The sequence below is a fragment of the Ascaphus truei genome, unplaced genomic scaffold (genome assembly GCF_040206685.1).
Source record: "Ascaphus truei isolate aAscTru1 unplaced genomic scaffold, aAscTru1.hap1 HAP1_SCAFFOLD_1170, whole genome shotgun sequence".
Taxonomy (NCBI): domain Eukaryota; kingdom Metazoa; phylum Chordata; class Amphibia; order Anura; family Ascaphidae; genus Ascaphus; species Ascaphus truei.
In genome coordinates, this window is record NW_027454040.1 from 1 (window position 1) to 72089 (window position 72089).

The 72089-nt window shown below is 44.3% G+C and overlaps 1 long non-coding RNA gene across 1 annotated transcript; it reads left to right on the forward strand.

Moving 5' to 3' along the window:
- The first annotated feature begins 18576 nt into the window (after positions 1 to 18576).
- On the forward strand, positions 18577 to 20136 carry LOC142475341 (uncharacterized). Its single transcript, XR_012790888.1, has 3 exons — positions 18577 to 18689; positions 18787 to 19023; positions 20039 to 20136. It is a non-coding gene; the product is annotated as an uncharacterized LOC142475341 (long non-coding RNA).
- Positions 20137 to 72089: the final 51953 nt, after the last annotated feature.

The window sequence follows — 72089 nt, forward strand, 5'->3', positions numbered from 1 at the left end:
GAGAGAGAGAGAGAGAGAGAGAGGCGAGAGAGAGAGAGAGAGAGAGGAGAGAGAGAGAGAGAGGAGAGGAGAGAGAGAGAGGAGAGAGAAGGGAGAGAGAGAGAGAGAGAGAGGAGAGAGAGAGAAGGGCGAGAGAGAGAGAGAGGAGAGAGAAGGGCGAGAGAGAGAGAGGAGAGAGAAGGCGAGAGAGAGAGAGAGGAGAGAGAAGGGCGAGAGAGAGAGAGAGGAGAGAGAAGGGCGAGAGAGAGAAGAGAGAGAGAGAAGGGCGAGAGAGAGAGAGAGAGGAGAGAGAAGGGCGAGAGAGAGAGAGAGAGGAGAGAGAAGGGCGAGAGAGAGAGAGAGAGGAGAGAGAAGGGCGAGAAGAGAGAGAGAGAAGGAGAGAGAGAGGGCGAGAGAGAGAGAGAGAGGAGAGAGAAGGGCGAGAGAGAGAGAGAGAGGAGAGAGAAGGGCGAGAGAGAGAGAGAGGAGAGAGAAGGCGAGAGAGAGAGGAGAGAGAAAGGGCGAGAGAGAGAGAGGAGAGAGAAGGGCGAGAGAGAGAGAGGAGAGAGAAGGGCGAGAGAGAGAGAGGAGAGAGAAGGGCGAGAGAGAGAGAGGAGAGAGAAGGGCGAGAGAGAGAGAGGAGAGAGAAGGGCGAGAGAGAGAGAGGAGAGAGAAGGCGAGAGAGAGAGAGGAGAGAGAAGGGCGAGAGAGAGAGAGGAGAGAGAAGGGCGAGAGAGAGAGAGGAGAGAGAAGGCGAGAGAGAGAGAGGAGAGAGAAGGGCGAGAGAGAGAGAGAGGAGAGAGAAGGGCGAGAGAGAGAGAGAGGAGAGAGAAGGGCGAGAGAGAGAGAGGAGAGAGAAGGGCGAGAGAGAGAGAGGAGAGAGAAGGGCGAGAGAGAGAGAGGAGAGAGAAGGGCGAGAGAGAGAGAGGAGAGAGAAGGGCGAGAGAGAGAGAGGAGAGAGAAGGGCGAGAGAGAGAGAGGAGAGAGAAGGGCGAGAGAGAGAGAGGAGAGAGAAGGGCGAGAGAGAGAGAGGAGAGAGAAGGGCGAGAGAGAGAGAGGAGAGAGAAGGGCGAGAGAGAGAGAGGAGAGAGAAGGGCGAGAGAGAGAGAGGAGAGAGAAGGGCGAGAGAGAGAGAGGAGAGAGAAGGGCGAGAGAGAGAGAGGAGAGAGAAGGGCGAGAGAGAGAGAGGAGAGAGAAGGGCGAGAGAGAGAGAGGGAGAGAGAAGGGCGAGAGAGAGAGAGGAGAGAGAAGGGCGAGAGAGAGAGGAGGAGAGAGAAGGGCGAGAGAGAGAGGAGAGAGAAGGGCGAGAGAGAGAGGAGAGAGAAGGGCGAGAGAGAGAGAGGAGAGAGAAGGGCGAGAGAGAGAGAGGAGAGAGAAGGGCGAGAGAGAGAGAGGAGAGAGAAGGGCGAGAGAGAGAGAGGAGAGAGAAGGCGAGAGAGAGAGAGAGGAGAGAGAAGGGCAGAGAGAGAGAGGAGAGAGAAGGGCGAGAGAGAGAGAGGAGAGAGAAGGGCGAGAGAGAGAGAGGAGAGAGAAGGGCGAGAGAGAGAGAGGAGAGAGAAGGGCGAGAGAGAGAGAGGAGAGAGAAGGGCGAGAGAGAGAGAGGAGAGAGAAGGGCGAGAGAGAGAGAGGAGAGAGAAGGGCGAGAGAGAGAGAGAGAGGCGAGAGAGAAGGCGAGAGAGAGAGAGAGAGAGGAGAGAGAAGGGCGAGAGAGAGAGAGAGAGAGGAGAGAGAAGGGCGAGAGAGAGAGAGAGAGAGGAGAGAGAAGGGCGAGAGAGAGAGAGAGAGGAGAGAGAAGGGCGAGAGAGAGAGAGAGAGAGAAGCATGAGAGAGAGAAGGAAGATGGAGAGAGAAGGAAGATGGAGAGAGAAGGAAGATGGAGAGAGAAGGAAGAGGGAGAGAGAAGGAAGAGGGAGAGAGAAGGAAGAGGGAGAGAGAAGGAAGAGGGAGAGAGAAGGAAGAGGGAGAGAGGAAGAGAGAGATGGAGAGACAAGGGAGAGGTAGAAACAAGGGAGAGGGAGTGACAAGGGATAGGGAGAGAGAAGGAAGAGGGAGAGAGAGAAGGGAGAGAGATAGAGAAGTTAGAGAAAGAGAGTGATGAGGGAGTGACAAGGAAAAGGGAGAGAGGAGGGAGAGGGAGAGAGAAGGAAGAGGGAGAGAGGAGAGAGAGAAGGGAGAGAGAGAGAGAAGGGAGAGGGATAGACAGAGAGAAGGAAGAGGGTGAGAGAGAAGGGAAAGGGAGAGAGAGGAGGGAGAGGGAGAGAGAGTAGTGGGAATGATGAGGGAGTTATAAGGAGAGGGAGAGAGAAGGGAGGGGGAGAGAGAGAGAGAGAAGGGAGTAGAGAGAGAGAGAAGGGAGAGGGAGAGCGAAGGAAAGGGGAGGGGAAAGGAAAAGGGAGAGAATGGAGAGACAAGGAAAAGGGAGAGAGATTGGAAAGGGAGAGAGATTGGAAAGGGAGAGAGAAGGAAGAGGGAGAGAGAAGGGATAGGGAGAGAGAAGGGAGAGAGAAGACAGAGGGATAGAGAAGGGAGTGAGAAAAGGGAGAGAGAAGGGAGAGAGAAAGAAAAGGGAGAGAGAAGGGAAAGGGAGAGAAAAGGAAAAGGGAGAGAGAAGGAAAGGGAGAGAGAATGGAGAGACAAGGGAGAGGGAGAGACAAGGAAAGGGAGAGAGAAGGGATAGGGAGAGAGAAGGGAGAGGGAGAGAGAAGGGGGTGACAAGGGAGAGAGGAGGGAGAGAGAAGGGAGAGGGAGAGAGAAGGAAAAGGGAGGGGAAAGGAAAAGGGAGAGAGAAGGAAGAGGGAGAGAGAAGGAAGATGGAGAGAGAAGGAAGAGGGAGAGATAAGGTAGAGGGAGAGATAAGGAAGAGGGAGAGAGAAGGAAGAGGGAGAGAGAAGGAAGAGGGAGAGAGAAGGAAGAGGGAGAGAAGGAAGAGGGAGAGAGAAGAAGAGGGAGAGAGAAGGAAGAGGGAGAGAGAAGGAAGAGGGAGAGAGAAGGAAGAGGGAGAGAGAAGGAAGAGGAGAGAGAAGGAAGAGGGAGAGAGATGGAGAGACAAGGGAGAGGGAGCGACAAGGGATACGGAGAGAGAGAAGGTAGATGTAGAGAGAAGGGAGATGGATAAGAAGGAGGAGGAGAGAGAGAGAGAGAGAGAGAGAGAGGGAGAGAGGGGAGAGGGGGGAGAGGGGGAGAGGGGGAGAGGGGGAGAGGGGGAGAGGGGGAGAGGGGAGAGGGGGAGAGGGGGAGAGGGGGAGAGGGGGAGAGGGGAAGGGGAGAGGGGGAGAGGGGAGAGGGGAGAGAGAAGGGAGAGAGAAGGGAGAGAGAAGGGAGAGAGAAGGGAGAGAGAAGGGCGAGAGAAGGGCGAGAGAAGGGCGAGAGAAGGGCGAGAGAAGGGCGAGAGAAGGGCGAGAGAAGGGCGAGAGAAGGGCGAGAGAGAGAGAAGGGCGAGAGGAGAGAGAAGGGCGAGAGAGAGAGAAGGGCGAGAGAGAGAGAAGGGCGAGAGAGAGAGAAGGGCGAGAGAGAGAGAAGGGCGAGAGAGAGAGAAGGGCGAGAGAGAGAGAAGGGCGAGAGAGAGAGAAGGGCGAGAGAGAGAGAAGGGCGAGAGAAGGGCGAGAGAGAGAGAAGGGCGAGAGAAGGGCGAGAGAAGGGCGAGAGAGAGAGGGGAGAGAGAAGGGCGAGAGAGAGAGAGGAGAGAGAGAAGGGCGAGAGAGAGAGAGAGAGAGAAGGCGAGGGAGAGAGAGAGAGGAGAGAGAGAAGGGCGAGAGAGAGAGGAGAGAGAGAAGGGCGAGAGAGAGAGGGGAGAGAGAAGGGCGAGAGAGAGAGGGGAGAGAGAAGGGCGAGAGAGAGAGAGGAGAGAGAAGGGCGAGAGAGAGAGAGGAGAGAGAAGGGCGAGAGAGAGAGGAGAGAGAAGGGCGAGAGAGAGAGAGGAGAGAGAAGGGCGAGAGAGAGAGAGAGGAGAGAGAAGGGCGAGAGAGAGAGAGGAGAGAGAAGGGCGAGAGAGAGAGAGGAGAGAGAAGGGCGAGAGAGAGAGAGGAGAGAGAAGGGCGAGAGAGAGAGAGGAGAGAGAAGGGCGAGAGAGAGAGAGGAGAGAGAAGGGCGAGAGAGAGAGAGGAGAGAGAAGGGCGAGAGAGAGAGAGGAGAGAGAAGGGCGAGAGAGAGAGAGGAGAGAGAAGGGCGAGAGAGAGAGAGGAGAGAGAAGGGCGAGAGAGAGAGGAGAGAGAAGGGCGAGAGAGAGAGAGGAGAGAGAAGGGCGAGAGAGAGAGAGGAGAGAGAAGGGGCGAGAGAGAGAGAGGAGAGAGAAGGGCGAGAGAGAGAGAGGAGAGAGAAGGGCGAGAGAGAGAGAGGAGAGAGAAGGGCGAGAGAGAGAGAGGAGAGAGAAGGGCGAGAGAGAGAGAGGAGAGAGAAGGGCGAGAGAGAGAGAGGAGAGAGAAGGGCGAGAGAGAGAGAGGAGAGAGAAGGGCGAGAGAGAGAGAGGAGAGAGAAGGGCGAGAGAGAGAGGAGAGAGAGAAGGGCGAGAGAGAGAGGAGAGAGAGAAGGGCGAGAGAGAGAGAGGAGAGAGAAGGGCGAGAGAGAGAGAGGAGAGAGAAGGGCGAGAGAGAGAGAGGAGAGAGAAGGGCGAGAGAGAGAGAGGAGAGAGAAGGGCGAGAGAGAGAGAGGAGAGAGAAGGGCGAGAGAGAGAGAGGAGAGAGAAGGGCGAGAGAGAGAGAGAGGAGAGAGAAGGGCGAGAGAGAGAGAGAGGAGAGAGAAGGGCGAGAGAGAGAGAGAGGAGAGAGAAGGGCGAGAGAGAGAGAGAGAGGAGAGAGAAGGGCGAGAGAGAGAGAGAGAGGAGAGAGAAGGGCGAGAGAGAGAGAGAGAGGAGAGAGAAGGGCGAGAGAGAGAGAGAGAGGAGAGAGAAGGGCGAGAGAGAGAGAGAGAGGAGAGAGAAGGGCGAGAGAGAGAGAGAGAGAGGAGAGAGAAGGGCGAGAGAGAGAGAGAGAGAGGAGAGAGAAGGGCGAGAGAGAGAGAGGAGAGAGAAGGGCGAGAGAGAGAGAGAGAGGAGAGAGAAGGGCGAGAGAGAGAGAGAGAGGAGAGAGAAGGGCGAGAGAGAGAGAGAGAGGAGAGAGAAGGGCGAGAGAGAGAGAGAGAGAGAGAGAGAGGAGAGAGAAGGGCGAGAGAGAGAGAGTAGAGAGAAGGGCGAGAGAGAGAGAGGAGAGAGAAGGGCGAGAGAGAGAGAGGAGAGAGAAGGGCGAGAGAGAGAGAGGAGAGAGAAGGGCGAGAGAGAGAGAGGAGAGAGAAGGGCGAGAGAGAGAGAGGAGAGAGAAGGGCGAGAGAGAGAGAGGAGAGAGAAGGGCGAGAGAGAGAGAGGAGAGAGAAGGGCGAGAGAGAGAGAGGAGAGAGAAGGGCGAGAGAGAGAGAGGAGAGAGAAGGGCGAGAGAGAGAGAGGAGAGAGAAGGGCGAGAGAGAGAGAGGAGAGAGAAGGGCGAGAGAGAGAGAGGAGAGAGAAGGGCGAGAGAGAGAGGAGAGAGAAGGGCGAGAGAGAGAGAGGAGAGAGAAGGGCGAGAGAGAGAGAGGAGAGAGAAGGGCGAGAGAGAGAGAGAGAGGAGAGAGAAGGGCGAGAGAGAGAGAGAGAGAGAGAGAGAGGAGAGAGAAGGGCGAGAGAGAGAGAGAGAGAGAGGAGAGAGAAGGGCGAGAGAGAGAGGAGAGAGAAGGGCGAGAGAGAGAGAGAGAGGAGAGAGAAGGGCGAGAGAGAGAGAGGAGAGAGAAGGGCGAGAGAGAGAGAGGAGAGAGAAGGGCGAGAGAGAGAGAGGAGAGAGAAGGGCGAGAGAGAGAGAGGAGAGAGAAGGGCGAGAGAGAGAGAGGAGAGAGAAGGGCGAGAGAGAGAGAGGAGAGAGAAGGGCGAGAGAGAGAGAGGAGAGAGAAGGGCGAGAGAGAGAGAGGAGAGAGAAGGGCGAGAGAGAGAGAGGAGAGAGAAGGGCGAGAGAGAGAGAGGAGAGAGAAGGGCGAGAGAGAGAGAGGAGAGAGAAGGGCGAGAGAGAGAGAGAGGAGAGAGAAGGGCGAGAGGAGAGAGAAGGGAGAGGGAGAGAGGAGAGAGAAGGGAGAGGGAGAGAGGAGAGAGAAGGGAGAGGTTGAGAATGGAAAGAGAGAGAAGGGAAAGGGAGAGAGAGAAGGGAGGTCAGGTGTTCAGGATATCCAAGCTTCAACACAGATGCTTTAATCAGTCCCTGCTTCAGCACAGGTGGCTCAATCAGGGTCTCTGTCTTCAAACAAGCCTCTGTTTGAGCCACTTGTGCTGAAGCTGGAAAATCCTGAAATTCAGACATGTTTCGTGGCTTAAGGACTTGAGTTGAGCAGCCATGTGTTCAAATTCTATTATACTTTTTATTTACATTTGCATCTAGAGTACTCTTTAGAAGCGGTTTGTCTCACTTCAGAGTGGCTAGGATAGGCCGCAAAAGCCATTGAGATTTACAGGGAAAAAAAGAGGCATAACAAACTAAGGCTGCCATCTCTTTATATCACAAGGTTACTCAGCAAACTTAACAGAAAAAACACAGAACTATGCAAAGAGCCACCCACAAACAGGGCTGGTTGATGATAAACCAATGAATACCATATTTCAAACCAAAGAAAAATTAACATGTACAGTATTTAAAGTACGTGAATGTGACCGCAATCACCGTTATGAATAGGTATATAGGATCAAACGACAGGTGCTCAAGGGGTATAGATATAATGTTTATCAGTGTTGATCAAAAAAGATTTGATCAGAAGAGTTCCCCTTATATACAGCACTCTATTGTCATTCGTATGGTAAAGGTAGACAACAATTGGTCTTGCAGTATATTACTGCAGATCTGTCAGGTTGGCCAGAATCACTGCGGATATCAGAAAATAATAAAATTTTATTAATTCTACATAGATAATTAAAAACACATATACATGATTAAAAATCCCTTTTTGTGGCTGATATGTAAATAGGATGAGGATTATTTGGATCTATTGCCATATATCATCATATCATGACTCTCAGAGTAATAACAGCAGGTCTGTAATTGATTTGTACAGCACCGACATTGTTTATTGCACTAAATCACGACGGCACGCCGAGATCTACCCCAGCTGCCGCCAGTAACAACCGCGCGCCGCCGCGTTTCCCCCACGCACCCCCCCTCCACTTCGCGCGCAATTTACCTCCCTTCCCGACACCGTACCCGGCTCCTGCTCTGCCCCTCTGCTTCCCCGCACCCCCGCTTACTTTCATTTGATCTCCAGGGGTGTCGGGGAAGCCTGGGGAAGACGGGGAAGACGGGCGCGCATGTTACTGTGACGTCACAGTGCGCCGCCACGCGCCGCGGCTACCCGCTTCCCAGCCGCATGGAGCCGGCGGCTTTTGCTTCAATAAGCAATGTCGCTACTGTATGTGGCTAGCTAGCAAACAAATTGGTCTTGCAGTATATTACTGCAGATCTGTCAGGTTGGCCAGAATCACTGCGGATATCAGAAAATAATAAAATTTTATTAATTCTACATAGATAATTAAAAACACATATACATGATTAAAAATCCCTTTTTGTGGCTGATATGTAAATAGGATGAGGATTATTTGGATCTATTGCCATATATCATCATATCATGACTCTCAGAGTAATAACAGCAGGTCTGTAATTGATTTGTATGTGGCTAGCTAGCAAACAAATTGGTCTTGCAGTATATTACTGCAGATCTGTCAGGTTGGCCAGAATCACTGCGGATATCAGAAAATAATAAAATTTTATTAATTCTACATAGATAATTAAAAACACATATACATGATTAAAAATCCCTTTTTGTGGTTGATATGTAAATAGGATGAGGATTATTTGGATCTATTGCCATATATCATCATATCATGACTCTCAGAGTAATAACAGCAGGTCTGTAATTGATTTGTATGTGGCTAGCTAGCAAACAAATTGGTCTTGCAGTATATTACTGCAGATCTGTCAGGTTGGCCAGAATCACTGCGGATATCAGAAAATAATAAAATGTTATTAATTCTACATAGATAATTAAAAACACATATACATGATTAAAAATCCCTTTTTGTGGCTGATATGTAAATAGGATGAGGATTATTTGGATCTATTGCCATATATCATCATATCATGACTCTCAGAGTAATAACAGCAGGTCTGTAATTGATTTGTATGTGGCTAGCTAGCAAACAAATTGGTCTTGCAGTATATTACTGCAGATCTGTCAGGTTGGCCAGAATCACTGCGGATATCAGAAAATAATAAAATTTTATTAATTCTACATAGATAATTAAAAACACATATACATGATTAAAAATCCCTTTTTGTGGTTGATATGTAAATAGGATGAGGATTATTTGGATCTATTGCCATATATCATCATATCATGACTCTCAGAGTAATAACAGCAGGTCTGTAATTGATTTGTATGTGGCTAGCTAGCAAACAAATTGGTCTTGCAGTATATTACTGCAGATCTGTCAGGTTGGCCAGAATCACTGCGGATATCAGAAAATAATAAAATGTTATTAATTCTACATAGATAATTAAAAACACATATACATGATTAAAAATCCCTTTTTGTGGCTGATATGTAAATAGGATGAGGATTATTTGGATCTATTGCCATATATCATCATATCATGACTCTCAGAGTAATAACAGCAGGTCTGTAATTGATTTGTATGTGGCTAGCTAGCAAACAAATTGGTCTTGCAGTATATTACTGCAGATCTGTCAGGTTGGCCAGAATCACTGCGGATATCAGAAAATAATAAAATTTTATTAATTCTACATAGATAATTAAAAACACATATACATTATTAAAAATCCCTTTTTGTGGCTGATATGTAAATAGGATGAGGATTATTTGAATCTATTGCCATATATCATCATATCATGACTCTCAGAGTAATAACAGCAGGTCTGTAATTGATTTGCATGTGGCTAGCTAGCAAACAAATTGGTCTTGCAGTATATTACTGCAGATCTGTCAGGTTGGCCAGAATCACTGCGGATATCAGAAAATAATAACATTTTATTAATTCTACATAGATAATTAAAAACACATATACATTATTAAAAATCCCTTTTTGTGGCTGATATGTAAATAGGATGAGGATTATTTGGATCTCTTGCCATATATCATCATATCATGACTCTCAGAGTAATAACAGCAGGTCTGTAATTGATTTGTATGTGGCTAGCTAGCAAACAAATGTTGGCAAAAATCACAGTTTGAGATCATATCATAACTCACAGAGTAATAACAGCAGGTCTGTAAATGTTTTGTATGTTATTAACTCGCAGATAGATACTTGCAAAATTCACCATTCAAACCACAATCACTGTCTAACATATATACTGGTATTGCTGCTCTGAATAGATAATTTACAGGGCAACTCTTCTGATCAAATCTTTTTTGATCAACTGATAAACATTTACAGTATTTACAATCTTTATCAGAACTCTTATAGAGACAATAAAAAGTGGATATATATATACACACACACACACACACACACACACACACACACACACACACACACACACACACATTACAGTATGTGGGTGTGTATGTGTGTATATTATCTCTAGGGGTAGTTGCTCTGGGCTATTTCATACACAAGAGCCCCACAAACAGGGGTGGTTGAGCCTTTCAGGTACAGACACATCTCAAATAAACACTGATACCTTATGAATATTTCTCTATTAAACAGAAAGTAATCAGCAGCTTTGTGCTTTTTCAGTAACAGACCCTCTTTAATCACAGAAGATTCCCAGAGATAAAAAAATAAAGCAACTTACTGTATTTGAGACACACACCACTCGGTTAAACACTTTGAATTAAAGCCCAGGCCCATCTGACATCACATGATCAGTGACCAATTAGAGAATTTGTAGCAGACAAAAAAACTACAGTGCCCATGAAGCTTTGCTGCAAACTCATCCTGGAGTTCAAGAGTTTACAATGATTGATGTCTTACAACTGGGAGTGAGACAAATTGTAACAAAAACTAAATGTATCTATTCTGCTTATTGTAATGTCAGTGTGTGTGTCTGAGGTCCAGGGATATGTCATTTAATTGTGTGTGTGTGTGTGTGTGTGTGTGTGTGTGTGTATGTGTGTGTGTCATCTTAAATCAATCTATTCTTAACAAATAAAAATATTTTACATGTACTAATTCTCTAATTTCTTTTAATTCACTATGAATTGACTGAATTATTTTAGTATTTTTCTCTCCGCTCTTAATTATTGCTTAATTATATATTTTTTCATGTTTGTGGTTCTGAATCCACACATTAGGAAGTATAGACAGTTGCTTTCTTTCTTTCTTGCTTTCTTGCTCTCTTGCACTCTTGCACTCTTGCACTCTTGCACTCTTGTGGAGAGGGAGTGGCTCAGTGAGTAAAAGACACTGAGTGGCACTGAGAGTTTGAAGCCTGGGGCCTGGTTCAATTCCTGGTGTCAGATCCTTGTGACCTTGGGCAAGTCACTTTATCTCCCTGTGCCTCAGGCACCAAAAACATAGATTGTAAGCTCCATGGGGCAGGGACCTATATTATATTATTATAAATTATATTATTATATTATTGAGCATTTCCCATTTTAAATGCAAAATTACTAACTAATATGTTTTTCTCCTTGTGCTATGAAATGCCTTATTTGAATCCAAAACTCATTGTATGAGGATAGACGCCATTGATTTTTCTTTCATTATTGCACATATGAATGTACAGCTGCAGCAGCAGCGGCCTTTATTCGAACACTTCACGCTGTGTATACTTCAGAATACCCATGTAGTGGCACGTGATCTCTTCCAACCTTCCCGCCTTATCACCCACTATCACTGCTTACTGAATAGCAGTAGGCATTAAGTGCTTGATAAGTGGCTTATGAACGCTTACTGCATAGGCGTGTGTGTGTGTCTGTGTCTATCTGAGGTACTGAGATACAGTAGGTCATTTAATTGTGTGTGTGTGCATGTACAAACTAAAAAAAAGTAACAGTGTTATTATAGCAATTACCAGTGTTACAAATATAGAAGTGCAAATAGCTAAAATGTAAGGAATCTACCGTTTTTTTAAAAAAAGGGGGGGACTATTCCATTGTGCATTTCACTTAATGTGACTTATTACCTTGCAATTAGATTTCTAGATATCTCTTGTATTTTCTAGGGTTACTCTTTGGGAGTACACTGGCGACACACTTTATTCGAGCTTGGCTAGCCCCACGAATTCGGGTATACCCGGGTGTATTGAGGTTTGTGACTGTTTTCTGCCCGAGTGCATTGAGTTATTTTCCAGGCAGGGATTGAAGCATTTTATTCCCGCTGGCTGCAATACTGCACAGTATATATATATATATATACTGCATTACAATTCATGAATTTATGCCATCTGGCAGACACGCGAAGCATTGCAGCCTATTAAATCCTAATCATTATCATTTAACAGATCAGCCGCCCATCAGCCAGGCATGAACCCAGGCTGGGAAGGCAAATGCAACGGGGCTTGTCAGAGGTGAGGAGCGGCGCATTCCAGGTATCTGCCAGGTACATACCGTGTATTTGCTCTAATAAAGTGTGTCGGTGCAGTATGTGTGAGAGCAAGAGACGGGTTGAGTGAAAGAAATAGAGTGGGAGTCAGGGTGAAAAAATGGAGAGAAGGGAAAGTGAGAGAGAAGGGAATGTGAGATAGAAGGGAAAATGAGAGAGAAGGGAGAGGGAGAGAGAAGGGAGAGGGAGAGAGAGCAGAGGTAAAGAGTGGTGTTTAAAGAGGGGGCAGTTTTAGTCGGGGAAGTAAGGCAAGGGTCATATCGAGAGAGATAAAGGGGGAGTGAGTGATAAAGGGAGAGAGAAAGGGGGAGAGAATGAGCTCTTAAAACAGGACTGCTTTAATGTTTTTAAAGCCTAAGAAATCAGATCAACATACACTGAAAATGAAGGATTTTTTAAAACCGATCGAATTGGCAGAACCAGACTGAAACAGCTTCGTACAAAGCCTTTTTAGATACAGATTGGACATGCGAGAAGGGCTTGCAGCATAGCAAACCATGCCAATTCGCATCTAGAGTGCTCTTTCGAAGTGATTTGTCTCACTTCAGAGTTTCTAGACTAGGCCGCAAAATCCTTTACGGTGTACAGGAAAAAAGAGACATAAAATACCAAGTCTATTTCAAAACAATGAATGCAACTTAAAGACTCAACATATCTGGCTGATGAATGCAAGGGTTAAACCTGGGAATACTATATTTTCAGTGTGACATGACCCTATTAAGATGCATTTCTCAAGGTTTACAAGTTACTGTATGGTTATTTTGCTGTTTAAAGTTTTTCTACCTTTTTTTGTTTAATTTCTTGAAATTACCTATGTACTGGTAGGAAGATAAATGTTTGAACAGGGGTTCTCAACTCCAGTACTCAAGCCTGTCCAACAGGTCAGGTTTTCAGGATATCCCACCTTAAGCACATGTGGTTCCATCAGGGGCTCAGTTTTCAACCAAGCCTCTGATTGAGCCAAGATATATGACACATATTACTAATGCAGGAATAAGTCATCAGAAATAGGCCCCTTGTTCAAAACAATATAACCATTTTCTCCTGGGATGTTGGAAGCATTAATATGCCTGATGACGCCATATGCTGGGCACAATGACCGAGATAGCAGCTGAGAGAAAGAGCAGAGAATGTAATAGTGTTTAAAATTGTTTCCCAATAGCTCAGATATAGCGATCAGTGAAAGAACAGTGTCCCATCAGCAGTGGCTGGACTGGATGTCTTGCTCACAAGTGCTATGTAATGTGGAAAAATGTTGCACACCAAAAATCAAAATAAATCTGAGATACTAATACCAGTGGGAGTCCGAGTGAAAAAATGGAGAGAAGGGAGAGTGAGAGACAAGGGAGCGAGAAGGGAGTGGGAGAGGGAGAAGAGGTAGAGAGAGGTGATTAAAGATTGATTAGTTTGAGTCAGGGGAAGTGAGGCAAGGGTCATATAGAAGGAGATAAAGGGGGAGTGAGTGATAAAGGGAGAGAGAAAAGTTGAGAGATAAAGGGGGAGAGAATGAGCACTAAAAACAGGACTGCTATAACATCTTGAAAGCCTAAGAAATCAGATCAACATACATAGACCTGAAAATGGAGGATTTTTTAAACCGATCGAATTGGCAGAACCAGACTGAAACAGCTTCTTATCAGCCGTCTACCACTGAGATGTATATTCTTTCAGTGGTAGAGAATGTATCATACCCTCCATTAGCAGTGTCTGATTACAATGGCTGCAGTGAAAGAAGTTAGGGTATCCTGAAAACCTGGCCTGTTTGCGGCTCTCGAGGACTGGAACTGTGCAGGCCTGGCTTACAGCATAGCAAAGTAGGCCAATTCACATAAAGAGAGCTATTTAGAAGTGGTTTGCCTCACTTCAGAGTTACTAGAATAGGCCACAAAATCCTTTGCGGTGTACAGGAAAAAAGAGGCATAACATACCAAGGCTGCCATCTCTTAATATTACAAGGTTACTAGATGCTCTGCAGAATTTTATAAATGCAGTAATTAATTGAAGCCAACTAAAGTGTCACTAATTTTAAATATCTTGGCATTTGGTTTCACTCCCATTTAAAATTTGAGTTGCATATTGATAATCTGACATCCAAAATCATTGCCAAACTGGGTGTACTTTATAGGAACAAATCCTCCCTAGGCCAAGGTGCATGATGGGTTAACTTTTGTATCTTACAGACATGCTTAAATGTAGTTAGTACTGCATTGCTGTGAACAGGACACATAGTGGAAAGTTACCTTAATTAAGAGAAACTCTCCAGAGTTGTATGGGAGTCTCCTGGGCCCTCCCCTAGGTCATGCTTATAGTGCCAGCAACGCGACTGGCGAAGTGACGGGTGACGTCACCTGCGAAAGTTATAATTTAACTTTCGGGGATGTCGCTGGCGACATGGGCATTGATTGGTTCAGAGGCTGTCACATGTGGCGACAGCCTCTGAAAAATCTGATTTCCCCAGCTCCAAATTTTGAGTCGCCAGCGTTACTCCCGTCGCGTCGCACTTACTATAAGCGCTGCCTAACTGGGATGTATACTGAATGCCTGGATGTGTTCTCTGACACATTTGTACAGCAGAGAAATGTGCCAGACTCTCAACTGTGGCAAAGCTGATAGTATACTCAGGACTGCGTGCAGTAAAAATTGATCACATAATAGCAACTATTGGGAGTCCCCTGGTTGTTGATGACATCATGAGCGCTATCCTGAGTGTCATAGAATGCTGAAATATATCCAAAGCTATGTATCCAATAAATTGAGCAGAAAGAGATAGGGGAAACTGTCCAAGCATTGCTGGAGTCAGAGGTAATATGGACCGCAGCCAGTTTGTTCAACTATCTGGGCTGTGGAAATACCAGATGGGTAGTGTAGGGTGGCTGTGCACTGTAGAACCCTAAACACAGTAGTGCCACTGTTGGTCGCTGTCATCGCTGACGTAGTTACTTTGGTGGAACATATGCTGTGAAGTATGTATATACAATTATACCAAGGTACAAAAATAGGAGAATGAGAAAAGGAACATAGAGTAGTACGTCTTTGGCTAAGAGAAGAAGAAACCACTTGATTGTCTCTCTCTCTCTCTCTCTCTTTTTATATATATATAAAAATATAAAAAAGTGTAAAATGGGGGGGTTTGCGAGGTGTGAAATAGGCCTTGCAACACTACCATTTGAGTAAAAGTTGTGCCCTAAAAAAAATGTCATGGTAGGTGTGCTATGGGGTAGGGAGGGGGGCCTGATCCTTGCATTTGTCCTGGGCCCCAAGATTTCTGCTGGCGGCCCTACTGACAAGGGATTCCTCAAATTGGGCCCAGCAGAAGCTACTTCCCAAGCAAGCAATTGCCTTTTTATATTATTTGTTCTGCTTTTTACTATTATCAGTATATATATGTAACATCGCCAAAAGAAGGGTCGTGCGGTCACTGCTGTATTTCATCTCCTGTCTGCACCGCTGATAAGAGGCATAGAGGAATTTGTGAGGGCGGACCCTCGCTCTCGCAGAGGGGAGGGGTTTGATGTCTGTCTGTGTGTGTGTGTGTGAGAGGGAGAGAGAGAGTGTGTGTGTAAGAGGGAGAGTGTGTGTGTGTGTGTGTGTGTGTGTGTGTGTGTGTGTGTGTGTGTGTGTGTGTGTGTGTGTGTGTGTGTGTGTGTGTGTGTGTGTGTGTGTGTGTGTGTGTGTGTGTGTGTGTGTGTGTCACCCACCCTGTTTCCCTCTGTCTCACTTTCTGTCGCCCTCTGTCTCACTTTCTGTCACCCTCTGTCTCACTTTCTGTCACCCTCTGTTTCCCCCTGTCACCCTCTGTCTCACCCTGTCACCCTCTGTCTCACCCTGTCACCCTGTGTCACACCATGTCACCCATTTTCTCCCTGTCAACCTCTGTATCTCTCGGTATCACCCTGTCATTCTCTGTCTCACCCTGTCACCCTCTGCCTCACCCTGTCACCCTCTGCCTCACCCTATCTCACACACTCTCTGTGTCTCACACACTCTCTGTGTCTCACACACTCTCTGTGTCACACACACACGTACACTCTCTCTGTGTCACACACACACTCTTAACAAGGACTAATTGTAGTATAATGTAATACAATAAATAAACATGTCAAAAACGAATGTTGTTCTTACTAGGAATTTATTCAATTTTTTTTAAAGCGGGCCTGGGGCGGGGCTAGGTGATGAGTAGATTTTTTTGTTCAGCGAGTAGATTTTTGGGTGATTTGTCAACCACAATATATATATATATATATGTAAGGGGGCCACTCCCGGCTTCCCTGATGTTCCTTTGCCCCTTGCCTTACCCCTGTGGCAGTGGGGGAAGGGGATGGCGACTTTTCCCAGTTGGCGCCGCTATCTGTGCCGGCGCCGTCGGGGGCCCTGATGCTCGAGCATGCGCAGATAGCCACAGCGGCCATGTTGTGTTTGGTGCGAGGTTCGCGCAATACGCAGAGGTTGGCAAGGGTAGTGGTGGCCATTACAAGTGTACAGGAGATCTGGTAGGTTGCGCAGGTGCAGTTATGTGTAGCGGTGGCCACTACAGCTTTGCACAGGTGCAGTAGAGACCGCGCACACAGTCCCCATAGGAAAGAGGTTCTGAGTGGACTACATCCCCCAGCAGCCTCTGGTGAATGCCCTATGTTCCCTGTCACCTGCAACCAACCAGCCACTGAGACTTGCAGATTCTCTGCAGCAGGGAATTTGATACATTGTTTTGTGCAGTCAGGAAGCAGACTGGGAAGCACGTGAGTGAGTGAGACTTAGGGGACAAAGGGGGAAAGAAGGTGGGCAGAGAGCTGCGAGATTCTGCCCTAGGCCAGAAATCCCCAGGCTAGAGTTGAGGCCCTGACTTCCCACTAGTGAGGGTGGGTGGTCACAGGGACAGGCCCTAGTACAGGAACCTGTCACTTTAGAGAGAGAGAGAAGTGAAGGAAGCAGAGACTGTCGCAGCACCATTACAGAGGTTTAGGATCAGACCTCTTCAAGCACAGCAGCAACCAACCGGGTGGGATCGCCCTGGAAGGTAACCCTGACGTATCTTCACCGTCGGATCCTTTGCGAAGTCTGTTTGCAGGTCCTAGCGCTGGAGCGCTCGGCAGGTAACATCCATAAGTGCACCAACTATAAATCAGTACATAGTGGCTGTGCAGTCACACACACACATACCTTACTTTGGGGGTGGGGTTGTGGTGTGGGGAGTTGGACATGGTGTGGGTACACGGTGAGGGGTTGCATCCTGCGAGACACGTGAGTTACTGTGTCTCCTAGAAGAGAGACACTTAATGTATGACATGCATAGTTATGTTACTGTTAGAAAAGTCACTGTTCTTTTATATGCTGTGTGCGTGATATTATATTATTGTCCTGTGAGGAACAACTCCCGCTCTGCTTGGAGCCATCACAGGTGGAGGCGCTGCACCATATAGTATTGTTCAGGAGGATACACCCCAGGCTCTTATTGGCAGAGGCTCAGGCCTCCTGTGAGCCTCACAGGTAAAGCACCACACTGGGTAATACATATAGCTCCCCTCACATGCACCCTATCTGCGATTGGGTGGGGGAATATGGGTTACATATATATATATATATATATATATATATATATATATAGTACCGACACACTTTATTCGAGTGTGGCCGGTACCGCAAGCCGGGAGATTTCCCGGCTTGCTAGTGGCCGCCCCTCGGCGTGCCGCGCGTCATAGACGCGCGGTCACGTGTCTTCGGGAGCGTGCGCCCCCTGCACGCGCGTCCAGGGGCTCCCCGAGGGAGCCCTGGTGTCCCGCGATCGCGGGACAGCGGCAGGGGGTTCCGGGGGACCCGGCGGACCCGGCAGCGGTAGGGAGAGCGCCCCGATCGGAGGGCGCTCTTCCGCTGCTTCGGCGCGCGCCCGTCACTCTCGGGCGCGCGCCAGGCTACTGCTGCGGCCAAGAACGGGCAAATGCTCGAATAAACTTGGCCGCAGCAGTATATATATATATATATATATATACAGTGGTTGACAAATCACCAAAAAATCTACTCGCCACACAAAAAAATCTACTCGCCACCTAGTACCAAACGTGTGCTGCTTGGGCCAATATTTACTCGCCCGGGGGTTAAATCCACTCGCCCGGGGCGAGCAAATGTATAGGTTTGTCGAACACTGTATATATATATATATATATATATATATATATATATATATATATATATATACTTATTATTAGGCTATAACTGCAGCACTGATTATTGTGCTACCTAGTTCTTGTTGGTTCTTAATAGATTGCTATGAGGGATATTGTTATATGCACTTATGATATAATACACCTCATTTAGCAATCAGGACGCCACACTCCATATATTTTAGCACCCTCCCCATCAGTTACATATGTTGCTGGTACCATGGTTTTTTACCTCACTACTTCTTATTGGGACTCACACTGGTACTGTCATTTAGCGCATGAATATTTATTTTGTTCTAACAAAATTAACACAGTATAGGAAAATATGCATTTGTCAGAGGGAAAGGCCAATAATCTGGAGTCAGGTCACCCTAATGTATATTAAAAATAAACACAGGCCTGTCTGATACTCCCTGATATTATAAAGTAAAGAGGCCACTCTATAATAAATATTTACACAGGCCTTTTTAAGTCTGTCCCTAATAATCTGTAATCAGGAGGTCATTATAAGTGTTAAACAGTAGTGGTACTGTGATATTAAAGTGACAATCCCATACAAGTTTAATTCAGCCCAAATCCACACAATAATGTTAATAAATGCATTATAAATATCACATGACCATATGTATACTGGCTTAGTTCATGGCTGTGTTATTACATCATTACATGTGTAATTAAATCCGTGACATTCTCAGGCTCCCCCCTTCTGTGACAATCATACAGCCGGGCCGTTACATTGCAACACACTAATCCCGCCCCTAGTGACATCACGTAATCAGTAACCAGTCAGAGAAGCTAGCAGGCAAAGAACTACATTTCCCACAATGCACCTCGTGGAGTGTGGCTAGCAGCTACACCTTCTCTCACTAGTTTGTCTCCTGCGAGCTTCCGTACACAGCGTCTTGTTAGAGTGGGGCGTGGACATGTGTAAACTTCAATGGTGGGAAAATGAGACAGTTTTAGCTGCTAGCTGAGCAGTGGTACAGCGCTCTGTAGAAGGCGCTCTCAGTCGGGTGAGTGATTTTTCAATGTGTGTGTTTATTTTATTTCATTTCTCATTTTACTTTCACTTTAAGTACTGCATGCTTATTTTTTTCTGTGGGCATTTAGGGATTTAAGTGCTCCGTGAGCCGAGTCCTCCATTGAAGGAGGAGCTATGAGGCCAACCTATCACAGCTACTGTACCATCCTCAGTTGCTTTCAGTATACTGATTAATCCACGGCACAGAATATGCAACTTCAAATACATCTATCAACTGTCTATATGTTAAGCCCCCGGACAAGCATTTGCTTGTTAGTTATACACTAGTTTCATACAAGCACTTCACACAGGGGGCTTCAACTTAGGTAGTACTTGACCGGCCGGTCTGAGTGTTCTCATTTCCATATATTTCTTGCCTCTACACTTTATTTACATACTTTGTACTTATTACTGCAGTGTAGCATTTTTCCCCACACCTTAAGGTTCAGTTTATAACAGCTTTGTAGGTCACCACTGCTCCTCATTTTAACCATTTATGTGTATGTGATTAATAAACCTTTATTGATACAATTTGTGTATGTTAGAGTGCTATTCAGGGGATTCTTTTTTTCTGTGTTAGTTTTCATATATATGTGTGTGTGTGTGTGTGTGTGTGTGTGTGTGTGTGTGTGTATATATGTATATATTTATGTATATATATTTGTGTGTGTGTGACCTTGGGCAAGTCACTTCATATCCTCTGTGCCTCAGGCACCAATGTCATAGATTGTAAGCTCTATGGGGCAGGGACTTGTGTCTGCAAAATGTCTCTGTATAGCGCTACGTAAAACTAGCAGCGCTTTAAAAGAACATGCTGTTATTATTATTATATATAAATGTGTATGTATTTATTTATATAGCACTATTAATGTATATAGCGTTTCACAGTAGTAATACATGTGAAAATCCTATAAATAACAAATACAAATATCAGGTCATGGGAATAAGTGATTTGGACATAAAAGTAACATTTCGGAAGTGTGGACAACTAATACATCTTGTAGATTGCCTTTACAGTGTGATGTCATTGATTCAGTAGATTGTGTGCAGACCAGGACTGCAGTACAGTGTCACTCACATGGATGACTTGCGTGGTAGAAGCTCAAGAACAAGGATGTCAAACTCCAGTCCTCGAGGGCAGCAAACAGGCCAGGTTTTCAGGATATCCCTACTGAAAACCTGGCCTGTTTGGGACCCTCGAGGACTGGAGTTTGACATGCATGCTCTAGAAGGAGCACAGCTGTGGGTGGGAGGTGGATTTGCTTTGCATCAAATGGTTTGGAGCAAGGTTTATTGTATGTATTATCATAATAACAATGCAATGCTTAACTTTTATTTTAGGAGGGATGACTGCAGAACAGAAGTGAATATTGAAGCCATGTGTTCCTTTTCTTGCAAAAGAGAAAATTTGAAGGACAGTTGAACAGAATGAAAATTACTACACAGAGACAGATAAGCAATGTGTATATTTCTCATTTACCATTTAGTATTTGTCGTTTTATTGACTCCACACAATCCGGCTGCTACGGGTTTCACATTGAACATTTTCATCTCTACTCTACCCCTTCCTGTGATCTGAACCATGCAAGTTTTCATTGATTCAATACATCATGAGTAGAGTGTGGCTACAGTATGAAGTAAAGACCCAAGGACCACATCTACTACCATTCATAACAAGAACATGTGCAGTAGCGCACAGCTGCAGTTCTATGTGATTGTTATGAAAGGTTGAGGTGGTTCAATTCTATGAATCTGGAGTGGGATGGATCCTGTTTGCATCACATGGTTTCATCTAGGCCAGTAGATTATATAACTCTCAGTACAGGTTACACATGGCATCAGTATTAGTGATGTAAAGAGGAGGAAAGCTTCAATGTGGAGAACAAAGCCAAGTAATGTTGAAGTTACTCCTTTTACCATTTACTTGGTCAGTCTGTACTGTCTACTCCCCACACAGCTGCTAAGGGTCTTCCATTTTAAATACTTTCACCTCCTATTCTGCACTGCTTTGCTGCCCATTATTTAGAGATGCGTTCCAGTCATGTTTACCACTCTGAATCTCTCTGCAGTCATTGATTCAGCACATCATGGGTAGAGCATGGCTACAGATACAGAAAGCTTTTATTATTTTACCGGCTGATCATCCATAATATTGCATTAAAACATAGAATATCACTTAATTTCCAAAAGATTCAGTGATGCTGATAATGCAGAATCTCACAACATTTCCCATCATAATGCCATAATGCACCAGAGGAAGAAATAATCCTTGCTATATCTGTACATTGTGTGACGTATTACCTCCATGACCATTGAGAGCAAGTACATCTTCTGTATAGAGCGGCTGTGTTATGATGCAGTTATTGATCATCATTGACATAATCACAAGAATCTTATGCAAAGGGAAATTGTCCGCAGCGAAGTGAGATGTGTGCCTGTTTTAAGTCCTCCAGCTTAACGCCCCTACACCTCCCACTACACAGACATACTTACTTATGCATACACTGACATCTGGCATACCTACACACACCCCAGGGCCACTTCTTCCCCTGATGTCAGGGAGAGGATTGGCATGCAGAGTGCAGTAAGTCTCCACGTTACTCTGGCCAACAGTCTTGGCCTACCCCCAGCATCTGTCACCCACAACATCTGTTCCCTCCTTGTAAAGTGCTGAACTATCTCACCTGGGTCAGTGCTATAGCTGATCACAGTGCCCGATCATGATGTCACTGTGACAGGCAGCAGTGCAGATTGACCGGTCAATCAATGCAGTGCCGCACCATATGCACTAAATGAGATTTCCGTGCCCCCTGTCAGGTTACTCCCTGGGCAGTGACCCTGCTCACCCCCTCCCCTAGTTCCACCTCTGACCACAATTATCTCTCTTGGAGAGTGTAGCAAATTAGTGTTGGTGGAATCTCACCTCTGCCATGCATGGTCACAATCTGGGCACAGGACCCAAATAGTGGGCAATGTGGCACTTCTTACAGTAGAGAATAAGTAACTATATTCTTTACTTGTGTATTAAGGACCTTATTTGCATTAAAATTCAGTCCCCATGGGACCAAGACTTTCTGGCTTACTGAACAAAGTGGAATTGTTTCGTAGAGGGTGGAGAATTGTATTTTATCTGAAATTACCCCCTCTGCACAAAATACAAACAATTATACACATACATGTACCTTGTGGAAGTTGTTGCCCTCTATCTTCCTGTGGTCTCTCCCTGTTTCTCACCGTGCCTCCTCCCATTTCCTTGCACCTCTGCGTCTCCGCATATATCCCTATACTCAGAGCCGGCTCCGGTCAGTGACATGGGATGCCCAAATATGAGCATATCCATACATGGGCATCCATGCCACTGACCGGAGCCCACTCTGTTGCGGATATGGAGAGAGACTGGGAGATTTACATCCCCTTATAATTCATATGGTGCATAGTACCGGCACGTATTGTTTTACCGTTACTGTGTACCTTCCTACTTTCACACTGGTACAGTATGTGCTGCAGTGGGACTGAGAGGGATATATTGGTAACACATAGTTATTGTTGGGGGAATTCAATCCATTTTGAAAATAGTAATGCAATGTTTTATACTTTTTTTTTTGCAGTAATGAAGAATGAAAAAGTTCTGTTAAAATTGAATTGGAGGTGAACTGGAATCATCATCAACTCTGCACCAGTGTGAATTGATGTTCTTTAATGTTCTGATAAGGTACATGCAACATCTCTTCCTCAACCCCTACACCACTCTCTGCCTCTTGCCTCTCTCTCTCCACCTCCCTGCTAAGCGTATTAACCCATCTAATGTAATCCACATTCCATGTCTCACTTTACTCTTCACTTCTCACGTGCCCTCTGGAATGTCTGCTCTCTGACTAACAAGGTCTATTTGTACATGACCTCTTCTGCTCTCATCATCCACCACTTCTCATTCCCCTCACCCCTGTCCTACTCGATACCTCAGCTTAATTGAACTCTCTCCTCTGACATCTACCCTTATCTCTAACCTCTCCTCACTTTCTGCTTAAACTAACTATCTTGTTAACTTTTACAATGCTATCATCTCCTCCTCCTCCCTCCTCCCTCCTCCATTATATATTTATATGCCCCTTCTAGGCTCTGACACACTCATCCCTCTAAGGCCATGATTATCATGGGCACATGCTTGGTCATCCACAGTGCGTGCGAGCGATGCAGAGCCGCCTCGGACCTCAGTGCAGGGATTGCTGCATACCCCAGCATCTGTCACCCACAAACAATACACACACTAATACTCCCCACAATACACACTATAATACCTCCTCAATACTAATCTCTCCAATAATATTATAGCTCCAAACACAATATACACAACACCCTTACACAAGATACACAATCTAGTACTCTCCTCTGCACCTCTACACACAATATAATACTCCCACACACACAATATACACACTACCCTCCTACCCCCATAAAATACAACCAATAATACACACACACTTTGTGGATGTTGGGACCAGCTCCCGGCATGCACCAGTGAAAGAGAGAGGCCAGCAGAAGCTCGGAAGAACTCCCTCTCTCCATCCGTGCCTCCCTCCGTTTCCCATCTTCTCCCTGTCTCTCTCCCTCCCTTTCCTTGCATCTCCCTGCGTCTTTACGTATACCCAGTCAGTGACGGCTCTGGTCACGTGATGCCTTAATATGGGCTTATCCATATATGTTCATCCACGTCACTAATGTGATGCCCGCACTGTTGCGGAGCTGGTACTTACGACGCGCACTTATTGTTTTATCAGTACTGCGTACCTGACTCTACCGGCCTACTTTCAACACTAGTACAATAAGTGCTTCACTACGAGTGAGTGGGGAATATTGGCATCACACAGTCACTGTTGAATATGCCATTCAATCCATTTTGAAAATAGTAATGCAATGTGGTTTTGTTTTGTTTGCTTTTTGCAGTAATGAAGAATGTTATAAGTTATATTAAAATTAAATTGGAGGGGAACTGGATTCAGCATTTCATCATGAACTCTGCACTTGTGAGAATTTACCTTCTTGAATGCCCTGAGAGGTACACTACCGACACACTTTATTGAAGTGTGGTCGGTACCGCAAGGCGGGAAATCTCCCGGCTTGCTAGTGGCCGCCCCTCGGCGTGCCGCGCGTCATAGACGCGCGGTCACGCGTCATCGGGAGCGTGCGCCCCCTGCACGCGTGTCCAGGGGCTCCCCGAGGGAGCCCTGGTGTCCCGCGATCGCGGGACAGCGGCAGGGGGTTCCGGGGGACCCGGCGGACCCGGCAGCGGTAGGGAGAGCGCCCCGATCGGAGGGCGCTCTTCCGCTGCTCCGGCGTGCGCCCGTCACACTCGGGCGCGCGCCAGGCTACTGCTGCGGCACAGAACGGGCAAATGCTCGAATAAACTGTGCCGCAGCAGTACACGCAACTTTAAGACTATAATCTGCTGTGCAAGCTTTCGTGCTATACCTCCCCCTCAGGTTTTGATTTATACATTTGCTCCCTCAAGTCATGTCCTCTAATATTTGAAAGCTCTCTCCTAGCATTTTCTCTCTACCACAGAACGTCATCCCAATGTAACCTCTCTCTTGTTCTCTCTGCTTGCTGTTTCCTCACTCCTCTGTTAAACTTTTCTAATTTCTCTAACTTCCACACTCCTGCTTTTATCCACATGTTCTCCTCTTTCCTTCCCCTACCTTTGCATGTGTCTACACACTGCACCATTTGTACAGACCTCTATTGCAGCTATTTCTGCACTGCTCAATGAAAAGCACTCATGTACATCCTATTCTCTGCGCCCCCTCTCTCTCTGCGCCCCCTCTCTCTCTGCGCCCCCTCTCTCTCTGCGCCCCCTCTCTCTCTGCGCCCCCTCTCTCTCTGCGCCCCCTCTCTCTCTGCGCCCCCTCTCTCTCTGCGCCCCCTCTCTCTCTGCGCCCCCTCTCTCTCTGCGCCCCCTCTCTCTCTGCGCCCCCTCTCTCTCTGCGCCTATCTGTCTCATTCTCTCTACGTCCCTCTCTCTCTACATAGAGCTATCTCTGTCTCTCTCTACACCTATCTCTGTGTCTCCTTCTATGTTTGCTGATGTGTGGGATATCTCTTATAATCTTGAACCTGCTCATATACACATCGGGTCTCCCTGCCTCTGCCTCCCTGCTAAGAGTGTTAACCTATCTAATGTAATCCACATTCCTTTCCTTACTTTTCTCTTCCCTTCTCCTATGCCCTCTGGAATGTCCGTTCTCTGACTAACAAGGCTCTAGTTGTACATGACCTCTTCTGCTCTCATCATTCACAATCAGTCATTCCCCTCACCCCATCTTACCTGTCCCACTGATTTTCCTCTGCTTAATTAAACTCTCCTCTGACATCTACTCTAACCTCTCTGCTCTCTCTCTCTCTTTCTGCTTAAACTGACAATCTTATTAACTCTTACAATGCTATCCTCTATATGCCCCTTCAAGCTCTGACACACACGTCCCTCTAACCCACACCCTTGGCTAAATTCCCAAACATGTTCATCACACTTCCACTCACTGTTCTTAATGCCTATGAAGGAAATCTCACACTTGATGTTTGATTTTTCTACAGTAAAAATGTCTCCAGTCCTGTATAAAGCTGCTCTCTGGGGCCAAACCACACTACTTTTTTTTCCACATTCATCAACACACAAATTTAATTTACGCTGTCTTTTTTCCCCTGTATTTGACTCCCTCCACTAACCTTCTTCTCACACTTGCCATCCTTCCTTCACTTCTCCTCAAGCATTTGACTACTTCAGAGGCAAGGTGGATGCCACCCACAAGGAGATTCCTTCTGTCCCTTCCCCCTTCTCTCCTTCTACCTAATTCTCCTTCTGCATTTGACTCCTTTTCTTCTCTTACAGAGCTGGAAGCTAATCATCTTCTCTTCTCCCTCTACCACATGCCCTCTAGATCGTATCCCCTCACACCTTACTGCATCTCTTAGTCCCCACTCTCACCCACATCTTCAAGTCCTCCCTATTCTCTGGCTCTTTACCCTCTTACTTTAAGCCTGTAGTGGTCACCCTTTTCTCAGAAACAACCTACACCCTATGTGCCTTACTAACTACCGCCCTATATCCCTCCTGCTGTTTGTCTCCTAATTGCTAGAATGTCAACATTCTTAAATCACATGCCCACCTGGATCCTTTACAACCTGCCTTTCGTACAGCTCGTTCTACAGACTGTGCTTAAAGCAAATTCCCAAGGTCACTTTTCCCTACTAATCCTACTTGATCTATCTGCTGCGTTTGATGCTCTCAATCACTCTCCTCCTTCATATTCTAAACTCTCTCTTGGTATCCGTAACACAGTTCTATCCTGGTTTTCATCATAACTTTCCTGTCACACATTCTCCATCTCTGTTGCTAACATGTCTTCGTCTTCTATTGATCTGTCTGTGGGTATACATCAGGGCTCTGTTCTGAGATCTCTCTTTCTCTCTACATACTATCATTTGGTGACCTCATCAACTCTTTGTGACAATCCTATAAATAACAAATACAAATATCAGGTCATGGGAATAAGTGATTTGGACATAAAAGTAACATTTCGGAAGTGTGGACAACTAATACATCTTGTAGATTGCCTTTACAGTGTGATGTCATTGATTCAGTAGATTGTGTGCAGACCAGGACTGCAGTACAGTGTCACTCACATGGATGACTTGCGTGGTAGAAGCTCAAGAACAAGGATGTCAAACTCCAGTCCTCGAGGGCAGCAAACAGGCCAGGTTTTCAGGATATCCCTACTGAAAACCTGGCCTGTTTGGGACCCTCGAGGACTGGAGTTTGACATGCATGCTCTAGAAGGAGCACAGCTGTGGGTGGGAGGTGGATTTGCTTTGCATCAAATGGTTTGGAGCAAGGTTTATTGTATGTATTATCATAATAACAATGCAATGCTTAACTTTTATTTCAGGAGGGATGACTGCAGAACAGAAGTGAATATTGAAGCCATGTGTTCCTTTTCTTGCAAAAGAGAAAATTTGAAGGACAGTTGAAGAGAAGGAAAATTACTACACAGAGACAGATAAGCAATGTGTATATTTCTCATTTACCATTTAGTATTTGTCGTTTTATTGACTCCACACAATCCGGCTGCTACGGGTTTCACATTGAATATTTTCATCTCTACTCTACCCCTTCCTGTGATCTGAACCATGCAAGTTTTCGTTGATTCAATACATCATGAGTAGAGGGTGGCTACAGTATGAAGTAAAGACCCAAGGACCACATCTACTACCATTCATAACAAGAACATGTGCAGTAGCGCACAGCTGCAGTTCTATGTGATTGTTATGAAAGATTGAGGTGGTTCAATTCTATGAATCTGGAGTGGGATGGATCCTGTTTGCATCATATGGTTTCATCTAGGCCAGTAGATTATATAACTCTCAGTACAGGTTACACATGGCATCAGTATTAGTGATTTAAAGAGGAGGAAAGCTTCAATGTGGAGAACAAAGCCAAGTAATGTTGAAGTTATTCCTTTTACCATTTACTTGGTCAGTCTGTACTGTCTACTCCCCACACAGCTGCTAAGGATCTTCCATTTTAAATACTTTCACCTCCTATTCTGCACTGCTTTGCTGCCCATTATTCAGAGATGCGTTCCAGTCATGTTTACCACTCTGAATCTCTCTGCAGTCATTGGTTCAGCACATCATGGGTAGAGCATGGCTACAGATACAGCAAGCTATTATTATTTTACCGGCTGATCATCCATAATATTGCATTAAAACATAGAATATCACTTAATTTCCAAAAGATTCAGTGATGCTGATAATGCAGAATCTCACAACATTTCCCATCATAATGCCATAATGCACCAGTGGGAGAAATAATCCTTGCTATATCTGTACATTGTGTGACGTATTACCTCCATGACCATTGAGAGCAAGTACATCTTCTGTATAGAGCGGCTGTGTTATGATGCAGTTATTGATCATCATTGACATAATCACAAGAATCTTATGCAAAGGGAAATTGTCCGCAGCGAAGTGAGATTTCAGCCCCCAAACGTCTGTAATCTTAATGCAATGTCTTACTTTTGTTGCAGTGAACACTGAAGAGACGGATCTACTACAACACTGTACAGGATGAGCATACGCTACAAGCAGCAAAATGATCTTGCAGTTGACAGTATGTTGTTCTGGTAATGTGCACAATTATTATTTATGGGCTACACACCACAGTGCTGGACATATTCTGTTAACTTCAACTCTACTCCTAACATGGAGATGTCTTCCTGGTGTTACTGATTCAGTACATCATATGCACAGTGTGGTTATGATATGATGGATTGATTTAATGAACCCACCAACCAATGATGACATCTGCATCATCTTCTGTAAAGTGCAGCTACAGCATGATATTATCAGCATTTGGTGCGGTATAATCAGAGGTATCTATGTGCTTTTGTGCCTGTTTTAAGTCCTCCAGCTTAACGCCCCTACACCTCCCACTACACAGGCATACTTACTTATGCATACACTGACATCTGGCATACCTACACACACCCCAGGGCCACTTCCTTCCCCTGATGTCAGGGAGAGGATGGGCATGCAGAGTGCAGTAAGTCTCCACGTTACTCTGGCCAACAGTCTTGGCCTACCTCCAGCATCTGTCACCCACAACATCTGTTCCCTCCTTGTAAAGTGCTGAACTATCTCACCTGGGTCAGTGCTATAGCTGATCACAGTGCCCGATCAGGATGTCACTGTGACAGGCAGCAGTGCAGATTGACCGGTCAATCAATGCAGTGCCGCAACATATGCACTAAATGAGATTTCCGTGCCCCCAGTCAGGTTACTCCCTGGGCAGTGACCCTGCTCACACCCTCCCCTAGTTCCACCTCTGATCACAATTATCTCTCTTGGAGAGTGTAGCAAATTGGAGTTGGGGGAATCTCACCTCTGCCATGCATGGTCACAATCTGGGCACAGGACCCAAATAGTGGGCAATGTGGCACTTCTTACAGTAGAGAATAAGTAACTTTATTCTTTACTTGTGTATTAAGGACCTTATTTGCATTAAATTCAGTCCACATGGGACCAAGACTTTCTGGCTTACTGAACAAAGTGGAATTGTTTCGTAGAGGGTGGAGAATTGTATTTTATCTGAAATTACCCCCTCTGCACAAAATACAAACAATTATACCCATACAAGTACCTTGTGGAAGTTGTTGCCCTCTATCTTCCTGTGGTCTCTCCCTGTTTCTCACCGTGCCTCCTCCCATTTCCTTGCACCTCTGCGTCTCCGCATATATCCCTATACTCAGAGCCGGCTCCGGTCAGTGACATGGGATGCCCAAATATGAGCATACCCATATATGGGCATCCATGCCACTGACCGGAGCCCGCTCTGTTGCGGATATGGAGAGAGACTGGGAGATTTACATCCCCTTATAATTCATATGGTGCATAGTACCGGCACGTATTGTTTTACCGGTACTGTGTACCTTCCTACTTTCACACTGGTACAGTATATGCTGCAGTGGGACTGAGAGGGATATATTGGTAACACATAGTCATTGTTGGGGGAATTCAATCCATTTTGAAAATAGTAATGAAATGTTTTTTACTTTTCTTTTTTTTCAGTAATGAAGAATGAAACATTTCTGTTAAAATTGAATTGGAGGTGAACTGGATTCATCATCAACTCTGCACCAGTGTGAATTGATGTTCTTTAATGTTCTGATAAGGTACATGCAACATCTCTTCCTCAACCCCTGCACCACTCTCTGCCTCTTGCCTCTCTCTCTCCACCTCCCTGCTAAGCGTATTAACCCATCTAATGTAATCCACATTCCATGTCTCACTTTACTCTTCACTTCTCACGTGCCCTCTGGAATGACTGCTCTCTGACTAACAAGGTCTATTTGTACATGACCTCTTCTGCTCTCATCCACCACCTCTCATTCCCCTCACCCCTGTCCTACTCGATACCTCAGCTTAATTGAACTCTCTCCTCTGACATCTACCCTTATCTCTAACCTCTCCTCACTTTCTGCTTAAACTAACTATCTTGTTAACTTTTACAAAGCTATCATCTCCTCCTCCCTCCTCCTCCTTCCTCCTCCCTCCTCCATTATATATATACCCCTTCTAGGCTCTGACACACTCATCCCTCTAAGGCCATGATTATCATGGGCACATGCTTGGTCGTCCACAGTGCGTGCGAGCGATGCAGAGCCGCCTCGGACCTCAGTGCAGGGATTGCTGCATACCCCCAGCATCTGTCACCCACAAACAATACACACACTAATACTCCCCACAATACACACTATAATACCTCCTCAATACTAATCTCCCCAATAATATTATAGCTCCAAACACAATATACACAACACCCTTACACAAGATACACAATCTAGTACTCTCCTCTGCACCTCTACACACAATATAATACTCCCACACACACAATATACACACTACCCTCCTACCCCCATAAAATACAACCAATAATACACACACACTTTGTGGATGTTGGGACCAGCTCCCGGCATGCACCAGTGAAAGAGAGAGGCCCGCAGAAGCTCGGAAGAACTCCCTCCATCCGTGCCTTCCTCCGTTTCACATCTTCTCCCTGTCTCTCTCCCTCCCTTTCCTTGCATCTCCCTGCGTCTTTACGTATACCCAGTCAGTGACGGCTCTGGTCACGTGATGCCTTAATATGGGCTTATCCATATATGTTCATCCACGTCACAAATGTGATGCCCGCACTGTTGCGGAGCTGGTACTTACGACGGGCACTTATTGTTTTATCAGTACTGCGTACCTGACTCTACCGGCCTACTTTCAACACTAGTACAATATGTGCTTCACTACGAGTGAGTGGGGAATATTGGCATCACACAGTCACTGTTGAATATGCCATTCAATCCATTTTGAAAATAGTAATGCAATGTGGTTTTGTTTTGTTTGCTTTTTGCAGTAATGAAGAATGGAAAAGTTATATTAAAATTAAATTGGAGGGGGACTAGATTCAGCATTTCATCATGAACTCTGCACTTGTGAGAATTTAACTTCTTGAATACCCTGACAGGTACACGCAACATTAAGACTATAATCTGCTGTGCAAGCTTTCGTGCTATACCTCCCCCTCAGGTTTTGATTTATACATTTGCTCCCTCAATTCATGTCCTCTAATATTTGAAAGCTCTCTCCTAGCATTTTCTCTTTACCACAGAACGTCATCCCAATGTAACCTCTCTTGTTCTTTCTGCTTGCTGTTTCCTCACTCCTCTGTTAAACTTTTCTAATTTCTCTAACTTCCACACTCCTGCTTTTATCCACATGTTCTCCTCTTTCCTTCCCCTACCTTTGCATGTGTCTACACACTGCACCATTTGTACAGACCTCTATTGCAGCTATTTCTGCACTGCTCAATGAAAAGCACTCTTTAATATCCTATTCTCTGTGCCCCCTCTCTCTGCGCCCCCTCTTTTGGCGCCTCCTCTCTCTGCGCCCCCTCTCTCTGCGCCTATCTGTCTCATTCTCTCTACGTCCCTCTCTCTCTACATAGAGCTATCTCTGTCTCTCTCTACACCTATCTCTGTGTCTCCTTCTATGTTTGCTGATGTGTGGGATATCTCTTATAATCTTGAACCTGCTCATATACACATCGGGCCTCCCTGCCTCTGCCTCCCTGCTAAGAGTGTTAACCTATCTAATGTAATCCACATTCCTTTCCTTACTTTTCTCTTCCCTTCTCCTATGCCATCTGGAATGTCCGTTCTCTGACTAACAAGGCTCTAGTTGTACATGACCTCTTCTGCTCTCATCATTCACAATCAGTCATTCCCCTCACCCCATCTTACCTGTCCCACTGATTTGCCTCTGCTTAATTAAACTCTCCTCTGACATCTACTCTAACCTCTCTGCTCTCTCTCTCTTTCCGCTTAAACTAACAATCTTATTAACTCTTACAATGCTATCCTCCTATCTATATGCCCCCTCTAGGCTCTGACACACTTGTCCCTCTAGCCCACACCCTTGGCTAAATTCCCAAACATGTTCATCACACTTCCACTCGCTGTTCTTAATGCCTATGAAGGAAATCACACAATTGATATTTGATTTTTCTACAGTAAAAATGTCTCCAGTCCTGTATAAAGCTGCTCTCTGGGGCCAAACCACACTACTTTTTTTTCACATTCATCAACACTCAAATTTAATTTACGCTGTCTTTTTTTCCCTGTATTTGACTCCCTCCACTAACCTTCTCCTCACACTTGCCATCCTTCCTTCACTTCTCAAGCATTTGACTACTTCAGAGGCAAGGTGGATGCCACCCACAAGGAGATTCCTTCTGTCCCTTCCCCCTTCTCTCCTTCTACCTAATTCTCCTTCTGCATTTGACTCCTTTTCTTCTCTTACAGAGCTGGAAGCGAATCATCTTCTCTTCTCCCTCTACCACATGCCCTCTAGATCGTATCCCCTCACACCTTACTGCATCTCTTAGTCCCCACTCTCACCCACATCTTCAATTCCTCCCTATTCTCTGGCTCTTTACCCTCTTACTTTAAGCCTGTAGTGGTCACCCTTTTCTCAGAAACAACCTACACCCTATGTGCCTTACTAACTACCGCCCTGTATCCCTCCTGCTGTTTGTCTCCTAATTGCTAGAATGTCAACATTCTTAAATCACATGCCCTCCTGGATCCTTTACAACCTGCCTTTCGTACAGCTCGTTCTACAGACTGTGCTTAAAGCAAATTCCCAAGGTCACTTTTCCCTACTAATCCTACTTGATCTATCTGCTGCGTTTGATGCTCTCAATCACTCTCCTCCTTCATATTCTAAACTCTCTCTTGGTATCCGTAACACAGTTCTATCCTGGTTTTCATCATAACTTTCCTGTCACACATTCTCCATCTCTGTTGCTAACATGTCTTCGTCTTCTATTGATCTGTCTGTGGGTATACATCAGGGCTCTGTTCTGAGATCTCTCTTTCTCTCTACATACTATCATTTGGTGACCTCATCAACTCTTTGTGACAATCCTATAAATAACAAATACAAATATCAGGTCATGGGAATAAGTGATTTGGACATAAAAGTAACATTTCGGAAGTGTGGACAACTAATACATCTTGTAGATTGCCTTTACAGTGTGATGTCATTGATTCAGTAGATTGTGTGCAGACCAGGACTGCAGTACAGTGTCACTCACATGGATGACTTGCGTGGTAGAAGCTCAAGAACAAGGATGTCAAACTCCAGTCCTCGAGGGCAGCAAACAGGCCAGGTTTTCAGGATATCCCTACTGAAAACCTGGCCTGTTTGGGACCCTCCAGGACTGGAGTTTGACATGCATGCTCTAGAAGGAGCACAGCTGTGGGTGGGAGGTGGATTTGCTTTGCATCAAATGGTTTGGAGCAAGGTTTATTGTATGTATTATCATAATAACAATGCAATGCTTAACTTTTATTTCAGGAGGGATGACTGCAGAACAGAAGTGAATATTGAAGCCATGTGTTCCTTTTCTTGCAAAAGAGAAAATTTGAAGGACAGTTGAAGAGAAGGAAAATTACTACACAGAGACAGATAAGCAATGTGTATATTTCTCATTTACCATTTAGTATTTGTCGTTTTATTGACTCCACACAATCCGGCTGCTACGGGTTTCACATTGAATATTTTCATCTCTACTCTACCCCTTCCTGTGATCTGAACAATGCAAGTTTTCGTTGATTCAATACATCATGAGTAGAGTGTGGCTACAGTATGAAGTAAAGACCCAAGGACCACATCTACTACCATTCATAACAAGAACATGTGCAGTAGCGCACAGCTGCAGTTCTATGTGATTGTTATGAAAGGTTGAGGTGGTTCAATTCTATGAATCTGGAGTGGGATGGATCCTGTTTGCATCATATGGTTTCATCTAGGCCAGTAGATTATATAACTCTCAGTACAGGTTACACATGGCATCAGTATTAGTGATTTAAAGAGGAGGAAAGCTTCAATGTGGAGAACAAAGCCAAGTAATGTTGAAGTTATTCCTTTTACCATTTACTTGGTCAGTCTGTACTGTCTACTCCCCACACAGCTGCTAAGGATCTTCCATTTTAAATACTTTCACCTCCTATTCTGCACTGCTTTGCTGCCCATTATTCAGAGATGCGTTCCAGTCATGTTTACCACTCTGAATCTCTCTGCAGTCATTGGTTCAGCACATCATGGGTAGAGCATGGCTACAGATACAGCAAGCTATTATTATTTTACCGGCTGATCATCCATAATATTGCATTAAAACATAGAATATCACTTAATTTCCAAAAGATTCAGTGATGCTGATAATGCAGAATCTCACAACATTTCCCATCATAATGCCATAATGCACCAGTGGGAGAAATAATCCTTGCTATATCTGTACATTGTGTGACGTATTACCTCCATGACCATTGAGAGCAAGTACATCTTCTGTATAGAGCGGCTGTGTTATGATGCAGTTATTGATCATCATTGACATAATCACAAGAATCTTATGCAAAGGGAAATTGTCCGCAGCGAAGTGAGATTTCAGCCCCCAAACGTCTGTAATCTTAATGCAATGTCTTACTTTTGTTGCAGTGAACACTGAAGAGACGGATCTACTACAACACTGTACAGGATGAGCATACGCTACAAGCAGCAAAATGATCTTGCAGTTGACAGTATGTTGTTCTGGTAATGTGCACAATTATTATTTATGGGCTACACACCACAGTGCTGGACATATTCTGTTAACTTCAACTCTACTCCTAACATGGAGATGTCTTCCTGGTGTTACTGATTCAGTACATCATATGCACAGTGTGGTTATGATATGATGGATTGATTTAATGAACCCACCAACCAATGATGACATCTGCATCATCTTCTGTAAAGTGCAGCTACAGCATGATATTATCAGCATTTGGTGCGGTATAATCAGAGGTATCTATGTGCTTTTGTGCCTGTTTTAAGTCCTCCAGCTTAACGCCCCTACACCTCCCACTACACAGGCATACTTACTTATGCATACACTGACATCTGGCATACCTACACACACCCCAGGGCCACTTCCTTCCCCTGATGTCAGGGAGAGGATGGGCATGCAGAGTGCAGTAAGTCTCCACGTTACTCTGGCCAACAGTCTTGGCCTACCTCCAGCATCTGTCACCCACAACATCTGTTCCCTCCTTGTAAAGTGCTGAACTATCTCACCTGGGTCAGTGCTATAGCTGATCACAGTGCCCGATCAGGATGTCACTGTGACAGGCAGCAGTGCAGATTGACCGGTCAATCAATGCAGTGCCGCAACATATGCACTAAATGAGATTTCTGTGCCCCCAGTCAGGTTACTCCCTGGGCAGTGACCCTGCTCACACCCTCCCCTAGTTCCACCTCTGATCACAATTATCTCTCTTGGAGAGTGTAGCAAATTGGAGTTGGGGGAATCTCACCTCTGCCATGCATGGTCACAATCTGGGCACAGGACCCAAATAGTGGGCAATGTGGCACTTCTTACAGTAGAGAATAAGTAACCTTATTCTTTACTTGTGTATTAAGGACCTTATTTGCATTAAATTCAGTCCACATGGGACCAAGACTTTCTGGCTTACTGAACAAAGTGGAATTGTTTCGTAGAGGGTGGAGAATTGTATTTTATCTGAAATTACCCCCTCTGCACAAAATACAAACAATTATACCCATACAAGTACCTTGTGGAAGTTGTTGCCCTCTATCTTCCTGTGGTCTCTCCCTGTTTCTCACCGTGCCTCCTCCCATTTCCTTGCACCTCTGCGTCTCCGCATATATCCCTATACTCAGAGCCGGCTCCGGTCAGTGACATGGGATGCCCAAATATGAGCATACCCATATATGGGCATCCATGCCACTGACCGGAGCCCGCTCTGTTGCGGATATGGAGAGAGACTGGGAGATTTACATCCCCTTATAATTCATATGGTGCATAGTACCGGCACGTATTGTTTTACCGGTACTGTGTACCTTCCTACTTTCACACTGGTACAGTATATGCTGCAGTGGGACTGAGAGGGATATATTGGTAACACATAGTCATTGTTGGGGGAATTCAATCCATTTTGAAAATAGTAATGAAATGTTTTTTACTTTTCTTTTTTTTCAGTAATGAAGAATGAAACATTTCTGTTAAAATTGAATTGGAGGTGAACTGGATTCATCATCAACTCTGCACCAGTGTGAATTGATGTTCTTTAATGTTCTGATAAGGTACATGCAACATCTCTTCCTCAACCCCTGCACCACTCTCTGCCTCTTGCCTCTCTCTCTCCACCTCCCTGCTAAGCGTATTAACCCATCTAATGTAATCCACATTCCATGTCTCACTTTACTCTTCACTTCTCACGTGCCCTCTGGAATGACTGCTCTCTGACTAACAAGGTCTATTTGTACATGACCTCTTCTGCTCTCATCATCCACCACCTCTCATTCCCCTCACCCCTGTCCTACTCGATACCTCAGCTTAATTGAACTCTCTCCTCTGACATCTACCCTTATCTCTAACCTCTCCTCACTTTCTGCTTAAACTAACTATCTTGTTAACTTTTACAATGCTATCATCTCCTCCTCCCTCCTCCTCCTTCCTCCTCCCTCCTCCATTATATATATACCCCTTCTAGGCTCTGACACACTCATCCCTCTAAGGCCATGATTATCATGGGCACATGCTTGGTCGTCCACAGTGCGTGCGAGCGATGCAGAGCCGCCTCGGACCTCAGTGCAGGGATTGCTGCATACCCCCAGCATCTGTCACCCACAAACAATACACACACTAATACTCCCCACAATACACACTATAATACCTCCTCAATACTAATCTCCCCAATAATATTATAGCTCCAAACACAATATACACAACACCCTTACACAAGATACACAATCTAGTACTCTCCTCTGCACCTCTACACACAATATAATACTCCCACACACACAATATACACACTACCCTCCTACCCCCATAAAATACAACCAATAATACACACACACTTTGTGGATGTTGGGACCAGCTCCCGGCATGCACCAGTGAAAGAGAGAGGCCCGCAGAAGCTCGGAAGAACTCCCTCCATCCGTGCCTTCCTCCGTTTCACATCTTCTCCCTGTCTCTCTCCCTCCCTTTCCTTGCATCTCCCTGCGTCTTTACGTATACCCAGTCAGTGACGGCTCTGGTCACGTGATGCCTTAATATGGGCTTATCCATATATGTTCATCCACGTCACAAATGTGATGCCCGCACTGTTGCGGAGCTGGTACTTACGACGGGCACTTATTGTTTTATCAGTACTGCGTACCTGACTCTACCGGCCTACTTTCAACACTAGTACAATATGTGCTTCACTACGAGTGAGTGGGGAATATTGGCATCACACAGTCACTGTTGAATATGCCATTCAATCCATTTTGAAAATAGTAATGCAATGTGGTTTTGTTTTGTTTGCTTTTTGCAGTAATGAAGAATGGAAAAGTTATATTAAATTGGAGGGGGACTAGATTCAGCATTTCATCATGAACTCTGCACTTGTGAGAATTTAACTTCTTGAATACCCTGACAGGTACACGCAACATTAAGACTATAATCTGCTGTGCAAGCTTTCGTGCTATACCTCCCCCTCAGGTTTTGATTTATACATTTGCTCCCTCAATTCATGTCCTCTAATATTTGAAAGCTCTCTAGTAGCATTTTCTCTTTACCACAGAACGTCATCCCAATGTAACCTCTCTCTTGTTCTTTCTGCTTGCTGTTTCCTCACTCCTCTGTTAAACTTTTCTAATTTCTCTAACTTCCACACTCCTGCTTTTATCCACATGTTCTCCTCTTTCCTTCCCCTACCTTTGCATGTGTCTACACACTGCACCATTTGTACAGACCTCTATTGCAGCTATTTCTGCACTGCTCAATGAAAAGCACTCTTTAATATCCTATTCTCTGTGCCCCCTCTCTCTGCGCCCCCTCTTTTGGCGCCTCCTCTCTCTGCGCCCCCTCTCTCTGCGCCTATCTGTCTCATTCTCTCTACGTCCCTCTCTCTCTACATAGAGCTATCTCTGTCTCTCTCTACACCTATCTCTGTGTCTCCTTCTATGTTTGCTGATGTGTGGGATATCTCTTATAATCTTGAACCTGCTCATATACACATCGGGCCTCCCTGCCTCTGCCTCCCTGCTAAGAGTGTTAACCTATCTAATGTAATCCACATTCCTTTCCTTACTTTTCTCTTCCCTTCTCCTATGCCATCTGGAATGTCCGTTCTCTGACTAACAAGGCTCTAGTTGTACATGACCTCTTCTGCTCTCATCATTCACAATCAGTCATTCCCCTCACCCCATCTTACCTGTCCCACTGATTTGCCTCTGCTTAATTAAACTCTCCTCTGACATCTACTCTAACCTCTCTGCTCTCTCTCTCTTTCCGCTTAAACTAACAATCTTATTAACTCTTACAATGCTATCCTCCTATCTATATGCCCCCTCTAGGCTCTGACACACTTGTCCCTCTAGCCCACACCCTTGGCTAAATTCCCAAACATGTTCATCACACTTCCACTCGCTGTTCTTAATGCCTATGAAGGAAATCACACAATTGATATTTGATTTTTCTACAGTAAAAATGTCTCCAGTCCTGTATAAAGCTGCTCTCTGGGGCCAAACCACACTACTTTTTTTTCACATTCATCAACACTCAAATTTAATTTATGCTGTCTTTTTTTCCCTGTATTTGACTCCCTCCACTAACCTTCTCCTCACACTTGCCATCCTTCCTTCACTTCTCCTCAAGCATTTGACTACTTCAGAGGCAAGGTGGATGCCACCCACAAGGAGATTCCTTCTGTCCCTTCCCCCTTCTCTCCTTCTACCTAATTCTCCTTCTGCATTTGACTCCTTTTCTTCTCTTACAGAGCTGGAAGCTAATCATCTTCTCTTCTCCCTCTACCACATGCCCTCTAGATCGTATCCCCTCACACCTTACTGCATCTCTTAGTCCCCACTCTCACCCACATCTTCAATTCCTCCCTATTCTCTGGCTCTTTACCCTCTTACTTTAAGCCTGTAGTGGTCACCCTTTTCTCAGAAACAACCTACACCCTATGTGCCTTACTAACTACCGCCCTGTATCCCTCCTGCTGTTTGTCTCCTAATTGCTAGAATGTCAACATTCTTAAATCACATTCCCTCCTGGATCCTTTACAACCTGCCTTTCGTACAGCTCGTTCTACAGACTGTGCTTAAAGCAAATTCCCAAGGTCACTTTTCCCTACTAATCCTACTTGATCTATCTGCTGCGTTTGATGCTCTAAATCACTCTCCTCCTTCATATTCTAAACTCTCTCTTGGTATCCGTAACACAGTTCTATCCTGGTTTTCATCATAACTTTCCTGTCACACATTCTCCATCTCTGTTGCTAACATGTCTTCGTCTTCTATTGATCTGTCTGTGGGTATACATCAGGGCTCTGTTCTGAGATCTCTCTTTCTCTCTACATACTATCATTTGGTGACCTCATCAACTCTTTGTGACAATCCTATAAATAACAAATACAAATATCAGGTCATGGGAATAAGTGATTTGGACATAAAAGTAACATTTCGGAAGTGTGGACAACTAATACATCTTGTAGATTGCCTTTACAGTGTGATGTCATTGATTCAGTAGATTGTGTGCAGACCAGGACTGCAGTACAGTGTCACTCACATGGATGACTTGCGTGGTAGAAGCTCAAGAACAAGGATGTCAAACTCCAGTCCTCGAGGGCAGCAAACAGGCCAGGTTTTCAGGATATCCCTACTGAAAACCTGGCCTGTTTGGGACCCTCGAGGACTGGAGTTTGACATGCATGCTCTAGAAGGAGCACAGCTGTGGGTGGGAGGTGGATTTGCTTTGCATCAAATGGTTTGGAGCAAGGTTTATTGTATGTATTATCATAATAACAATGCAATGCTTAACTTTTATTTCAGGAGGGATGACTGCAGAACAGAAGTGAATATTGAAGCCATGTGTTCCTTTTCTTGCAAAAGAGAAAATTTGAAGGACAGTTGAAGAGAAGGAAAATTACTACACAGAGACAGATAAGCAATGTGTATATTTCTCATTTACCATTTAGTATTTGTCGTTTTATTGACTCCACACAATCCGGCTGCTACGGGTTTCACATTGAATATTTTCATCTCTACTCTACCCCTTCCTGTGATCTGAACCATGCAAGTTTTCGTTGATTCAATACATCATGAGTAGAGGGTGGCTACAGTATGAAGTAAAGACCCAAGGACCACATCTACTACCATTCATAACAAGAACATGTGCAGTAGCGCACAGCTGCAGTTCTATGTGATTGTTATGAAAGGTTAAGGTGGTTCAATTCTATGAATCTGGAGTGGGATGGATCCTGTTTGCATCATATGGTTTCATCTAGGCCAGTAGATTATATAACTCTCAGTACAGGTTACACATGGCATCAGTATTAGTGATTTAAAGAGGAGGAAAGCTTCAATGTGGAGAACAAAGCCAAGTAATGTTGAAGTTACTCCTTTTACCATTTACTTGGTCAGTCTGTACTGTCTACTCCCCACACAGCTGCTAAGGATCTTCCATTTTAAATACTTTCACCTCCTATTCTGCACTGCTTTGCTGCCCATTATTCAGAGATGCGTTCCAGTCATGTTTACCACTCTGAATCTCTCTGCAGTCATTGGTTCAGCACATCATGGGTAGAGCATGGCTACAGATACAGCAAGCTATTATTATTTTACCGGCTGATCATCCATAATATTGCATTAAAACATAGAATATCACTTAATTTCCAAAAGATTCAGTGATGCTGATAATGCAGAATCTCACAACATTTCCCATCATAATGCCATAATGCACCAGTGGGAGAAATAATCCTTGCTATATCTGTACATTGTGTGACGTATTACCTCCATGACCATTGAGAGCAAGTACATCTTCTGTATAGAGCGGCTGTGTTATGATGCAGTTATTGATCATCATTGACATAATCACAAGAATCTTATGCAAAGGGAAATTGTCCGCAGCGAAGTGAGATTTCAGCCCCCAAACGTCTGTAATATTAATGCAATGTCTTACTTTTGTTGCAGTGAACACTGAAGAGACGGATCTACTACAACACTGTACAGGATGAGCATACGCTACAAGCAGCAAAATGATCTTGCAGTTGACAGTATGTTGTTCTGGTAATGTGCACAATTATTATTTATGGGCTACACACCACAGTGCTGGACATATTCTGTTAACTTCAACTCTACTCCTAACATGGAGATGTCTTCCTGGTGTTACTGATTCAGTACATCATATGCACAGTGTGGTTATGATATGATGGATTGATTTAATGAACCCACCAACCAATGATGACATCTGCATCATCTTCTGTAAAGTGCAGCTACAGCATGATATTATCAGCATTTGGTGCGGTATAATCAGAGGTATCTATGTGCTTTTGTGCCTGTTTTAAGTCCTCCAGCTTAACGCCCCTACACCTCCCACTACACAGGCATACTTACTTATGCATACACTGACATCTGGCATACCTACACACACCCCAGGGCCACTTCCTTCCCCTGATGTCAGGGAGAGGATGGGCATGCAGAGTGCAGTAAGTCTCCACGTTACTCTGGCCAACAGTCTTGGCCTACCTCCAGCATCTGTCACCCACAACATCTGTTCCCTCCTTGTAAAGTGCTGAACTATCTCACCTGGGTCAGTGCTATAGCTGATCACAGTGCCCGATCAGGATGTCACTGTGACAGGCAGCAGTGCAGATTGACCGGTCAATCAATGCAGTGCCGCAACATATGCACTAAATGAGATTTCCGTGCCCCCAGTCAGGTTACTCCCTGGGCAGTGACCCTGCTCACACCCTCCCCTAGTTCCACCTCTGATCACAATTATCTCTCTTGGAGAGTGTAGCAAATTGGAGTTGGGGGAATCTCACCTCTGCCATGCATGGTCACAATCTGGGCACAGGACCCAAATAGTGGGCAATGTGGCACTTCTTACAGTAGAGAATAAGTAACTTTATTCTTTACTTGTGTATTAAGGACCTTATTTGCATTAAATTCAGTCCACATGGGACCAAGACTTTCTGGCTTACTGAACAAAGTGGAATTGTTTCGTAGAGGGTGGAGAATTGTATTTTATCTGAAATTACCCCCTCTGCACAAAATACAAACAATTATACCCATACAAGTACCTTGTGGAAGTTGTTGCCCTCTATCTTCCTGTGGTCTCTCCCTGTTTCTCACCGTGCCTCCTCCCATTTCCTTGCACCTCTGCGTCTCCGCATATATCCCTATACTCAGAGCCGGCTCCGGTCAGTGACATGGGATGCCCAAATATGAGCATACCCATATATGGGCATCCATGCCACTGACCGGAGCCCGCTCTGTTGCGGATATGGAGAGAGACTGGGAGATTTACATCCCCTTATAATTCATATGGTGCATAGTACCGGCACGTATTGTTTTACCGGTACTGTGTACCTTCCTACTTTCACACTGGTACAGTATATGCTGCAGTGGGACTGAGAGGGATATATTGGTAACACATAGTCATTGTTGGGGGAATTCAATCCATTTTGAAAATAGTAATGAAATGTTTTTTACTTTTCTTTTTTTTCAGTAATGAAGAATGAAACATTTCTGTTAAAATTGAATTGGAGGTGAACTGGATTCATCATCAACTCTGCACCAGTGTGAATTGATGTTCTTTAATGTTCTGATAAGGTACATGCAACATCTCTTCCTCAACCCCTGCACCACTCTCTGCCTCTTGCCTCTCTCTCTCCACCTCCCTGCTAAGCGTATTAACCCATCTAATGTAATCCACATTCCATGTCTCACTTTACTCTTCACTTCTCACGTGCCCTCTGGAATGACTGCTCTCTGACTAACAAGGTCTATTTGTACATGACCTCTTCTGCTCTCATCATCCACCACCTCTCATTCCCCTCACCCCTGTCCTACTCGATACCTCAGCTTAATTGAACTCTCTCCTCTGACATCTACCCTTATCTCTAACCTCTCCTCACTTTCTGCTTAAACTAACTATCTTGTTAACTTTTACAATGCTATCATCTCCTCCTCCCTCCTCCTCCTTCCTCCTCCCTCCTCCATTATATATATACCCCTTCTAGGCTCTGACACACTCATCCCTCTAAGGCCATGATTATCATGGGCACATGCTTGGTCGTCCACAGTGCGTGCGAGCGATGCAGAGCCGCCTCGGACCTCAGTGCAGGGATTGCTGCATACCCCCAGCATCTGTCACCCACAAACAATACACACACTAATACTCCCCACAATACACACTATAATACCTCCTCAATACTAATCTCCCCAATAATATTATAGCTCCAAACACAATATACACAACACCCTTACACAAGATACACAATCTAGTACTCTCCTCTGCACCTCTACACACAATATAATACTCCCACACACACAATATACACACTACCCTCCTACCCCCATAAAATACAACCAATAATACACACACACTTTGTGGATGTTGGGACCAGCTCCCGGCATGCACCAGTGAAAGAGAGAGGCCCGCAGAAGCTCGGAAGAACTCCCTCCATCCGTGCCTTCCTCCGTTTCACATCTTCTCCCTGTCTCTCTCCCTCCCTTTCCTTGCATCTCCCTGCGTCTTTACGTATACCCAGTCAGTGACGGCTCTGGTCACGTGATGCCTTAATATGGGCTTATCCATATATATTCATCCACGTCACAAATGTGATGCCCGCACTGTTGCGGAGCTGGTACTTACGACGGGCACTTATTGTTTTATCAGTACTGCGTACCTGACTCTACCGGCCTACTTTCAACACTAGTACAATATGTGCTTCACTACGAGTGAGTGGGGAATATTGGCATCACACAGTCACTGTTGAATATGCCATTCAATCCATTTTGAAAATAGTAATGCAATGTGGTTTTGTTTTGTTTGCTTTTTGCAGTAATGAAGAATGGAAAAGTTATATTAAATTGGAGGGGGACTAGATTCAGCATTTCATCATGAACTCTGCACTTGTGAGAATTTAACTTCTTGAATACCCTGACAGGTACACGCAACATTAAGACTATAATCTGCTGTGCAAGCTTTCGTGCTATACCTCCCCCTCAGGTTTTGATTTATACATTTGCTCCCTCAATTCATGTCCTCTAATATTTGAAAGCTCTCTAGTAGCATTTTCTCTTTACCACAGAACGTCATCCCAATGTAACCTCTCTCTTGTTCTTTCTGCTTGCTGTTTCCTCACTCCTCTGTTAAACTTTTCTAATTTCTCTAACTTCCACACTCCTGCTTTTATCCACATGTTCTCCTCTTTCCTTCCCCTACCTTTGCATGTGTCTACACACTGCACCATTTGTACAGACCTCTATTGCAGCTATTTCTGCACTGCTCAATGAAAAGCACTCTTTAATATCCTATTCTCTGTGCCCCCTCTCTCTGCGCCCCCTCTTTTGGCGCCTCCTCTCTCTGCGCCCCCTCTCTCTGCGCCTATCTGTCTCATTCTCTCTACGTCCCTCTCTCTCTACATAGAGCTATCTCTGTCTCTCTCTACACCTATCTCTGTGTCTCCTTCTATGTTTGCTGATGTGTGGGATATCTCTTATAATCTTGAACCTGCTCATATACACATCGGGCCTCCCTGCCTCTGCCTCCCTGCTAAGAGTGTTAACCTATCTAATGTAATCCACATTCCTTTCCTTACTTTTCTCTTCCCTTCTCCTATGCCATCTGGAATGTCCGTTCTCTGACTAACAAGGCTCTAGTTGTACATGACCTCTTCTGCTCTCATCATTCACAATCAGTCATTCCCCTCACCCCATCTTACCTGTCCCACTGATTTGCCTCTGCTTAATTAAACTCTCCTCTGACATCTACTCTAACCTCTCTGCTCTCTCTCTCTTTCCGCTTAAACTAACAATCTTATTAACTCTTACAATGCTATCCTCCTATCTATATGCCCCCTCTAGGCTCTGACACACTTGTCCCTCTAGCCCACACCCTTGGCTAAATTCCCAAACATGTTCATCACACTTCCACTCGCTGTTCTTAATGCCTATGAAGGAAATCACACAATTGATATTTGATTTTTCTACAGTAAAAATGTCTCCAGTCCTGTATAAAGCTGCTCTCTGGGGCCAAACCACACTACTTTTTTTTCACATTCATCAACACTCAAATTTAATTTACGCTGTCTTTTTTTCCCTGTATTTGACTCCCTCCACTAACCTTCTCCTCACACTTGCCATCCTTCCTTCACTTCTCCTCAAGCATTTGACTACTTCAGAGGCAAGGTGGATGCCACCCACAAGGAGATTCCTTCTGTCCCTTCCCCCTTCTCTCCTTCTACCTAATTCTCCTTCTGCATTTGACTCCTTTTCTTCTCTTACAGAGCTGGAAGCTAATCATCTTCTCTTCTCCCTCTACCACATGCCCTCTAGATCGTATCCCCTCACACCTTACTGCATCTCTTAGTCCCCACTCTCACCCACATCTTCAATTCCTCCCTATTCTCTGGCTCTTTACCCTCTTACTTTAAGCCTGTAGTGGTCACCCTTTTCTCAGAAACAACCTACACCCTATGTGCCTTACTAACTACCGCCCTGTATCCCTCCTGCTGTTTGTCTCCTAATTGCTAGAATGTCAACATTCTTAAATCACATGCCCTCCTGGATCCTTTACAACCTGCCTTTCGTACAGCTCGTTCTACAGACTGTGCTTAAAGCAAATTCCCAAGGTCACTTTTCCCTACTAATCCTACTTGATCTATCTGCTGCGTTTGATGCTCTCAATCACTCTCCTCCTTCATATTCTAAACTCTCTCTTGGTATCCGTAACACAGTTCTATCCTGGTTTTCATCATAACTTTCCTGTCACACATTCTCCATCTCTGTTGCTAACATGTCTTCGTCTTCTATTGATCTGTCTGTGGGTATACATCAGGGCTCTGTTCTGAGATCTCTCTTTCTCTCTACATACTATCATTTGGTGACCTCATCAACTCTTTGTGACAATCCTATAAATAACAAATACAAATATCAGGTCATGGGAATAAGTGATTTGGACATAAAAGTAACATTTCGGAAGTGTGGACAACTAATACATCTTGTAGATTGCCTTTACAGTGTGATGTCATTGATTCAGTAGATTGTGTGCAGACCAGGACTGCAGTACAGTGTCACTCACATGGATGACTTGCGTGGTAGAAGCTCAAGAACAAGGATGTCAAACTCCAGTCCTCGAGGGCAGCAAACAGGCCAGGTTTTCAGGATATCCCTACTGAAAACCTGGCCTGTTTGGGACCCTCGAGGACTGGAGTTTGACATGCATGCTCTAGAAGGAGCACAGCTGTGGGTGGGAGGTGGATTTGCTTTGCATCAAATGGTTTGGAGCAAGGTTTATTGTATGTATTATCATAATAACAATGCAATGCTTAACTTTTATTTCAGGAGGGATGACTGCAGAACAGAAGTGAATATTGAAGCCATGTGTTCCTTTTCTTGCAAAAGAGAAAATTTGAAGGACAGTTGAAGAGAAGGAAAATTACTACACAGAGACAGATAAGCAATGTGTATATTTCTCATTTACCATTTAGTATTTGTCGTTTTATTGACTCCACACAATCCGGCTGCTACGGGTTTCACATTGAATATTTTCATCTCTACTCTACCCCTTCCTGTGATCTGAACCATGCAAGTTTTCATTGATTCAATACATCATGAGTAGAGTGTGGCTACAGTATGAAGTAAAGACCCAAGGACCACATCTACTACCATTCATAACAAGAACATGTGCAGTAGCGCACAGCTGCAGTTCTATGTGATTGTTATGAAAGGTTGAGGTGGTTCAATTCTATGAATCTGGAGTGGGATGGATCCTGTTTGCATCATATGGTTTCATCTAGGCCAGTAGATTATATAACTTTCAGTACAGGTTACACATGGCATCAGTATTAGTGATTTAAAGAGGAGGAAAGCTTCAATGTGGAGAACAAAGCCAAGTAATGTTGAAGTTACTCCTTTTACCATTTACTTGGTCAGTCTGTACTGTCTACTCCCCACACAGCTGCTAAGGATCTTCCATTTTAAATACTTTCACCTCCTATTCTGCACTGCTTTGCTGCCCATTATTCAGAGATGCGTTCCAGTCATGTTTACCACTCTGAATCTCTCTGCAGTCATTGGTTCAGCACATCATGGGTAGAGCATGGCTACAGATACAGCAAGCTATTATTATTTTACCGGCTGATCATCCATAATATTGCATTAAAACATAGAATATCACTTAATTTCCAAAAGATTCAGTGATGCTGATAATGCAGAATCTCACAACATTTCCCATCATAATGCCATAATGCACCAGTGGGAGAAATAATCCTTGCTATATCTGTACATTGTGTGACGTATTACCTCCATGACCATTGAGAGCAAGTACATCTTCTGTATAGAGCGGCTGTGTTATGATGCAGTTATTGATCATCATTGACATAATCACAAGAATCTTATGCAAAGGGAAATTGTCCGCAGCGAAGTGAGATTTCAGCCCCCAAACGTCTGTAATATTAATGCAATGTCTTACTTTTGTTGCAGTGAACACTGAAGAGACGGATCTACTACAACACTGTACAGGATGAGCATACGCTACAAGCAGCAAAATGATCTTGCAGTTGACAGTATGTTGTTCTGGTAATGTGCACAATTATTATTTATGGGCTACACACCACAGTGCTGGACATATTCTGTTAACTTCAACTCTACTCCTAACATGGAGATGTCTTCCTGGTGTTACTGATTCAGTACATCATATGCACAGTGTGGTTATGATATGATGGATTGATTTAATGAACCCACCAACCAATGATGACATCTGCATCATCTTCTGTAAAGTGCAGCTACAGCATGATATTATCAGCATTTGGTGCGGTATAATCAGAGGTATCTATGTGCTTTTGTGCCTGTTTTAAGTCCTCCAGCTTAACGCCCCTACACCTCCCACTACACAGGCATACTTACTTATGCATACACTGACATCTGGCATACCTACACACACCCCAGGGCCACTTCCTTCCCCTGATGTCAGGGAGAGGATGGGCATGCAGAGTGCAGTAAGTCTCCACGTTACTCTGGCCAACAGTCTTGGCCTACCTCCAGCATCTGTCACCCACAACATCTGTTCCCTCCTTGTAAAGTGCTGAACTATCTCACCTGGGTCAGTGCTATAGCTGATCACAGTGCCCGATCAGGATGTCACTGTGACAGGCAGCAGTGCAGATTGACCGGTCAATCAATGCAGTGCCGCAACATATGCACTAAATGAGATTTCCGTGCCCCCAGTCAGGTTACTCCCTGGGCAGTGACCCTGCTCACACCCTCCCCTAGTTCCACCTCTGATCACAATTATCTCTCTTGGAGAGTGTAGCAAATTGGAGTTGGGGGAATCTCACCTCTGCCATGCATGGTCACAATCTGGGCACAGGACCCAAATAGTGGGCAATGTGGCACTTCTTACAGTAGAGAATAAGTAACTTTATTCTTTACTTGTGTATTAAGGACCTTATTTGCATTAAATTCAGTCCACATGGGACCAAGACTTTCTGGCTTACTGAACAAAGTGGAATTGTTTCGTAGAGGGTGGAGAATTGTATTTTATCTGAAATTACCCCCTCTGCACAAAATACAAACAATTATACCCATACAAGTACCTTGTGGAAGTTGTTGCCCTCTATCTTCCTGTGGTCTCTCCCTGTTTCTCACCGTGCCTCCTCCCATTTCCTTGCACCTCTGCGTCTCCGCATATATCCCTATACTCAGAGCCGGCTCCGGTCAGTGACATGGGATGCCCAAATATGAGCATACCCATATATGGGCATCCATGCCACTGACCGGAGCCCGCTCTGTTGCGGATATGGAGAGAGACTGGGAGATTTACATCCCCTTATAATTCATATGGTGCATAGTACCGGCACGTATTGTTTTACCGGTACTGTGTACCTTCCTACTTTCACACTGGTACAGTATATGCTGCAGTGGGACTGAGAGGGATATATTGGTAACACATAGTCATTGTTGGGGGAATTCAATCCATTTTGAAAATAGTAATGAAATGTTTTTTACTTTTCTTTTTTTTCAGTAATGAAGAATGAAACATTTCTGTTAAAATTGAATTGGAGGTGAACTGGATTCATCATCAACTCTGCACCAGTGTGAATTGATGTTCTTTAATGTTCTGATAAGGTACATGCAACATCTCTTCCTCAACCCCTGCACCACTCTCTGCCTCTTGCCTCTCTCTCTCCACCTCCCTGCTAAGCGTATTAACCCATCTAATGTAATCCACATTCCATGTCTCACTTTACTCTTCACTTCTCACGTGCCCTCTGGAATGACTGCTCTCTGACTAACAAGGTCTATTTGTACATGACCTCTTCTGCTCTCATCCACCACCTCTCATTCCCCTCACCCCTTTCCTACTCGATACCTCAGCTTAATTGAACTCTCTCCTCTGACATCTACCCTTATCTCTAACCTCTCCTCACTTTCTGCTTAAACTAACTATCTTGTTAACTTTTACAATGCTATCATCTCCTCCTCCTCCCTCCTCCTCCTCCCTCCTCCATCATATATATGCCCCTTCTAGGCTCTGACACACTCATCCCTCTAAGGCCATGATTATCATGGGCACATGCTTGGTCATCCACAGTGTGTGCGAGCGATGCAGAGCCGCCTCGGACCTCAGTGCAGGGATTGCTGCATACCCCCAGCATCTGTCACCCACAAACAATACACACACTAATACTCCCCACAATACACACTATAATACCTCCTCAATACTAATCTCCCCAATAATATTATAGCTCCAAACACAATATACACAACACCCTTACACAAGATACACAATCTAGTACTCTCCTCTGCACCTCTACACACAATATAATACTCCCACACACACAATATACACACTACCCTCCTACCCCCATAAAATACAACCAATAATACACACACACTTTGTGGATGTTGGGACCAGCTCCCGGCATGCACCAGTGAAAGAGAGAGGCCCGCAGAAGCTCGGAAGAACTCCCTCCATCCGTGCCTTCCTCCGTTTCACATCTTCTCCCTGTCTCTCTCCCTCCCTTTCCTTGCATCTCCCTGCGTCTTTACGTATACCCAGTCAGTGACGGCTCTGGTCACGTGATGCCTTAATATGGGCTTATCCATATATGTTCATCCACGTCACTAATGTGATGCCCGCACTGTTGCGGAGCTGGTACTTACGACGGGCACTTATTGTTTTATCAGTACTGCGTACCTGACTCTACCGGCCTACTTTCAACACTAGTACAATATGTGCTTCACTACGAGTGAGTGGGGAATATTGGCATCACACAGTCACTGTTGAATATGCCATTCAATCCATTTTGAAAATAGTATTGCAATGTGGTTTTGTTTTGTTTGCTTTTTGCAGTAATGAAGAATGGAAAAGTTATATTAAAATTAAATTGGAGGGGGACTAGATTCAGCATTTCATCATGAACTCTGCACTTGTGAGAATTTAACTTCTTGAATACCCTGACAGGTACACGCAACATTAAGACTATAATCTGCTGTGCAAGCTTTCGTGCTATACCTCCCCCTCAGGTTTTGATTTATACATTTGCTCCCTCAATTCATGTCCTCTAATATTTGAAAGCTCTCTCCTAGCATTTTCTCTTTACCACAGAACGTCATCCCAATGTAACCTCTCTCTTGTTCTTTCTGCTTGCTGTTTCCTCACTCCTCTGTTAAACTTTTCTAATTTCTCTAACTTCCACACTCCTGCTTTTATCCACATGTTCTCCTCTTTCCTTCCCCTACCTTTGCATGTGTCTACACACTGCACCATTTGTACAGACCTCTATTGCAGCTATTTCTGCACTGCTCAATGAAAAGCACTCTTTAATATCCTATTCTCTGTGCCCCCTCTCTCTGCGCCCCCTCTTTTGGCGCCTCCTCTCTCTGCGCCCCCTCTCTCTGCGCCTATCTGTCTCATTCTCTCTACGTCCCTCTCTCTCTACATAGAGCTATCTCTGTCTCTCTCTACACCTATCTCTGTGTCTCCTTCTATGTTTGCTGATGTGTGGGATATCTCTTATAATCTTGAACCTGCTCATATACACATCGGGCCTCCCTGCCTCTGCCTCCCTGCTAAGAGTGTTAACCTATCTAATGTAATCCACATTCCTTTCCTTACTTTTCTCTTCCCTTCTCCTATGCCATCTGGAATGTCCGTTCTCTGACTAACAAGGCTCTAGTTGTACATGACCTCTTCTGCTCTCATCATTCACAATCAGTCATTCCCCTCACCCCATCTTACCTGTCCCACTGATTTGCCTCTGCTTAATTAAACTCTCCTCTGACATCTACTCTAACCTCTCTGCTCTCTCTCTCTTTCCGCTTAAACTAACAATCTTATTAACTCTTACAATGCTATCCTCCTATCTATATGCCCCCTCTAGGCTCTGACACACTTGTCCCTCTAGCCCACACCCTTGGCTAAATTCCCAAACATGTTCATCACACTTCCACTCGCTGTTCTTAATGCCTATGAAGGAAATCACACAATTGATATTTGATTTTTCTACAGTAAAAATGTCTCCAGTCCTGTATAAAGCTGCTCTCTGGGGCCAAACCACACTACTTTTTTTTCACATTCATCAACACTCAAATTTAATTTACGCTGTCTTTTTTTCCCTGTATTTGACTCCCTCCACTAACCTTCTCCTCACACTTGCCATCCTTCCTTCACTTCTCCTCAAGCATTTGACTACTTCAGAGGCAAGGTGGATGCCACCCACAAGGAGATTCCTTCTGTCCCTTCCCCCTTCTCTCCTTCTACCTAATTCTCCTTCTGCATTTGACTCCTTTTCTTCTCTTACAGAGCTGGAAGCTAATCATCTTCTCTTCTCCCTCTACCACATGCCCTCTAGATCGTATCCCCTCACACCTTACTGCATCTCTTAGTCCCCACTCTCACCCACATCTTCAATTCCTCCCTATTCTCTGGCTCTTTACCCTCTTACTTTAAGCCTGTAGTGGTCACCCTTTTCTCAGAAACAACCTACACCCTATGTGCCTTACTAACTACCGCCCTGTATCCCTCCTGCTGTTTGTCTCCTAATTGCTAGAATGTCAACATTCTTAAATCACATTCCCTCCTGGATCCTTTACAACCTGCCTTTCGTACAGCTCGTTCTACAGACTGTGCTTAAAGCAAATTCCCAAGGTCACTTTTCCCTACTAATCCTACTTGATCTATCTGCTGCGTTTGATGCTCTCAATCACTCTCCTCCTTCATATTCTAAACTCTCTCTTGGTATCCGTAACACAGTTCTATCCTGGTTTTCATCATAACTTTCCTGTCACACATTCTCCATCTCTGTTGCTAACATGTCTTCGTCTTCTATTGATCTGTCTGTGGGTATACATCAGGGCTCTGTTCTGAGATCTCTCTTTCTCTCTACATACTATCATTTGGTGACCTCATCAACTCTTTGTGACAATCCTATAAATAACAAATACAAATATCAGGTCATGGGAATAAGTGATTTGGACATAAAAGTAACATTTCGGAAGTGTGGACAACTAATACATCTTGTAGATTGCCTTTACAGTGTGATGTCATTGATTCAGTAGATTGTGTGCAGACCAGGACTGCAGTACAGTGTCACTCACATGGATGACTTGCGTGGTAGAAGCTCAAGAACAAGGATGTCAAACTCCAGTCCTCGAGGGCAGCAAACAGGCCAGGTTTTCAGGATATCCCTACTGAAAACCTGGCCTGTTTGGGACCCTCGAGGACTGGAGTTTGACATGCATGCTCTAGAAGGAGCACAGCTTTGGGTGGGAGGTGGATTTGCTTTGCATCAAATGGTTTGGAGCAAGGTTTATTGTATGTATTATCATAATAACAATGCAATGCTTAACTTTTATTTCAGGAGGGATGACTGCAGAACAGAAGTGAATATTGAAGCCATGTGTTCCTTTTCTTGCAAAAGAGAAAATTTGAAGGACAGTTGAAGAGAAGGAAAATTACTACACAGAGACAGATAAGCAATGTGTATATTTCTCATTTACCATTTAGTATTTGTCGTTTTATTGACTCCACACAATCCGGCTGCTACGGGTTTCACATTGAATATTTTCATCTCTACTCTACCCCTTCCTGTGATCTGAACCATGCAAGTTTTCGTTGATTCAATACATCATGAGTAGAGGGTGGCTACAGTATGAAGTAAAGACCCAAGGACCACATCTACTACCATTCATAACAAGAATATGTGCAGTAGCGCACAGCTGCAGTTCTATGTGATTGTTATGAAAGGTTGAGGTGGTTCAATTCTATGAATCTGGAGTGGGATGGATCCTGTTTGCATCATATGGTTTCATCTAGGCCAGTAGATTATATAACTCTCAGTACAGGTTACACATGGCATCAGTATTAGTGATTTAAAGAGGAGGAAAGCTTCAATGTGGAGAACAAAGCCAAGTAATGTTGAAGTTACTCCTTTTACCATTTACTTGGTCAGTCTGTACTGTCTACTCCCCACACAGCTGCTAAGGATCTTCCATTTTAAATACTTTCACCTCCTATTCTGCACTGCTTTGCTGCCCATTATTCAGAGATGCGTTCCAGTCATGTTTACCACTCTGAATCTCTCTGCAGTCATTGGTTCAGCACATCATGGGTAGAGCATGGCTACAGATACAGCAAGCTATTATTATTTTACCGGCTGATCATCCATAATATTGCATTAAAACATAGAATATCACTTAATTTCCAAAAGATTCAGTGATGCTGATAATGCAGAATCTCACAACATTTCCCATCATAATGCCATAATGCACCAGTGGGAGAAATAATCCTTGCTATATCTGTACATTGTGTGACGTATTACCTCCATGACCATTGAGAGCAAGTACATCTTCTGTATAGAGCGGCTGTGTTATGATGCAGTTATTGATCATCATTGACATAATCACAAGAATCTTATGCAAAGGGAAATTGTCCGCAGCGAAGTGAGATTTCAGCCCCCAAACGTCTGTAATATTAATGCAATGTCTTACTTTTGTTGCAGTGAACACTGAAGAGACGGATCTACTACAACACTGTACAGGATGAGCATACGCTACAAGCAGCAAAATGATCTTGCAGTTGACAGTATGTTGTTCTGGTAATGTGCACAATTATTATTTATGGGCTACACACCACAGTGCTGGACATATTCTGTTAACTTCAACTCTACTCCTAACATGGAGATGTCTTCCTGGTGTTACTGATTCAGTACATCATATGCACAGTGTGGTTATGATATGATGGATTGATTTAATGAACCCACCAACCAATGATGACATCTGCATCATCTTCTGTAAAGTGCAGCTACAGCATGATATTATCAGCATTTGGTGCGGTATAATCAGAGGTATCTATGTGCTTTTGTGCCTGTTTTAAGTCCTCCAGCTTAACGCCCCTACACCTCCCACTACACAGGCATACTTACTTATGCATACACTGACATCTGGCATACCTACACACACCCCAGGGCCACTTCCTTCCCCTGATGTCAGGGAGAGGATGGGCATGCAGAGTGCAGTAAGTCTCCACGTTACTCTGGCCAACAGTCTTGGCCTACCTCCAGCATCTGTCACCCACAACATCTGTTCCCTCCTTGTAAAGTGCTGAACTATCTCACCTGGGTCAGTGCTATAGCTGTTCACAGTGCCCGATCAGGATGTCACTGTGACAGGCAGCAGTGCAGATTGACCGGTCAATCAATGCAGTGCCGCAACATATGCACTAAATGAGATTTCCGTGCCCCCAGTCAGGTTACTCCCTGGGCAGTGACCCTGCTCACACCCTCCCCTAGTTCCACCTCTGATCACAATTATCTCTCTTGGAGAGTGTAGCAAATTGGAGTTGGGGGAATCTCACCTCTGCCATGCATGGTCACAATCTGGGCACAGGACCCAAATAGTGGGCAATGTGGCACTTCTTACAGTAGAGAATAAGTAACTTTATTCTTTACTTGTGTATTAAGGACCTTATTTGCATTAAATTCAGTCCACATGGGACCAAGACTTTCTGGCTTACTGAACAAAGTGGAATTGTTTCGTAGAGGGTGGAGAATTGTATTTTATCTGAAATTACCCCCTCTGCACAAAATACAAACAATTATACCCATACAAGTACCTTGTGGAAGTTGTTGCCCTCTATCTTCCTGTGGTCTCTCCCTGTTTCTCACCGTGCCTCCTCCCATTTCCTTGCACCTCTGCGTCTCCGCATATATCCCTATACTCAGAGCCGGCTCCGGTCAGTGACATGGGATGCCCAAATATGAGCATACCCATATATGGGCATCCATGCCACTGACCGGAGCCCGCTCTGTTGCGGATATGGAGAGAGACTGGGAGATTTACATCCCCTTATAATTCATATGGTGCATAGTACCGGCACGTATTGTTTTACCGGTACTGTGTACCTTCCTACTTTCACACTGGTACAGTATATGCTGCAGTGGGACTGAGAGGGATATATTGGTAACACATAGTCATTGTTGGGGGAATTCAATCCATTTTGAAAATAGTAATGAAATGTTTTTTACTTTTCTTTTTTTTCAGTAATGAAGAATGAAACATTTCTGTTAAAATTGAATTGGAGGTGAACTGGATTCATCATCAACTCTGCACCAGTGTGAATTGATGTTCTTTAATGTTCTGATAAGGTACATGCAACATCTCTTCCTCAACCCCTGCACCACTCTCTGCCTCTTGCCTCTCTCTCTCCACCTCCCTGCTAAGCGTATTAACCCATCTAATGTAATCCACATTCCATGTCTCACTTTACTCTTCACTTCTCACGTGCCCTCTGGAATGACTGCTCTCTGACTAACAAGGTCTATTTGTACATGACCTCTTCTGCTCTCATCCACCACCTCTCATTCCCCTCACCCCTGTCCTACTCGATACCTCAGCTTAATTGAACTCTCTCCTCTGACATATACCCTTATCTCTAACCTCTCCTCACTTTCTGCTTAAACTAACTATCTTGTTAACTTTTACAATGCTATCATCTCCTCCTCCCTCCTCCTACTTCCTCCACCCTCCTCCATTATATATATACCCCTTCTAGGCTCTGACACACTCATCCCTCTAAGGCCATGATTATCATGGGCACATGCTTGGTCGTCCACAGTGCGTGCGAGCGATGCAGAGCCGCCTCGGACCTCAGTGCAGGGATTGCTGCATACCCCCAGCATCTGTCACCCACAAACAATACACACACTAATACTCCCCACAATACACACTATAATACCTCCTCAATACTAATCTCCCCAATAATATTATAGCTCCAAACACAATATACACAACACCCTTACACAAGATACACAATCTAGTACTCTCCTCTGCACCTCTACACACAATATAATACTCCCACACACACAATATACACACTACCCTCCTACCCCCATAAAATACAACCAATAATACACACACACTTTGTGGATGTTGGGACCAGCTCCCGGCATGCACCAGTGAAAGAGAGAGGCCCGCAGAAGCTCGGAAGAACTCCCTCCATCCGTGCCTTCCTCCGTTTCACATCTTCTCCCTGTCTCTCTCCCTCCCTTTCCTTGCATCTCCCTGCGTCTTTACGTATACCCAGTCAGTGACGGCTCTGGTCACGTGATGCCTTAATATGGGCTTATCCATATATGTTCATCCACGTCACTAATGTGATGCCCGCACTGTTGCGGAGCTGGTACTTACGACGGGCACTTATTGTTTTATCAGTACTGCGTACCTGACTCTACCGGCCTACTTTCAACACTAGTACAATATGTGCTTCACTACGAGTGAGTGGGGAATATTGGCATCACACAGTCACTGTTGAATATGCCATTCAATCCATTTTGAAAATAGTAATGCAATGTGGTTTTGTTTTGTTTGCTTTTTGCAGTAATGAAGAATGGAAAAGTTATATTAAAATTAAATTGGAGGGGGACTAGATTCAGCATTTCATCATGAACTCTGCACTTGTGAGAATTTAACTTCTTGAATACCCTGACAGGTACACGCAACATTAAGACTATAATCTGCTGTGCAAGCTTTCGTGCTATACCTCCCCCTCAGGTTTTGATTTATACATTTGCTCCCTCAATTCATGTCCTCTAATATTTGAAAGCTCTCTCCTAGCATTTTCTCTTTACCACAGAACGTCATCCCAATGTAACCTCTCTCTTGTTCTTTCTGCTTGCTGTTTCCTCACTCCTCTGTTAAACTTTTCTAATTTCTCTAACTTCCACACTCCTGCTTTTATCCACATGTTCTCCTCTTTCCTTCCCCTACCTTTGCATGTGTCTACACACTGCACCATTTGTACAGACCTCTATTGCAGCTATTTCTGCACTGCTCAATGAAAAGCACTCTTTAATATCCTATTCTCTGTGCCCCCTCTCTCTGCGCCCCCTCTTTTGGCGCCTCCTCTCTCTGCGCCCCCTCTCTCTGCGCCTATCTGTCTCATTCTCTCTACGTCCCTCTCTCTCTACATAGAGCTATCTCTGTCTCTCTCTACACCTATCTCTGTGTCTCCTTCTATGTTTGCTGATGTGTGGGATATCTCTTATAATCTTGAACCTGCTCATATACACATCGGGCCTCCCTGCCTCTGCCTCCCTGCTAAGAGTGTTAACCTATCTAATGTAATCCACATTCCTTTCCTTACTTTTCTCTTCCCTTCTCCTATGCCATCTGGAATGTCCGTTCTCTGACTAACAAGGCTCTAGTTGTACATGACCTCTTCTGCTCTCATCATTCACAATCAGTCATTCCCCTCACCCCATCTTACCTGTCCCACTGATTTGCCTCTGCTTAATTAAACTCTCCTCTGACATCTACTCTAACCTCTCTGCTCTCTCTCTCTTTCCGCTTAAACTAACAATCTTATTAACTCTTACAATGCTATCCTCCTATCTATATGCCCCCTCTAGGCTCTGACACACTTGTCCCTCTAGCCCACACCCTTGGCTAAATTCCCAAACATGTTCATCACACTTCCACTCGCTGTTCTTAATGCCTATGAAGGAAATCACACAATTGATATTTGATTTTTCTACAGTAAAAATGTCTCCAGTCCTGTATAAAGCTGCTCTCTGGGGCCAAACCACACTACTTTTTTTTCACATTCATCAACACTCAAATTTAATTTACGCTGTCTTTTTTTCCCTGTATTTGACTCCCTCCACTAACCTTCTCCTCACACTTGCCATCCTTCCTTCACTTCTCCTCAAGCATTTGACTACTTCAGAGGCAAGGTGGATGCCACCCACAAGGAGATTCCTTCTGTCCCTTCCCCCTTCTCTCCTTCTACCTAATTCTCCTTCTGCATTTGACTCCTTTTCTTCTCTTACAGAGCTGGAAGCTAATCATCTTCTCTTCTCCCTCTACCACATGCCCTCTAGATCGTATCCCCTCACACCTTACTGCATCTCTTAGTCCCCACTCTCACCCACATCTTCAATTCCTCCCTATTCTCTGGCTCTTTACCCTCTTACTTTAAGCCTGTAGTGGTCACCCTTTTCTCAGAAACAACCTACACCCTATGTGCCTTACTAACTACCGCCCTGTATCCCTCCTGCTGTTTGTCTCCTAATTGCTAGAATGTCAACATTCTTAAATCACATGCCCTCCTGGATCCTTTACAACCTGCCTTTCGTACAGCTCGTTCTACAGACTGTGCTTAAAGCAAATTCCCAAGGTCACTTTTCCCTACTAATCCTACTTGATCTATCTGCTGCGTTTGATGCTCTCAATCACTCTCCTCCTTCATATTCTAAACTCTCTCTTGGTATCCGTAACACAGTTCTATCCTGGTTTTCATCATAACTTTCCTGTCACACATTCTCCATCTCTGTTGCTAACATGTCTTCGTCTTCTATTGATCTGTCTGTGGGTATACATCAGGGCTCTGTTCTGAGATCTCTCTTTCTCTCTACATACTATCATTTGGTGACCTCATCAACTCTTTGTGACAATCCTATAAATAACAAATACAAATATCAGGTCATGGGAATAAGTGGTTTGGACATAAAAGTAACATTTCGGAAGTGTGGACAACTAATACATCTTGTAGATTGCCTTTACAGTGTGATGTCATTGATTCAGTAGATTGTGTGCAGACCAGGACTGCAGTACAGTGTCACTCACATGGATGACTTGCGTGGTAGAAGCTCAAGAACAAGGATGTCAAACTCCAGTCCTCGAGGGCAGCAAACAGGCCAGGTTTTCAGGATATCCCTACTGAAAACCTGGCCTGTTTGGGACCCTCGAGGACTGGAGTTTGACATGCATGCTCTAGAAGGAGCACAGCTGTGGGTGGGAGGTGGATTTGCTTTGCATCAAATGGTTTGGAGCAAGGTTTATTGTATGTATTATCATAATAACAATGCAATGCTTAACTTTTATTTCAGGAGGGATGACTGCAGAACAGAAGTGAATATTGAAGCCATGTGTTCCTTTTCTTGCAAAAGAGAAAATTTGAAGGACAGTTGAAGAGAAGGAAAATTACTACACAGAGACAGATAAGCAATGTGTATATTTCTCATTTACCATTTAGTATTTGTCGTTTTATTGACTCCACACAATCCGGCTGCTACGGGTTTCACATTGAATATTTTCATCTCTACTCTACCCCTTCCTGTGATCTGAACCATGCAAGTTTTCGTTGATTCAATACATCATGAGTAGAGGGTGGCTACAGTATGAAGTAAAGACCCAAGGACCACATCTACTACCATTCATAACAAGAACATGTGCAGTAGCGCACAGCTGCAGTTCTATGTGATTGTTATGAAAGGTTGAGGTGGTTCAATTCTATGAATCTGGAGTGGGATGGATCCTGTTTGCATCATATGGTTTCATCTAGGCCAGTAGATTATATAACTCTCAGTACAGGTTACACATGGCATCAGTATTAGTGATTTAAAGAGGAGGAAAGCTTCAATGTGGAGAACAAAGCCAAGTAATGTTGAAGTTACTCCTTTTACCATTTACTTGGTCAGTCTGTACTGTCTACTCTCCACACAGCTGCTAAGGATCTTCCATTTTAAATACTTTCACCTCCTATTCTGCACTGCTTTGCTGCCCATTATTCAGAGATGCGTTCCAGTCATGTTTAGCACTCTGAATCTCTCTGCAGTCATTGGTTCAGCACATCATGGGTAGAGCATGGCTACAGATACAGCAAGCTATTATTATTTTACCGGCTGATCACCCATAATATTGCATTAAAACATAGAATATCACTTAATTTCCAAAAGATTCAGTGATGCTGATAATGCAGAATCTCACAACATTTCCCATCATAATGCCATAATGCACAAGTGGGAGAAATAATCCTTGCTATATCTGTACATTGTGTGACGTATTACCTCAATGACCAATGAGAGCAAGTACATCTTCTGTATAGAGCGGCTGTGTTATGATGCAGTTATTGATCATCATTGACATAATCACAAGAATCTTATGCAAAGGGAAATTGTCCGCAGCGAAGTGAGATTTCAGCCCCCAAACGTCTGTAATATTAATGCAATGTCTTACTTTTGTTGCAGTGAACACTGAAGAGACGGATCTACTACAACACTGTACAGGATGAGCATACGCTACAAGCAGCAAAATGATCTTGCAGTTGACAGTATGTTGTTCTGGTAATGTGCACAATTATTATTTATGGGCTACACACCACAGTGCTGGACATATTCTGTTAACTTCAACTCTACTCCTAACATGGAGATGTCTTCCTGGTGTTACTGATTCAGTACATCATATGCACAGTGTGGTTATGATATGATGGATTGATTTAATGAACCCACCAACCAATGATGACATCTGCATCATCTTCTGTAAAGTGCAGCTACAGCATGATATTATCAGCATTTGGTGCGGTATAATCAGAGGTATCTATGTGCTTTTGTGCCTGTTTTAAGTCCTCCAGCTTAACGCCCCTACACCTCCCACTACACAGGCATACTTACTTATGCATACACTGACATCTGGCATACCTACACACACCCCAGGGCCACTTCCTTCCCCTGATGTCAGGGAGAGGATGGGCATGCAGAGTGCAGTAAGTCTCCACGTTACTCTGGCCAACAGTCTTGGCCTACCTCCAGCATCTGTCACCCACAACATCTGTTCCCTCCTTGTAAAGTGCTGAACTATCTCACCTGGGTCAGTGCTATAGCTGATCACAGTGCCCGATCAGGATGTCACTGTGACAGGCAGCAGTGCAGATTGACCGGTCAATCAATGCAGTGCCGCAACATATGCACTAAATGAGATTTCCGTGCCCCCAGTCAGGTTACTCCCTGGGCAGTGACCCTGCTCACACCCTCCCCTAGTTCCACCTCTGATCACAATTATCTCTCTTGGAGAGTGTAGCAAATTGGAGTTGGGGGAATCTCACCTCTGCCATGCATGGTCACAATCTGGGCACAGGACCCAAATAGTGGGCAATGTGGCACTTCTTACAGTAGAGAATAAGTAACTTTATTCTTTACTTGTGTATTAAGGACCTTATTTGCATTAAATTCAGTCCACATGGGACCAAGACTTTCTGGCTTACTGAACAAAGTGGAATTGTTTCGTAGAGGGTGGAGAATTGTATTTTATCTGAAATTACCCCCTCTGCACAAAATACAAACAATTATACCCATACAAGTACCTTGTGGAAGTTGTTGCCCTCTATCTTCCTGTGGTCTCTCCCTGTTTCTCACCGTGCCTCCTCCCATTTCCTTGCACCTCTGCGTCTCCGCATATATCCCTATACTCAGAGCCGGCTCCGGTCAGTGACATGGGATGCCCAAATATGAGCATACCCATATATGGGCATCCATGCCACTGACCGGAGCCCGCTCTGTTGCGGATATGGAGAGAGACTGGGAGATTTACATCCCCTTATAATTCATATGGTGCATAGTACCGGCACGTATTGTTTTACCGGTACTGTGTACCTTCCTACTTTCACACTGGTACAGTATATGCTGCAGTGGGACTGAGAGGGATATATTGGTAACACATAGTCATTGTTGGGGGAATTCAATCCATTTTGAAAATAGTAATGAAATGTTTTTTACTTTTCTTTTTTTTCAGTAATGAAGAATGAAACATTTCTGTTAAAATTGAATTGGAGGTGAACTGGATTCATCATCAACTCTGCACCAGTGTGAATTGATGTTCTTTAATGTTCTGATAAGGTACATGCAACATCTCTTCCTCAACCCCTGCACCACTCTCTGCCTCTTGCCTCTCTCTCTCCACCTCCCTGCTAAGCGTATTAACCCATCTAATGTAATCCACATTCCATGTCTCACTTTACTCTTCACTTCTCACGTGCCCTCTGGAATGACTGCTCTCTGACTAACAAGGTCTATTTGTACATGACCTCTTCTGCTCTCATCATCCACCACCTCTCATTCCCCTCACCCCTGTCCTACTCGATACCTCAGCTTAATTGAACTCTCTCCTCTGACATCTACCCTTATCTCTAACCTCTCCTCACTTTCTGCTTAAACTAACTATCTTGTTAACTCTTACAATGCTATCATCTCCTCCTCCCTCCTCCTCCATCATCTATATGCCCCTTCTAGGCTCTGACACACTCATCCCTCTAAGGCCGTGATTATCATGGGCACACGCTTGGTCGTCCACAGTGCGTGCGAGCGATGCAGGGCCTCCCCGTCGCCTCGGACCTCAGTGCAGGGATTGCTGGAGCGACAGGCATGCGCTAACTTTGCCTTCTGTTGCGTGCTTACTATAGACGCAGCCTAACCCATGCATTGGTTTAATTCACAAGCACGCTCTCATCACACTTCATCACATCACACTGCTGCTCTTAACACCTATGGAGGAAATCTCACAGTCTGATTTTCTACACTAAACCTTTGTCCTGTTCTGTAAAACTCTGCTCCTTTTTTTAAGGTCAAACACTACTTTTTCCTCACTCATCAACACTCCAATTTCATTCACACTGTCTTCTATGTATTTGAGTCCCACCACTGACTTTCTCCTCCCACTTAACAACCATCCTTTATTTCTCCTCAAGCCTTTGCTCACTTGAGGCAAGGTGGATGCCATCCACAAGTAGATTCGTTCTCTCCCTTCCCCCTCTCTCTTTTTCTATCTAGATCTCATTGCACTCTTGACTCCTTTTCTCCTGTCACAAAGCTGGAACCTGATCTTCTCTTCTCCCTCTACCACATGCCCTCTCAATCCTATATTCTCACTCTCACCCACATCTTCAATTCCTCCATATCCTTTGGCTCTTTCAACTCTTCCTTTTAAGCATGCAGTGGTCACCCCTATTCTCAAAAATAACCTTGACCTTGTGTGAATTTCTAACTATCGCCCTGTATCCGTCCTACCATTTGCCTCCTAATTGCTAGAACGTCTTGTGATCTCCCGTTTGATCAACATTCTTAAATCACATGCTCCTCTGGGCCCTTCACAATCTGCCTTTCCCAATGTAACCAATTATGTACATAAAGAAAATTCCCAAGGTCCATTTTACTTACTAATCCTGCTTGATCTCTCTTCTGCTTTTGATACTGTCAATCACTCTTCTCATTCATATTCTAAACTCTTTCTTCGTATCCGCAGCAAACTTATATCCTGGTTTTCATCATACTTCTCCATCACACATTCTCCATCTCTGTTGCTAACGTGTCTTTGTCTCCTGTTGTTTTGTCTGTTGGTATACCTCAGGACTCTGTTCTGGGACCTCTCTCACTACATACTATCACTAGTTGACCTTATCAACTATTTTGTCCCTTGATATCATCTCTATGCAGATGATACACACACCTATCCACCCTACCGTCACTCCTGCAATTTAGTTCCTAGTTTCGGGTCGCCTCCTGGCTATATCCTCCATGGATGACACTCTTCTGCCTTAAACCTAATGTCTAAAACTGAGCTCCTCATATTTCCCCCTAAATCTGGCCTAATATCACCTTTCTCCATCGCAGTAAACAGTACTACCATCATCCTGTCATGAAAGCACATTGCCTAGGAGTAACATTTGACTCTTCCCTTTCCATCTTCATTCACGACACTGGCTAAAGTTTGTCGATTCTTTCTCTGTAATATTTCCAAGATTTGCCCTTTTCTCTGTCAATCTACTGCTAAAACGCCAATGCATGCCCTTATCGTATGGGTTAACATACTGCTAACAGGGCTCCCTGCTTCACAACTTTCTCATTTGCAATCTATCCAAAACTCTGCTGCTTGAATAATTTCCCTTTCTCCCACAACAGTATCTGCTCATCTCCTCCTCCTCCTTAAATCCCTCTCCTTGCTTCCCATCAAGTTTCAGATCACCTACAAAGTTCTCCTCCTTACCTTTTTGTTAAGGTTCTCTATTAGTGGTGTACCGAGTACCCGGCGTTACCCGACACATTTCCAGCTACCCGGACATTACTCGAAACCGGCCACTGAGAAGTGGACTTGGCCGGGTAATACCCGGCGTCGGGTAATGTCAGGGCAGCTGGAAATAATCTTTTATACTTACCTTTCCTAAGACATCTAGGATCAGCAGCAGCAGTCCTCTGATGTTGGCAGCATCAGAGGTGTCTTCACCTGGCGGGGGGAGCTGCAGGAATCACTTCCACAGCACCGAAGCAGGTAAGCTGTGTCTGTGAGCCTGCAGCTCCCCCGCCGGCTGAAGACACCACAGATGCTGCCACCGTCACAGGACTGCTGCTGATCCTAGATGTCACCGCCACCCGGAAGGTAAGTGCCAAACCGTGTACCCGACCGGGTAGAACCTTTCATTTTGGCCGGGTACCCGTTACCCATTTTTTTATAGTTGAGGACCCAGTCCAACACTATTCTCTATTCATCTGCTCCTTCCTACATATCATCTTTGGTCTCGTTATGCCCTTCCTCGTCTCCTAAGCTCTACTAATAACTGTCTCCATTATACTTCTTACACCTCTACTGCGCACTCGCTCTCTTGCCTGAAACCCTTTCCCATCAATTTACCTGTGAAACTCACACACACTCAGTATATGCCAACATACCCTCTTCCACCCACATTTAAGATCAACCTTAAAATTCACAACTTAAATGAAGCATTTCAATAGCTTTTACTCGTTGCTACTGTCACTCATTCAGTCACTAACTATTGTTCCCAAGAAGTGCTTTATACTACAAGTACCCACCATTAAGGACAAGCATTGTCATCTACTGCACTTGTTCCCCCACCTGTTGTCTCTCTGTAAGTCTCCTTACATTTCTCTTAGATTGTAAACTACCCAGGACAGGGATTTACTTTCCTATTGTCTGTTTTTGTTTGTTGAACTTATTGTATAATAATTTCCTGTACTTTTTGGTCTCTCTTGTAAAGCGCTGAGTACACAATGGGTGGTATATAAATAGAGATATATGCAGAGTCTAGAGACAAGGCACACGTGTATAGGTAGCTACAGTTTATCCGGGACCGTATGCATCCTTGAAGTGCCTGTCCCAGTTATTTTCTATTGATTGCAATGTAGGAGTGTCTGTCCTGTCTTATTTTTTTTATTATTATTATTATTATTATTATTATATATACAAAGATATATACAAAGATTGTTTCCTGTCGTTAGCATGACATTGTGTGACACAGTGTGATGTCATTGATTCAGTAGATTGTGTGCAGACCGGGACTGCAGTACAGTTTCACTGACATGAATAACTTGTGTGGTAGAAGCTCTAGAAGGAGCACAGCTGTGGGAGGGAGGTGGATTTGCTTTGTATCACATGGTTTGGAGCAAGGTTCATTGTATGTATCGTCAATAATAATTATAATAATAATAATGCAATGCTTAACTTTTTTATTTCAAGAGGAAAGACTGCAGAACAGAAGTGAATATTGAAGCCATGTGTTCATTTTCTTGCAAAATAGAAAATTGAAGGACAGTTGAAGAGGAGGAAAATGACTACACAGAGACAGATAAGCAATGTGTATATTTCTCATTTAGTATTTGTCGTTTTATTGACTCCAAAAAATCCGGCTGCTAAGGGTTTCGCATTGGACATATTCACCTCTACTCCACCCCTTCCTGTGATCTGTACCATGCAGATTTTTGTTGATTCAATACATCATGAATAGAGTGTGGCTACAGTATGAAGTACTGACCCAAGGACCACATCTACTACCATTCATAACAAGAACATGTGCAGTAGCGCACTGCTGCAGTTCTATGTTATTGCTATGAAAGGTTGAGGTGGTGCAATCATATGAATCTTGAGTGGGAGGGATCCTGTTTGCATCATTTAATTTGATCTAGGCCAGTAGAGTATATAACTCTCAGTACAGGTTACATATGGCATCAGTATTAGTGATTTAAAGAACAGAAAAACAGGAGTGGAGAACAAAACCAAGTAATGTTGAAGTTACTACTTTTTACTATTTACTTGGTCAGTCTGTACTGTCTACTCCCCACACAGCTGCTAAGGGTTTCCATTTGAGATACATTCACCTTCTACTCTGCACTACTGTGCTACCCTCTATTCAGAGATGAGTTCAAGTCATGTTTACCACTCTAAATCGCTCTGCAGTCATTGATTCAGCACATCATGGGTAGAGCATGGCTATAGATACAGCAAGCTTTATTTTACCCTAATATTGCATTAAAAAATAGAATATCACTCAGTTTCCTACAGATTTACTGATGCTGATAATGCAGAATCTCACCCTCCCATCATAATACACCAGAGGAAGAAATAATCCTTGCTATATATGTACATTGTGTGACATATTGCCTCCATGACCATTGATGGCAAATACATATTCTGTATAGAGCAGCTGTGTTATGATGTAGTTGTTATTGATCATCATTGAGATATAATCACAAGAATCTTATGCAAAGGGAAACTGTCATTAGCATAGTGGGATTTCAGCCCCCAAACTTCTGTAATATTAATGCAATGTCTTACTTTTATTGCAGTGAACACCGAAGAGACGGATCTACTACAACACTGCACAGGACAAGAGTATACACTACAAGCAGCAAAATGATCATGCAGTTGACAATATGTTGTTCTGGTAATGTGCACAATTATTATGTATGGGCTCCACACCACAGTGCTGGACATATTTTGTTAACTTCAACACTACCCCTACCATGGAGATGTCTTCCTGTGATTGGTGTTACTGATTCAGTACATCATATGCACAGTGTGGCTATTATATGATGGATTGATTTAATGAACCCACCAAACACTGATGACATCTGTATCATCTTCTGTAAAGTGCATCTACAGCAGGATATTATCAGCATTTGGGGTGATATAATCAGAGGCATCTATGTGCTTTTGTGCTGGGTAAAGTCCTCCAGCTGAACCGCCCCCCGCCCCCCACCCCCCTACACCTCCTGCCACACAGGCAAACTTACTTACACACACAGCACACTTACTTATGCACACTGACACTTGGCATACCTACACACACACACCCCACAGCCACTGGCATGCATGCAGAGTCCTGGGCATGCAGGATGGGCATGCAGAGTACAGAATATCTCCACCTTGCTCTGGCCCGTACTCTTGGCCTACCCCCAGCATCTGTCACCCACAACCTCTGTTCCCTCCCTGTAAATTGCTGCACTAACACACCTTGGTCAGCGCTGCAACCGATCACAGCACCGGATCATGTCACTGTGATAGGAAGCAGTGCTAATTGACCGGTCAATCAATGCCACGTGGCAACATACGCACCAAAAGAGATTTCCATGCCCCCTGACAGGCTACTCCCTGGGCAGTGACCCTGCTCATCTTCCACCTCTGATCACAATATTCTCTCTTGGAGAGTGTAGCAAATTGGAGTTGGGGGAATTTCACCTCTGCAGTGCATGTAGAGTCCTGTATGCAGAGTACAGAAAGTCTCCACCTTAGTCTGGCCCGTACTCTTGGCCTACCCACAGCATCTGTCACCCACAAATAATACATACACTAATACTCCCCACAATACACACTTTAATACCTCCTCAATAATAATCTCCCCAATAATATTATAGTCTTAAACACAATATACACAATACCCCCTAACACAAGATACCCAATCTAACACTCTCCTCTGCACCTCAACATAATATACACACTATAATACCCTACACACAATATAATACTCCCACACACACACACAATATACACACTATCCTCCTACCGCCATAAAACACAACCAATAATACACACACACTTTGTGGATGTTGGGACCAGCTCCTTGCATGCAACAGTGAAAGAGAGAGGCCTGCCATCCGTGCCTCCCTCCGTTTCCCATCTTCTCCCTGTCTCTCTCCCTCCCTTTCTTTGCATCTCCCTGCATCTTTGCGTATACCCAGTCAGTGACGGCTCCGGTCACGTGATGCCTTAATATGGGCTTATCCATATATCTGTTGCAGAGATGGAGAGAGACCTGGAGATTTTACATTTCCTTATAATTCATATTGGTACTTAGTACGGGCACTTATTGTTTTATCAGTACTGGGTACCTGACCGTACTGGCCTACGAGTGAGAAGGCAATATTGGCATCACACAGTTACTGTTGAATATGTCATTCAATCCATTTTGAAAATAGTAATGCAATGTGGTTTTGTTTTGTTTGCTTTTTGCAGTAATGAAGAATGAAAAAGTTATATTAAAATTAAATTGGAGGGGAACTGGATTCAGCATTTCTTCATGAACTCTGCACTTGTGAGCATTGACCTTCTTGAGTGCCCTGACAGGTACACGCAACTTTAAGACTATAATCTTCATCAACTGCTGTGCAAGCTTTCGTGCTATACCTCCCCCTCCGGTTTTGATTTATACATTTGCTCTCTCAATTCATGTCCTCTAATATCTGGAGGCTCTCTCCTAGCATTTCTCTCTACCACAGCACGTCATCCCAATGTAACCTCTCTCTTGTTCTTTCTGTTTACTGTTTCCTCACTCCTCTGTAAAACTTTTCTAATTTCTCTAACTTCCACACTCCTGCTTTTATCCACATGTTCTATACACTTTCCTTCCCCTACCTTTGCATGTGTCTACACAAAGCACCATTTGTACAGACCTCTATTGCAGCTATTTCTGCACTGCTCAATGAAATGCACTCCTGCACATCCTATTCTCTTCCACCTTCCCTCATTCTCTACGCCCCCCTCTCAAAGCCCCCTCTCTCTATGTCTCCTCTCTCTACGCCTATCTGTCTCATTCTCTTGACGCCCTTCTCTCTCTACATATCCCTATCTCTGTCTCTCTCTACACCTATCTCTGTGTCTCCTTCTATGCTCGCTGATGTTGGGGGATATCTCTTATAATCTTGGACCGGCTCATATACACATCAGGCCTCCCTACTAAGAGTGTTAACCTATCTAATGTAATCCACATTCCTTTCCTTACTTTTCTCTTCCCTTCTCCTGTGCCCTCTGGAATGTCCACTCTTACTAACAAGGCTCTAGTTGTACATAACCTCTTCTGCTCTCATCAGTCACAATCAGTCATTCCCCTCACCGCATCTTACCTGTCCCACTGATTTGCCTCTGCTTAATTAAACTCTCCTCTGACATCTACTCTAACCTCTCTTCTCTCTTCTCTCTTCTCTCTCTTTCTTTCTGCTTAAACTAACAATCTTATTAACTCTTACAATGCTATCCTCCTATCTATATGCCCCCTATAGGCTCTGACACACTCATCCCTCTAACCCACACCTTTGGCTAAATTCCCAAACACACTCATCACACTTCCACTCGCTGTTCTTAATACCTACGGAGGAAATCTCACACTTTGTTTGATTTTTCTACAGTAAAAATGTCTCCTGTCCTGTATAAAGCTGCTCTCTAGGGCTAAATACACTACTTTTTTCCACACTCATCAACACTCAAATTTAATTTACGCTGTTTTTTTTCTCTGTATTTGACTCCCTCCACTGACCTTCTCCTCCCACTTGCCATCCTTCCTTCACTTCTCCTCAAGCATTTGACTACTTCAGAGGCAAGGTGGATGCCACCCAAAAGGAGATTCCTTCTGTCCCTTCCCCCTTCTCTCCTTCTACCCAAATCTCCTTCTGCACTTGACTCCTTTTCTTCTCTTACAGAGCTGGAAGCTAATCATCTTCTATTCTCCCTCTACCACATGCCCTCTAGATCGTATCCCCTCACACCTTACTGCATCTCTTAGTCCCCACTCTCACCCACATCTTCAATTTCTCCCTATTCTCTGGATTTTTGCCCTCTTACTTTAAGCCTGTAGCGGTCACCCTTTTGTCAGAAACAAACTACACCCTATGTGCCTTACTAACTACCGCTCTGTATCCCTCATGCTGTTTGCCTTCTAATTGCTAGTGTCAACATTCTTAAATCACATGCCCTCCTGGATCCTTTACAACCTGCCTTTCGTACAGCACGTTCTACAGACTGTGCTTAAAGCTAATTCCCAAGGTTTTTCCCTACTAATCCTACTTGATCTATCGGCTGCGTTTGATGCTCTCAATCACTCTCCTCCTTCATATTCTAAACTCTCTCTTGGTATCAGTAACAAAGTTCTATCCTGGTTTTCATCATAACTTTCCTGTCACACATTCTCCATCTCTGTTGCTAACATGTCTTCGTCTTCTATTGATCTGTCTGTGGGTATACATCAGGGGTCTGTTCTGAGATCTCTCTTTCTCTCTACATACTATCATTTGGTGACTTCATCAATGCTTTTGGCCTTAGATATAATCTCTATGCGGATGATACACACACAAATCTATCCACCCCTGTTCTCACTCCTGCAATCCAGTCCCTACTCTTGGGTTGTCTCCTGGCTATATGCTCATGGATGGCACTCCACTGCCTTAAACTTAATGTCTAACACTGGGCTCATATTATCCCCTTTCTCCATCACAGTAAACAGTACTACCATCTATCTTGTCATCAAACATGTTGCATAGGAGTAACATTTGGCTCTTCAATTCCATCTCCATTCACATGCACGGCTATGGGTAAAATGTGTTGCCTCTTTCTCTGTAATATTGCCAAGATCTTCCCTTTCCCCTCTCAACCTACTGCTAAAACTCCAATGTATACTGTTATCCTATAGGTTATTTTAACATACTACTAACAGGCCTCCATGCTTCACAACTTTCTCCTATGCAAAACTCTGCTGCTTGAATTATCTCACTTTCTCCCACAACAGTCTCTGCTCATCTCCTTAAATCCCTGTCCTGGCATCCCATCAAGTTTTTGTATCACCTACAAAGTTCTCCTCCTTACCTTTTTGTTAAGGCTCTCCATTAATCTGCTCCTTCTTGCATATCATCTTTGATCTCTCGTTATGCCCTTGCTTGTCTCTTGCACTATAACCATAACTGTCTCCTGTAAACTTCTTTCACCTCTACTGTTCTCTCACTTGCCTGAAACCATTTTCCATCACTGCACCGTACATGTGAAACTTCCTCACACTCAGTATATGCCAACATAACCTCTTCCACCCACATGTAAGACCAATCTTAAAATTCACGACTTAAATCAAGCATTTCAAAAACTTTGACTCGTGGCTACTGTCCCACACCCACAGTCACTGCTAACAACTATTGTTCCCAAGATGTGCTTTCTACTAATTGTACCCACCATTAAGGACAAGCATTGTCATCTACTGCACTTCTTCCCCCAACTGCTGCCTCTCTTTAAGTCTTCTAACATTTCTATTAGATTGTAAAGTTCCCAGGGCAAGGATTTACTTTCCTATAATCTGTTTTTATTTGTCGCACTTATTTTTTAATTATTTTTCCCCTCCCCCCTAATGATATACATATAGGTTTTCCTGTCATTTGCATGACAGAGTTATTATGGTTAACTATTGCATCATGTAGACTGCCTTTTCAGTGTGATGTAATTGATTCAGTACTTTGTGTGCAGACTGTGACTGCAGTACAGTGTCACGAACATTAATGACTTGTGTGGTAGAAGCTCTAGAAGGAACACAGCTATGGGAGGGAGGTGGATTTACTTTGGATCACATGGTTTGGCGCAAGGTTCATTGTATGTATGATCATAACCATGCAATGCTTAACTTTTATTTCAGGAGGGAAGAACAGTGAATATTGAAGCCATGTGTTTCTTTTCTGTCAGAAGAGAAATTTTGAAAGACAGTTGAAGAGGAGGAAAATGACTACACAGAGACAGATAAGCAATGTGTATATTTCTCATTTAGTATTTGTCGTTTTGTTGACTCCACACAATCCAGCTGCTAAGGGTTTCGCATTGGACATATTCCCCTCTACTCTACCCTTCCTGTGATCTGTACCATGCA